Consider the following 72,089-nt stretch of genomic DNA (forward strand, 5'->3'; position numbering starts at 1 on the left):
GCAGAGAGGTTTTCTCTCAGCATAGAGACCTGATTCTAGTCTCATAGATAATATTTAATTTGCAAGATAGTGTAATGAAAATATGTTAATAGCTTTTTCAATAAGTTAATAGCTTTCAAGTTCTTACTAATTAGTTTGTTAAAATATTCTATTGGTAAAATACTTACTTCTTCCCTGGTAAAACTTAAAAATGTAGCACAACCTTATAGGGGCCATCTTGCCAATAGTAAGGGCAGAATTAGAAGTAGTATAGAAAATTTTAAAAAAATAATTAGCAAGTGAGTGATGAAGGAAACTGCCATAATTAGCATCAGAGATCACTTTCTGTCATTCTACGGCAAAATCTAAAACAGCAGAGGAGTGAATCTTCCGTAGAAATAAAGCATTCTTAGAACAAGGATAAAGCAGACATCTTGTGATAGTGCTAGGTGTTTTGGATTCCTGACTACCTAAGATGATGGCTGGAGGAGGAGTGAGTAGTACTCCATTTTCAGCCCTGGGGGCTAAAGTGCCATGGAATAAAAACACATGCCTTCAGGTGGAAAAGACCAGTATCTCTCATTTTCCAAGTAAATGCTCCATTGGCAGGGTAGTGCAATACTTTGATCAATTAAAAGTGACAAAGTACACTTTCTTTGATTTATTTTTTTTATTCCCAAAAGATGCTCATTGCAAAGCATGCATGTGCTGAATGGCCTGCTCCCTGTTATTTAAAAAAATAATCTAAGGCTTCCTTGTTTGGTCATTGGCCAGGAAATTGTTAGGGATTATTCCCACCTTCATTTCTCTTGCCTTCCATATTTTCTGAGCGCCACAAGAGTTTTAATGTCTTTGACAACTCAGTTGCTTTGAAATGTCACAGAATTAGCCACTGGATTAAATTTAAGGTAAGACGATGTACCAGCCTATATTTTAAAAAATTTATTTCAGATAATTGATTGCAAAGCAACATGAATCACTGATCAGTGTTTCAGTTGATGAGATGTGAGAATCCTTCTTTGTTTTTTTTTTGGCTCAAAGCTTGCTTCCTGAGGTTTTTCTTGTGATAAGACTCTGAGTGACTTGTCAAGGAGGCAAGTGATGGGTGCTAACTGTGTGACAGTCGATATCGCCTTGGGAACATTTGCAAGCCCCTTCCCCCCCAGAGCTGCTTGCTCTGTAGAAGAGCGGAAGAGAGTGCTCAGGAGTGTTCACTGGTGGAAGATCTGGCCTGTGGCCAAACCGCTCCAGCTTGGTATGGGTGGCTGGGGGATGATACCATTGTATCTTGCGAAGGCAAGATGCAAGTTGGTGCCTCCCTGCTTCCTCTTATCTGCTGGCAAGGCCAGAAAGATAAGAACAAAGGAGGTTCCTGCCGAGATCCCAGAGAACTACGGAACTACGAACCTCGCTGGATCCATGGTGGTGACTATGTCCCTCTTGCTGCCTATAAAGACTCCTTCTTTCTTCTTTTCTATCTTTTCTATCGCCCTCCTTCCCTTCCCCATTACCCTAATTCATAATAGTGTCCGTCCTCCCCTTCCCCATTTCCCTAATTAAGATTTGTAATAAACTGGTCGGACCAACATTTGAACCGCTGCTTCTTAATCTCACGCCGGGTATATAGATAATAAAAGAATCTCCTCTCCCTCCTATAAATTGGAGTGAGACATGAGAAAAAGAAGTTGAGAAGCAAATAGACAAATATATTGGTGTGCCCCTACTCCCGTCCCAATCTGAGTGCACTTACCTCACCATCAGCTGTGCTCAGTCCATGCAGACACCTCTGGTGTGGTGATGGGCAGTATAGCGGTTTGTGGTGGTCTGTGTGCTGGTTTGTTTCTGCTTCCTTGTGCTAATGGTTCCTGTATGGATCTACAGTAAGCCATATTCCCAAAGTAGTGTCCGTATCTTGCTGTCGTCATTAATGGCTGTAGTCCTTTTGGGGTGTTCCTGCCTGTGAGCAGCCCTTAGTCACAATCCCTCAGTTGTGCCCATACAGTCTTTTGGCTTGGAGTGCCCTATCCGCACCACATGTATCTCCAGGCCTTCAAGGCTGCCTCTGTCTTAGATAAGTCCAAGCTGAGATAATGTATGTTTCTCTGATTAAAGGTTTTTTCTGCCAATTTCATCTGCTCTCAGACAGACTGGATCCACTTTTGGTTGGTACATGACGGATTATGACTTCCTTCCATGCTGATTTGCAGCCCCTGTTATTTAAAGCCTCTTATATGCTCATTATTGCTAGGTAAAAAAACTGAATGAATGAGTAGGTAGATCACCCAGTGTACCTATGGTGTTTCCTTGTAGAACTACAGGGGAAAGAAAAGGAAGGACACTAACTGTTCCTCTGCTTTTTTTTTTTTTTTTTTTTTTTTTTTTTTTGGTGTGTGTGTGTTGAAAGGCAAGATATTTACATTATCAATCATGCAGTGAATAACAGGCTTACTGGGAAGTAAGTAAATTTCAGTGAATTTCAATGTATAATAGGAGAATTCCTTGTAAACTGGTGTTAGATAGCAAAGACCAAAGGAGAAATTGCATTTGAAATCCAGTCTCTCTTGTATTTTTAAATGAGTGGTTCCATCTTACAATTGTTTTAACTCATAATTAAGCGCTTAACTATACTGAGTAAAGGTAAATAAATAAATATTGCTGAGACTTGCATTTGATTCACAGTCCCTAGGAATATAAAAATGTGGTGAATGTGTAATTTTAACAGGAAATTCACAGCCTTCTGTTCACTCAAACTTTTCTGGAATGTCTTACTTTATTAGGCTAATGTGTTACTTTTGAAAATGTTATCCCTGTCTCTGAAATATATCATTTCTACTTATGTTACAGTTAACTAGGTCACTTTTCTTTTGTGGTGTTTTTTTTTTTTTATTTGTTTGTTTGTTTGTTTGTTCTTAATAGCGTTTTTCTTCTTCTGGAAAATAATTTCCCAGTTACATGCTCTGGTGAAGTATGACGACTCTGGTCATCATGAGACTTCAGTACTTTCTTGGTGGTTTAGTCTTCAAGCAAAACTTCATATAATTATCATTTGCATGTGAAATGTGTTTTGATCAAGTATGATATGGTTTTAAATTGCTTGTAAGCACATAGAATTCAGTGTTGTACTGGGCCTCAGTTTTTAAAACATTCATATAGTAACTGTTCATTAAAGTGTGTTTGTGTTTTTCACAGCAGACAAAATTCAGTTCACATGGGGAAAAGGATGGAGCTGTAAAAATTAAAATTTTACATTCTAACTGACTTAGAATAATTAATAAAAACAATTTCACTTCTACCAGTCTTTGTGGAAGTCATGAGTTTTTAGAGGGAATTGAATGAAGCAAAAAAGTTTGTTTAGAAAACAGGGTTAGAATTGTACAAGGAGTTAAAATTTATTTTGGTCAGCTTCCAAAAGCTATATCCTAGAGGAAACCACGTTGTTAGTATATTACAAAACCTTTAACCTCTAGTTCAGTCTAAATGTCTAATAAAAGAAAACTTGCCCTCTTACTCAGCAGTTCCTTGGGGCTACTTTTTCAAGCATTTTAATTCCACAAAGTTGTTGTTTTTTTTTTCAATACATATTAACTTACATGGGCACGCTTATTATGACAATTAGGAGGGAAAAAAAAAGATGAAGTACTGTAGAAGGATGAGGAACAAATGAGTATTTTAGTTCACGGTAAATGTAAATATATCGGACAAGGTGATCCCTTTTTAATGCTGTGGGCTTAATTGTTTGTTTTTTTTTTCCATGTGTAATAGTACATTTTTTAATTCATGTGTAAATAATAATTTTAGTTATGTATAAATGATGTAAATGATCACAGTAGAGTTTTGTTTCAAACAGGTGAAGATTTTGACAATCTTCCTTACTGAGGTCAGTAATGAAGTCGCTCACTTGGCTTCTGTGATTTTGGAAGAAGATTTTGGAAGACAGATAATTGATTTGCTGTAACAGAAATTTCTTTGCAGCAGATTTTTTTTCAGATTTGTGGCTTATTCTTTTTATTCTTCTGTATATTTTTTTCCTATTTCTTTCTCCATATACTTTGGATTTACTGATTCTCCCAAATATTTGCTAACATGGATTAATATCTTCTCCCTCCCTTCCACCCCACCATGACTGAGAGAAAATAAAAGCTGATTTAACTAAAGAAGCTTAAGAAAATCTTTTATTAAAACTTGCAGAATCCTAAAGGAGATACCTGGTAGTAGACTTTGCATCTGGTAGAGGACTAAATACATCAATGGACATTAGGTGAAATTTGCGAGATTTGATAAGATTTAGTTTTATAGTGAGGATACTCACTATGGAATAAATACTGTAGGAATACAATGGACTCTTTAGAGTCTGAAGTTTCTTAAATTGAAAATAGAAATCATTTAAAGAAGAGAAGGCCTTCCAGTACTCGAAGGAAGCATATAAACAGGAGGGAGTACGACAGTTGAGGATGGATAGCAATAGGACAAGGAGGAATGGTTTTAAACTGGGACAGGGGAGGTTTAGGTTAAATATTAGGAGGAGTTTTTCATGCAGAGGGTGGTGACACACTGGAACAGGTTGCCCAGGGAGATTGTGGAAGCCCCATCCCTGGAGGCATTCAAGGCCAGGCTGGATGTGGCTCTGGGCAGCCTGGTCTGGTGGTTGGTGACCTGCACATAGCAGGGGGGCCAGAGGGGTTGAAACTCAATGATCATTGTGGTCCTTTTCAACCCAGCCCATTCTATGATAAACTATTGTGTTAGTAGGATTTTACAAATTAATTTTGAATAATATAATTGTGTTGTCTGTGTTATAGCAGTAGCCAGCATAAATTATCATCTAGTTCTCAATAACTTTAGATTCTACAAATTTAGAGTTAAAGCTCTGTCAGGTGAGAAAGAACGTATTAGGTTAAGTAAGGAAGATAAAGTAAGAAGAACAGAAGGCCTGATCATGAATGGCATTGTGACAGAAGTCCAGTTATTCATTTACTATACATCTGCTCAGAAAATGTTGCATAGGTCTGACAGTCAGTTAGCTAATAGGAGGAAGATGTTTACTTTGAAAATAGGAAGTGGGAAGGGATTTTAAAGGCATATCTGCACCCTGCAATGCAAAATTAATTAGCCTGTGAAAAGTGTGATTGTAATGAAGTTACTAGGGCTATAGCTAGCGTTTCTCCATAGTATTTAAAGACATTTGAAAGTATTAATAAATCTAAAGAATAGCTAAATCAAGTAGGTTCATTTTGGGTTTTCATTTTATTCATTATTTGATAAGTTTATAGTAGTTTGGTTTAGTAGGCTTTTTTTTTTTATAACAGTGAAAGCTTTTCTACCTATATTGTTTTCCTTTTAAACAATTGCAAGATTCATTTTAGAAGATCGTTAAATTTCTGATTTTTTTTCATTCTCTACTTCAGACATGATAGTAGAGATAACTTGCTGTGTATTTGTCTTGTCACTTTATAATAAACTTGATATGTGCAGTACTTACACTGAAAAATCCTTGCTTTAAAAATGTGATTTTTTTTTTCAAATTTGGTCTTAAAAAAAAAAAAAAAAAAAAAAGTATGAGAAATACTCTATCCTAAATATATAACTATTGCAAATTTGTAAGTCTGTACCTGGATATTATTGTTCTAGAATAAGCATGGCCATAGAAAATTGTGATTACTAATGTACTGGTAAATCATATTATGTAAACAAGTTAATTTGCATCATTTGCAACTATTGTGCACTACACCAAGAAAGGATAAGCTGGCCTAAGCTACCAGGTTAACTCTCCCTCTGTGAATATAAAAGAAAGCAAAGTAGAAAACAATAGAAAAATCATGTTAACATGTTAAAAATCTTATATATATATATATATATATATATATATATAATATATAATCTTTTTGCTCTACAAAGAGAAAATAAAATTGTAACTTGATTTCATAGTAATTAATTCAATATTCTATATTATATAAATTATTTATACTTCACATAATATATTTATACTATATAATATAAAGTGAAGACTTTTTACTTCGGTAATTGAAATCAAGCACTTCAAGATCCATAGGTTTCTTAACTAAAATGTGCTCAAAACAAGTAATCAAGTAACTTTCTTTCTTTTAGTTGTTCTTAATGTATGTTCCTTTTGATGAATAACAGTACAGAACAATCATGAGATAACAGAGCCAAACACAGTCATTTAAAGTACTACTCTTGGTGAAAAAAAGTCAAACTGAAGAATCTCACAGGTGTTCATCAAGGTGTGGCTGTGGTCTGTCAACTCTTCTCATTTTCTCAAAACTGCAAAGCTTTGTGTGCCTGACAGAAATGTTTGAAAGCGTCAATGGTTTACAGGCTGGTTTGGCCCGGTTCCATGACCAGTGGGGCGGAGGGATTTTGGAAAATCCACACCTCCGGAAAAAGGGAAACAGGGGACCCCAAAGTAATTAAAAACAGCAGCAACGATCTGAGGAGAAACAAACTAATTTACTAAATATAGTATCAGAATGCAAGATAACACACTATAATGCAATGTAATTAGAATTGCAGCTAATAAATCAAATGAGAAAGAGAATGTCTGAAAGGTGGATAGGCCTCACCATAATGCTGAAGTGAGATGCGCAGTCCAGTTGAGCAGCAGGGAGACAGGAGGAGAGCCAACAAAGAAGAGCCAACGAAGAAGAGCACATCAGGTGACCTTGCCATAGCTCCTCTCTGACCGCAAAACTCCCTGGGGAATGTAGTTCTCTTCTGGACAGGTACCAGGAACTTGAGCATTATCAGTTAAACTCCCAGTGCACTACATGATGTTATGATGTGGAATACCGATAACCAACAATCATAAAATCAAGACAGAAAGCTAGTTTGCAACAGGATTTACTAAACACTAACTTAAAAAATGCAAGTTGTACTAAGAAGCAGAAGCACTGAAGTGAGCTGTGTACCATTTTGAAGCTGTTTGTATTCTAGTGGTGCATATTAGCAGACCTAGAACTTCTTGTGTAAGAGAAATTACTTGGGCCTCAGAATCATTTTTCCTTGTTGATCTTGCTATGAACATTTTCATTCCTAAGTAGGATTTGCTCTGTTAGTCTTAAATGATGAGTAAAGAAGGAGTGGGAGCTTTGGAACTAAACCATTTGGCGCTGGAGCTATATGAGCATTGCTTAATGTGTGGATTGAGGACATGAGACAATTACAGAGTAATAGACATTACAGATGGAAAAAGACCTGTTAGGTCATCCAGTCTGTCTCTTTACCAATTCAGGACTATTCCCTATAGAACATTTCCAACAATTTGTCTAGATTGGTTTTAAATATCCCAAATGATGGAGATTCCACTACTTCCCTTGAGATGCTTTTGTACTGCTTTGCAGATCTCACTGCCAAGTAGTTTTTCACAATGCTTAGCTGCAGATTTTTTCAGTACTTACTTTTTTATAACTCTATGTATTTTGTCTTTTCTAAACAGTTCTTTAATAATTCAGAATATTAGTCATATAGATATTAAAATTTTATTTCTATCTCAGTGACTGTGTTTCCTCTTAATCCTCTACAGTGAAATTGTGCATTTTTAATTTTCAGAAGGTTTTTTTTTACATGTCAACTTTGCCAGCTCTCTAATTATTTTCATTGGCCTTCTCAGTACACTTACTCTATCATGGTGCATATGAACCCCTCTTCATAGTGACCCTCTTACCATTTCCTCATGGACAAATGCTAGGAAATACTCTGGATATGTTGATATAAATCACTCTGAATAAGATTTCCATATACAAATTCTAAGATAGTTAATTGTGCATCAAGGGAAGAAGGAATATTCACAGTTCAACTATCGAGTGTTCATGTATGTACATTATTGGTGCTCCTTTGGGACAGTATATTAGCAATGTAGCAGTAAGACCTGAATGCCTAAATGAGTTTTTGCTGAACATTTCCAGGTATAAACTTTACACTTGCCTAGAACAGGTGTAGGTTACCACTGTTACAGACATTTATAAACTAATGTTGTGATGCTTTTTTGGGAATTAGTGTTTCCTGATGATTGGTTCCTTTCCTACAAGGTTTTGTGAGGTTGATGGCTAGTGTAGTAAGGGAGAGTAGTTGTGTTTTGTATTTATACTTATTACAGACACTATTTCTCACATGCATTTGTTACTTGAATGTGTGATTAATTCATTATACTCAGTCAGCAGTTTGACTAGTGTCTCGCTTCAATTTATAGGAGGGAGAGGAGGTTGTTTTTAATATATGTATACCTGGCATGAGATTAAGAAACAATGCTTTAGATGTTGGTCCGACCAGTTTATCATAAATCCTAATCAGGGAGATGGGGAAGGGAAGGACAGTGACTGTTACGAATTAGGGTGACGGGGAAGGGAAGGAGAGCAATAGAAAAGATAGGAAAGAAGCAAGAATCACATAAAGCAGGGATAGTCACCACCAGGATCCAGCAGCAGTCCCGCTGCACGATGCTTCGAAGGTCCGAGGCAGAAGCAGCTGGGGGAGAGCAGCAGCGTGGCTGGCTTTGGGCAGCAAGCAGGTAGCAGGTAGCAGAGCCAATCCGGGAGGAAGCAGCAGGACTCAGGTAGCAGGCCCAGGAGAGTCCGTCAGCATGCAGGGATTCTGTAGTGAGGAATCTGATGGCAGACACCTTTGTTCTTCTTTAGCATCATGGTGGAGCACAGAGCAGGTCCAGGAGGGAGAGAGGCAGGTCGTGAGGCTTCTCATGTCAGAAACCTTGTCTTCTTCATGAGGAATCTGTTGCCCGTACACCTCATGGCTGTAGGTCCCCTTTTTATCCTTCTTCTGCCATCGTGGCATTCCTGGACACTTGGGTAAGAGTCATGTGCAGCACCTCCTGAGATGGCCATCTTCCTTGAGATAAGTCCACACAAAAGACTGCTTCCTGGCCACTAATCTGTGGTTTCTCTCTCTCTTGTTGCCCCTGGCCTTGTCCATCTGTGTACTTCAAAGGATTTCACAACCCTTGCCCAGGACTTGCTTGGACTTGTCCATCTGTGTCCCCAACAAGCTCGGAAACAATGATGTAAAAGAATAATCTCTTACAACCAGTTATATGGCTCTTGAAATACTGTTGACCATTTTGTGACATCAAGAATCGTGTAGATGCTTTGGTGCAAAGTGTCAGTAGAGAGTGGTGTTCTGACCAATTTGAAAAGATTTACTAAGTCTTTTCTTACAAATCAAATAAAGTGACACTTCTCAGTGGCAGAAGAAGTCACTGGTGAGTCGAAGAAGGCAAGCATCACTCCCATTTTCTGGAGTGGGAAAAAGGAAGACCCAGGGAACTACAGGCTGGTGAGCCTCAGATCTATGCCTGTGAAGATCATGGAGCAGAATCTTCTGGAAGCTATTTTAAGGCACATGTGAGATGAGGAGATGGTCTGAGACAGCCAGCACAGCTTCACCAAGGGCAGATCATGTCTGATCAATCTAATGGCTTTCTCTGATGGAGTGACAGCATCAGTAGACAAAGGGAGGGCAACTGATGTCACCTACCTTAACTTCTATATGGTCTTTGACATGTTCTCATGCCACATCCATATCTCTAAATTGGAGAGATACGGATTTTAGGGGTGGACAATTCAGAGGATAAGGAAATTGGTTGGATGGTTGCAGCCAGAGGGTTATGGTCAATGATTTTGTGTCCTGATGGAGTCTTAGAACTGGTACTCTTCAACAACAACAACCTGGAGAATGGGAATGAGTCTACCCTCAGTAGGTTTGCTGATGACATGGTGAGTGGTACAGTTGACACAAGAGAAGGCAGGGATGCCACCCAGAGGGACTTGGACAGGTTTAAAAAGTGGGAGCATGTGAACCTAATAAATTTTGACAATTCCAATTGTGGTGTGTCCTAACGAAATTAGGACAATCCCAGATATGTGTACAAAGTGAGAGAAGAACTCACTGAGAGCAGCCCTGCAGAAGCGGACTTGAAGGTCCCAATGAACTAAAGCTGGACATGAGCCAGCAGTGTGCGCTTGCAATCTTGAAGGCCATCTGTGTCTTGGACTACATCAAAAGACTGGTGGCCAAGAGGGCAAGGGAGGTGATTGTATCCCTCTACTCTGCCTTCATGAGCCCCCATGTGAAATACTGTGCCCAAGTCTGGGGCACCCACTGTGCAAATGATGGAGCTGTTAGAGCAGGTCCAGAGGAGGGCCACAAAGATGTTCAAATTTCTGGAGCATCTCTCTTATCAAGAAATGTTGAGGAAGCTGGACTTGTTTAGCTTGGAAAAAAAGAAGACTTCAGAGAGACCTGACTGTGGCCTTTTCAGTACTTCAGGTGAGTTTATAAACAGGAAGGAGACTGACCTTTTACATGTTCTGGCAGTGATAGGACAAGGAGAAATGACATTAAACTAAAAGAGGGAAGATTTAGGTTAGATGTTAGGAAGAAGTGTTTTCCTCAAAGGATGGTGATGCACTGGAACACGTAGCCCAGAGAAGCTGTAGATGCTTCATCACTGACGACATTCAAGGCCACATTAGATTGGGCCCTGGGCAGCCTGATCTAGTGGTTTAATACATATTGTTCTGTGCTCACATGGCATTATAGAATTGTTGAATCATAGAGTAGCCCAAGTTGGAAGCAACCCACAGGAATCATCAAGTCCAAAGTAGATTCCTTAAGTATCTAAAAAATCATATCTAAAATCCAATAAAAGGAGTATTGTGATTTGTGAACAGCACTAGTGTGCATTGTACAATCCCATATGCAATAGCCATTGTGCTACCTTAACCCTCTTTTATGCAACCTTACCTAAAAAATATACAGAAAATTAATCCAGCATTCATGTCATTTAGTGAACTTCCACATTCAATCCAACTCATCACTGGAGATATAAAATGTTTGGTTTTTTTTTTTTTATTTAAATGCAGATGACCTAGAATGCATTTGTGTTCTTTGAGTTCTGTGTTCAGGAGCTGTCAAGTCTAGGTGGTGACAGGATATTGGGCAGGATACTGGATAGTGGTAGATATGTGGATGGAGATAATAAGTATGATACCTGCTGGAAATCATATGTCTTCAATGCAGCAGAAGTATATTTCTCATGTACAGTCTGCATAGTTTTTTCAACTCTATTTGTAGCCACTGACCTGGGAACAGGCTCTTTACTGCTGTCTCCTCCCTGCAAAACAAAAAATAAATTTATCCATATTTATGTAGAAAAAACGTGAATTAATTGCTACGAGGTAAATGTAATAATAGTAGTTAGGCCTCCATTTTCTGATCACATAGATCAGATTGTGCTCTATTTGTGAGTTTGCAGCTGCTCATCCTGATGTCCAAAGAATAAGACTAAAATTGCTGGAATTCTAACCAACTCGTTTTTTTCTGCTGAAAACTAATCAGTTTGAATAGCTTTGTTCATATGTGCAAATAGGAGGAGCCTAGCAGAGCTCAAAAATACTGACAGTAGGCAACACTGTGTATCTGCAACATCAACCAGAAGCCATTTTGGACTGCATCAGGGAGATTTCCAGTCGTTCCTGGGTAGTTCATGGATTAGCTATCACAGTGGTTCTGTGAAGTGTATCTGGTGAAGGTAAAGCCACTAGCTCACTCAGCCTAAGCACAGGGAAAAAAACTAAGGCCTTTCCTGATGTATCTTTATGTATGTATCCTTAAATATTCCTAATTTATGGCCAAGAATACCCCTTGAAAATGTGATCTGTTATTATACTTCTATCACCTTTTCAGGATCAGTATCACATCTGTTGCAAATAAATGTACATGTTCCTTTTTTTTTTTTTCTTTTTTTTCTTTTTTTTCCCCAGTGCCTTGAAGTTTCAGAAACTGAGACTGGGTACACATTTTCTCACAGAAAGAGTCGTCTTTTATCCCCTTTCTCTGCTGAATGCATCTGTGGTTCCAAATCAGAACAGGCAGCATCTGAGATTCTTGCCTGAATAGAGAAGACATTGTCTTACTTGTGTCTGCCAGGCCATTCTAATCCATAGTTTGCCTGAAAAATGGATCCTATAGGACAAAAAGCAAGTTTGAAGGTCCTCAGTAACTGCAATCCAGTACTCGGGGTACATTTAGCTGTAAATGGAATTTCTCTTGCATGCTGACACTGAAAACTGTGTACTGACCCAGGAAATAAATTTTTATGTACATGTTCTCCTTCTATGACCTTGTTACTTTTAGTTCCTTAGCAGATGGCTGTAATTGGACATTAGTGTTCTGTAACAGTGCATTGTACCATTCATTTCTGAATGGAAGCTGCAGCTGCTTCAGTGATGCTTTCTTATCTACTTTGTCTTCAAAAAAACATGGTTCTGGTTTATCTTGTTGAAATGTACAATCTTCTATAAGTACATCCAGTTATTCATAAATATGCAAATAATTCCAGACCAAGTGTTCATGTTGTATTATTAATTTTTATTTCTGATGCAGACGTGACCGATATGATTTTACCTAGCTATCTGATCCCAAACCAATCTACAAGTGGAAAGTTAAAGTTTTATGTGTTATCTGAGACAGATCTACTTCCTGATTCATCATATGTGCCAGAAATATACTAATGGATCCATAAAAGAAGAAAAAGAAAGAGGAAGAAATCCATGTCAACTAGGTCTTGTTTGAAAGAGAAAAATCTTAAAATTCTAAAGTGCAGAGGTGTAACAAGAGAAAGTGAAGTGATTTATGACCAGTGGTTCCTATGAACAAGAGTGACACATTCCTTGTTTTGTACTACAGGCTTGAAAAAGAATTCTAAGGTGCAACATTTATGTCTGCCAGTCCTGCTTTGAACTGTTGCAATTTTTCTTTGCAATATTATCTTTTCCTGTTCTGACTCACTGTCTTCTTGAATCCACTGTGCATCCATTTAAGTGAGCTACAAGCTGCCTGTTTCAGGTATTAGGCAGTTTTCTTTCTGCAAAAACCTGTCTATAAAGTTCTTATGCAAGGGGGCACAACTATTAATCTTCACTGCACTTACAGTCCTTAATTACACTTGAGTGCAATTCTGTCTTGAAATTCTGTGTCACAATGAACCTGATTTGTGGTCTTGCACAAACTACAATTCTTTATGATGGTCTTTCTGTGTCCTATTTAAGGACAAAGTTCCATCCCTTTCCAATTTAACACTGTCATTTAAGAATGGAATACTAATGTCCAGTTCAAAATATGCATCACATGCTTGGTCTATTTTTTTTTCTTCAGCTGTAGGAAGAAGGCCTGTCACAAATTTCAGGAACACTTTCTGTGATAATAAACAGTTTAAGAGTGTAGTTTCGTAGTTTGCTTAAAGTGCTCCTTGCAGTCTTTTTTTTAGTAACACGGAGAAGCTTGCTCATCTGTCTAAAAGTCCAGAAAAAAAGTGATTAAAAATCCTTCATGTGAACACTTTAGTAGAGTTGCTGTAGTTCAGGAACTTTCTGGAACACCTTCTGGAGCATATCAATTGCATTTTTTAAGGCAGCAAATCTTATGTCAAGATCAACTGGCCAACGCCAGTTCTCTCAGCCAGTCCTCGTAATACTTGTTTTCTACTCCCTTCACCAGCTGTATTGCTCTTTTCTGCACATGCTCAAGCAAATCAGTATTCTTTTTATAGTCAGGAACCCAAAATGGAACACAGGTGTGATTTTAACAGTGCCGTGTGCAATTGGTTTGGTAGTCCTGCTGGTCATACTATTTCTGATACAGAAATGTACTCAATACATCCCACACCCTCTGGTTATTGTTCATCTTTGTACCTTTTCTTCTTCAAGCTGAAGACAAAAGTGGAAATAACTCAATAAAGTATATGTCTCTATTCCATTTCCATCTCACTTTTTTTTTTTTTACTTTTTTCTTTTTTTCCCACTTCTGTTTAACAGGAAAGTGATACAGTTTGACATGAATGTATGTGAAGAAGCCTGGCATCCACACATCAGTTAGTAGTGCTTTGTAGTCCTTACCCTGGACTTTTAAGTGTACTTGAGTCTGATCTTCCCTCTCCATCCTCACAGCCTATATATGGAAAAAAATCTCTTTCTTAGGTATTCTTTACATAACGACTAGTCTCTTATTTAAGAAATAAGAAATGGACTAAAAAGAGAGAGTTTTCTTATATATATTCCACTGAAAGATCATCCTTTGCATCCAACTCAATTCTTTTTTTCACCCAAGAGAATTTTCTCACCCTTTTTTTTTCTTGTGTACATCATCACTCATGGCTGATTTTTGTAAATCTTGTTATCTTCTTTCAGATATGGAATTTCATGAATCTAAGTACATGAAAATGAAACTAGAATTTCTTTTGTTTATAATGACTCCTAGAACTTTCAATAATGTTGGCCTAGGATAAATAACCATGTATGGCTTAGAAAATTATTAATATACAATGCTTTGACAGATTTTACTTCCTGTTAGTAAAATTGTTGATGGCTGGTAGTTTCTGTAAAGGTTAAAATACTTAATTTCCTATTTTTGTTGTGTAAGGAATCTGTAGAGTATGTCTCTACAAGTTTCAGTTTCTGCTGAGGTTTTTAGTTTTTATTTTTTGGTGGTGATTTTTTTTTATTTTTTAATAAAATATACATTCTTTGTGGGTGTACTTTACTATTGAGAGGTAAAAACCAGAAATAATAATTTGACCTTTCACTGTTGAAAGCATAAATATTTATCGCTCTCTTTAGTTATGTTTACTGGATTTGAAAAAGATTAGATGAATAGTAATATTGAACACTAATAGTACGTGGCCTTGTGACCTGTGGTGAACTGTAATTGTTCTTAGTTAAAACTCTTCCATATTGTTTTTAGAGATTTCCAGTATAAACACAGATAGGTTAAGGTGCACCAGCATTTGGAAGCCTACCATCTGGGAAAGATGGCATGCTTTGAAGAGAGTGCTCTTGGAGTGACAGGAAGCACTAAATTTCATAGACATGAGAAATGATAGTGTTAATGAGCTTCTCTCTTCAGTAGTACCGAATTATTTACCTCTTCCCCCCCCCCCCCCCCCCCCCCCAAAAAAAAAAAAAAAAGATCAGCAGCATGGAATATCTCTTCTTAGTAATAACAAACAATAAATTATTTATACAGGTTATCAAGTAATTCATAGTTCTGAGTCAGGTGTCTGTTGTACAGCTATTGCTTGAATATAAAACCAAAAAATGATTCTTAGCTAGAAGTTCTCAAAAAAGTTGAGAATAAATAAAGTTTGCCCTTTGGTTATTACCTTTCTGAGCCACAATGGGAGAAACTATGGAGGGGAAATGGAAAGGGCTAGCTGTTACCACTGGTGTTATTCATCAGTTGCTCAAATTTCATATGTTGTTAAGAAAGATGTCAACCAAAACCTATCTATGAGCTGAATGAATTACTTTGTGGAAGACAGTCTGCTCTTACCTATTTCTTTGTTCTTTACTCCTCAGTTATGGGAAAGGATTAGATATTTACTGTGCACAGAGTGCAGTTGGACTTTATAAATCAAATGTTGTCAGGACTTTGAATTTGCTGTGCATTTGCAGACTGACTGCTGTGTGCATATTTGTGTTGAAATGCAGGCAGTGAGACTCAAACCTGGGGGAAGGTAGGATGTCAACTGAATTCAGACTTGTCACTTAAATCTTGTTCTATGAGTCTATTACTTTTCAATACACTCAACTCATTAAATAAAAAAATTTCTGCTCATGACTGACCCGCTCTTAGAGGCTTCTCCTCAGTCCCACATATTTATTCTTCTGCAGGTGTTTGGCTGCCTCTAGCAGTACAGCTATAAGTTAAAATGAGTCCTGAGCTCCTCCTCTTTGAGTCTAAAATTTGCAAAGAGCACCCAACTTCACTATCTCTTTATACATATAAGCACAAATGGCTTTGAAACATTCATTTACACTTGGTTTACTGCAGTTACTAGCACAATTTTAAAATACACATGTTCTACTCACAGGAGCTGCCTGCAGTTTAAGCATAAAGCACTCCTCAAAGACAAGTTAAAAAAAAGAAAAAAAAAAAAAAAGAAAAAAGAAAAACTTAGGAATAATGAAAAATTACTTTACCTATTATGAGTGCCCCATAGTCCATCTACGTTTTCTTTTTTTTCTTTTTTTTTTTTTCTCATGTAGTGATCTGCTTTCCAGATGGCCCTTTCGCATGTGCAGGTGTGCAGCTGCTGAGTTCAAAGTACTGAGCAATTGGCTCATGGCTACTACTTGTTTAACCCTTGACTCTCCCTGATTGTATGTGAATTTACTGTGAACTGGAATTGAACTGGATTTTTTTAAAATGTTTTCTTCAGAGGAAAAAAAGAAATATTCCACTAGAAATCTGTTAATTTGTGTAACATTTTTAATCTATTGGGAACTGAGCTGTTTTAATGCTATCAATCAAAACATGTAAAGTTACACTAAGCCACTTTACTCAAAATTAGAAGGTATAACTAATTCCAGAAATGTTTTTTCTTATTACAGATGCAGGAAAAAACTGGCTTGGGGACAGCACAGAGCACTCCAGTGTGCAGTCCTTTTTTCCTTTGTATCCTTTCTCCCTTCAGTTTGTGCATTAATATTTTTTCACAAGAAAACTGAAGCAAAGAGAAAAGATCCCAAATCATTTGAGATAATCTTCCTTCATGAGAAGTATCCAGTTTACTACCACTATAGATATGCATTCACAAATCTTGGAAGTCATAAAGAACAACTTTTGTAAAATCAGATACCTGAGGTATGGACAAAGCAATGTAACTAAATGTGTAGACAGGTGCTTACTTACAGAACCAATACCATGCTTTTAGAGATTTATTACCCTACAGCTGTTCATTACACTGAAAGAGGATAAATGGATTAATATGTGAGTGCTCCAAGTTCATTTCAGCACAGAGTGAAATAAGCTCACATAAATTAGAATAAGTAATATTAAGTAGCTACTGTTTTTTTTTTCTTTTGTTGTTGGTTTTTTTTTTCCTGTTTTTTTCTTTCTTATCTGAGTGCCCCAAAATTAAGCTGTGTTTATTTAGTTCAGTTTTGCTGATCATCAAAACACTATCTTTTCTTGCTATTTGAAATTTTATTCCTAATGTATTTTATTTAGACTACTTAAATCTTTGCTTAGGAATTAGATGCAAACTATACCAGGAAAAGGAAAATGCAAATTTTGCTGCAAAAAATAGGTAATCAGTTTGTGTGTTGTAGATTTGTAGGGACTTTATTCCATAGATTTTTCTAGATCATGATACAACAGACATATTCTATGATTTAGAATTATGGCTAAGTTTTACTGCTGCTTAGAATTCTGGGTAAGTTTTAGAGCCTGTAGATGAGAAAATATAAAATAAAGAATATGAACATAAGGTGACTAAAGATTTAGTAAAGGAAGACAGTAAGTTATGCTGCAAAGGTAAACTATCAGATTATAAGGATCACTAAGGATGTTTTTTGGTGAATTTTGTTTTTAATAACTGTGTGAATTATTTTTTTATTTAAAAGGGATTCCTAATATTTTATTTTCTGATAATATGTGCTGGGGAAACTTCCAAGAAAGGAAAAAGCTTTGTTAGGTTAAATGTTATACTGTCATCTGAATGTACTACATATATTCTCCACTAACATGGTGGACATATACTCTTCAAAAATTAAAAAAAAATGAGAAAAGCCTTAAAAACGGACATTTTGTGGACATATTCATAGAACGACAGAATATCCTGACTCGGAAGGGAGAACATCGAGTCAGGTTGGATGGGGCCCTGGGCAGCCTTGTCTAGTATTAAATGTGAAGGCTGGTGGCCCTGCCTGTGGTAGGGGGTTTGGAGCATGATGATTCTTGAGATTCTTTCCAACACAAGCCATTCTCTGATTCTCTGATTCTATGAGTCCATCTCCAGCCTCCACACAGCATCACCCGGAATTCAAACCCTGTGTCTAAGAATGTTGTCCATCTCTTTGACAGGGACGCCCTGAGACCTTCCTTCAAACTTCCCCTGGCTGAAAAAGCTCAGAGACGTCAAAGATTCTTCATACACATTGCCCTCTAGAATCTTCACCATCTTTGTAGCCCTCCTTTGGACACTCTCTAATAGTTTTATGTCCTTTTAGTACTGTGACAACTGAAGCTGCACATAGTGCACTGTGTAGAACATTATAAGAAGCCATGTTCAGAAGTATAGCAAATTCTGCCAGAAAAATTAAAATACAGTGCAATGCAAAAAGATAATTTATCATAAATAAAACAAAAAAAACTCCAAGCTAACTCTTCAGCTTGAGCGCTGCTGCATTTCACTGAAGTCACAAAGTGTCTTAAACTATTGTTAATATCCTGACCATAAGACAATTGATGATTGCACAACTGCAGGGTTTGAGTAAAATATTATTAAGTGCCTACTATTTCTAAATGTATTGAATTATTTGAAATATCATATCTGACTATTTAAATTAAGGAGTTTTTATAATGCATTAGTCCAGGTGATCCATTATGGGGTAAGCATATGCAACCTCAATTGTAGCATTTCTTTGCTAATATGCAGAATTTGTGTAATTATTTTAAAAAATATTTATTATTCATTGCTGCAATTGCATTGCATTTTTGGTTTTGTGTACAAATCGTACCCAGGGCTCTGCTACCTGTATTGTAGTTTCAGTACTATCTTATAGGTGAGGTTTAATTTTTTTAACCTCTTGCAAATATCAACCAGAAAAAAACATTTTTGACATGTCTGCACAAAAAACCCCCCCCAAACTTGTGCACATGTAATGGAAAAATAAATAAGATAAAATAACCCAAAACCTTAATAAGAGGAATTATAGCACTTGATAAAGTCCTTGGGAATTGCAATAGGTACAAATAAAGCTTCCAGTCTTTGAAAAGATCAATGGCAGGTAGGCAGTCTCCTTTTGGTTATATTTCTTCTATTGTTCTGGTATGGACAATTACCATGTCAAAGGACTTAACCAAGTGCTTTAAAATGTCATTAATTTTCTTAAATGAAATGTATCACAGGAAATAGCTCCAGTGCTTAATTTCAGAAGGTTGGATAATATACTGTGGACCTATCTTGGGACAAGCAGTCCTCTAACATTTTGTTTGCCCTTGAGATTTAGAAGGAATCATATCTATAGTATTCATAATAAGTAGCAATTTAACCAAGTTCAAATTAGATGTGAACAAATGGATTAACAAGCACCTCATTAAAATTTTAATTTCCATTTCATTTATCATTTTAATAGAATCAATTTTGTTTCAGGGTGGGGGAGGATTCATTTCTAAGTCTAACATTAATTTCACTTGTTTTTATCAATAGCTTGGTATATATATACATATATTTCTGCAAAACGTACTTTGTATGGTTTCCAAGTATCTGATATGCACATAAATGCATAAAGATTAAGGAAAATTCAGAAGAACTCGCTGTACATTTTTTAAAGTACTGAACTTTACAGTACGGTTGTCTCTAGTATTTTCCTCTAAAATGTTGATGTGTGCTTGCTGGTAAAGATTTGAAGAAGAATAAATGAATTTAAAATAAGTCAATATTGAGGAGTTACTTTCAGTGAAATTATTTAAATAGCATTGTAAATATTTCAGAACTAAAATCTGACTTTTGAACTTTACTTTTAGATTTGACCTTCAAAGCAATATTTAAAAGTACTTTGAATCCCTTAGATAGCATATATCATAAATGTGTGCAGAATTTTCGTAATTTAATATTTTTTCTCTCAAATCTATTAGAAAACTCCAACTTAAATATATCTGTTATTGAGAAAGGATTTCACAAAAAAATGCAATTCATAAATATGTGTTTTAGTAACATTTTTATTTTCAGGGAAAAAAATAAAGGAATATAAGAATTGCATTTTGTGGTGGTTTGTCTGTCTTTTGAATTTCCTATTTCCAGTAGTGATATGTTTCAAGTTTTACATGCTGATTTTTAGTTAAGCTTCTTTTTACAAACATGTTATTCCTGAAAATGTTTCTTTAATGTTGTTTTCCATTTTATACTGACACACATTATACTGATCATTGTCAGACACAAAATCATTATTTAGAGACATTTTTTTGTGTACTGAATGAAATACATATACTATGTATTTTACAATATGAATGTAAAATTGGAAAGTCTTGATTAAATAATATAGAGAGATTCAAAACACCTTTAAACATTGATATGGGAATGGAAGTAGTTTTTACTCTAATGGCAGACTGTGTGCAAGAGAGAGAAAAGAGTGGAAATAACATGTCAGACTTGTGAGATTTTTATCACATGTGTTTTAGACAAGAGAGGCAAAAAATTTAAAAAGAAGCCACATTTAAACCTATCTGAAAAATAATCACAGAATCACAGAATCACAGAATTGTAGGGGTTGGAAGGGACCTCCAGAGATCATCGAGTCCAACCCCCCTGCCAAAGCAGGTTCCCTACAGCAGGTAGCACAGGTAGGCATCCAGGCAGGTCTTGAACATCTCCAGAGAAGGAGACTCCACCACCTCCCTGGGCAGCCTGTTCTAAAATGCTTATTTAAGATGGAGAAAAGTGTATTAGACTCCAAGTACATGGGTGCACATCAAGGCTAAACTCAGTGTTTGTCAGCCTTTTTTTTTTTCTAAATAATTATTATTAAAATGGAATATTGTACTCAATTTTAGATATTTGTATTTCACTAAATTTATTGCAGCTACTATTATTGTTGATTCTTTATATTTAATCTAATCTGCAGTCTCTGTGTGGCACAAAATCTTACATAGGCACCAGAGAATAATAAAGTTGTAGAAACACAGAATCGTTTGAACTGGAAGGAACCTTTAAAGGTCATCTGGTCCAGCTCTTCTGCAATGAACAGGTAGGATCAGGTTGCTTGGAGCCCTGTTCAGTTCCAGTGCTTCACTAACTTAATTGGAAAAAAAAACCTTTTCTAAATATCCCCTTTCACTTTGAAACCATTTCCCTTTGTCCTATCACAACAGACCCTGCTCTCCTTTCTCATTAGATGCTGAAAAACAAACAAACAAACAAACAACTAAACCCCTCTCCAAACAAAAAAAAACCCAGGAGTTAAGTTAGATAACTTTAAAAGTAGCCAATTACATAGCAAAGCACAGATTCCAGATTTCATATTTTTCAGTTGAAGTGGTTCTGAGAACACAGAGGAATTTTCTTTATCTTGTTAAGAAAGACTTAATGAAGGAAACTGTTCTAATTTCATATCTGAAAGATTAAAAGAAAGATTAAAGATAAACTTTGTATGAACGTGTATACATGCATATCATCATACTTTGGGGTTGTTGCACATAGTGGCTGACTACTTTTTTCTGGAATTACTGTATGAGTGAATTAAAAGAACAAAGATGTGGGAAGTAGTGCTTTGAAGCCTCTGTTGTTCCTCTGCTTCAGCAGCCTAATTTTGTCTTCTACTGGAATTCTGCGTTTAGGTAGGAGTTTTTGAACTACAGTTTAGCAAGAGAACACAGTGCAGTCATTTCTATTTTCTCAAGTTGTCTTTTTGTTCTTGAAAACTTTTTTTCATCTGTGATTACGTCCTGGTATGAATATATTTAATTTTTTATACCTTGTTGTAACCCTAGGTCAACAAATTCATTTGCACCATACAAATGCAGAGTTAATTTATAATAGGTGCCATTTTGTAAATCATACCTAGCTGTACTGCTTTCTTAAGTAATATTTTGACAAGTTCTAATCAAACTTTTCTCTCCAAACTTGTCGGAGACAAAAGAACGTGTCAAGACACTAAAGTGTACTTCAAGTTATTAAGATAAATTAATTCTAATAATCGCTAGAGAGATAAAAGATTGAAGTACAGACTAAGGTTAATAAAGAAGATTTAGAAATTTAATTTTTAAATATATATTTTCTATTCCTGTCAGGATTTACATTTCCCATAATACCTATTTAGTATGAATTTCAAATGGCGAACTGAATGAATGGCATAACTGAAAACCAGGCAATAAATAGCTGGAAAAACACAAAAAACTTTTTGCTTTATTTCCAGAATCTACAGTTTGCTCTGTAAAGTCACAGCTTATTGAAGAGTTGGAGAGAAAACATAGAACAATAACGAAAAGACTTTCTGTTAAGCTCACTTTGACAGGTATTTTCAAAGGTGTGGTGTTGTCCTTCTGTCATTAAAAAAAAATCACATGATAAAAAAAACAAGCAATCTTGTAAAGAAATACTTGTGTTACAAAAAAGCAGATGCAGTGAGTTAAGTATTTCTGTTCTCAGTCTGTCTGTTCTGTGAAGTACTAACTCACAAGATGATGAAATATTGTCATCAAAGGCGAGTCTCTAACATTGATGGATATTTTTAACATCCCTGTGACTGAAAGACTCAGAGCACTTTTCTTTTTGTATCTTTTTAGCGTCTTAATCAAAACGTCTAGGGTACACAGCTGAATGCTTACAAAAGTCTAACTAGTCTCTGGAGGCCTATGATGGCTTGCACATTTGTGATGTTATTTGACAGATTATGCATTAGGCGATTTCAAGCATTGTTCAAGTCAATAGACAACCAAACCCCACAATGACAAGGTTTTTTTTTAGTAAAAATTGTAGTGAATATATTTCTTCTCAGTTACGTGAAGAAATGAAAAAAATTATTCACACACAAATGCTCTTCTGTTGACTGTTATAGCTTAAATCTTTAGAGAATGAGATTGATTGCATAGATCAATCAGTTTCAAACTGAGGAATTATCACAGAATGATATATTAGTTCAAGTTAGAGAGGACTTCAAGAGGCCGATACCCTGCTTCAATCAGGACTTCCAAACTTCCAAAGATGGAGTCCACATAGCTGTCTCTGGGCAACTTGTACTAGAACTTAACTGGGACTTTGGGTTAAAAGAAATTTTCTTAGTCACAATTGTATTGGATTTACATGGCAAGGTTTTGGTAAGAGGAGCTGCAGGGATGGCCTCTATGAGCAGAACTCAGCCGTTGCCCCATGTTAGATCAGAGCCAGCTCCAGGACCCCCTGCTGCCAGAGCTGAGCTGTGGGTGATATTGCACATGATCTGGGAGAGCAGATTTAAGAGAAAAAATGCTGTACTGAAGCAACTGGGAGTGGGAGTGGGAAATGTGAGAGAAACAGCTCTACACCCACCAAGGTCAGTGTGGAAGGAGGGCAGGAGGTGCTCCAGGTCCAGAGCAGGAGTTCCTCGCAGCCCACGAGAGACCCATGGAGGATCAGTCTGTCCCCTGTAGCCCACGGCCATCACACACAGCAGACATCTATGTCCAGCCATGGAGAGCCCCTGGAGCAGCCCCAGACTGGAGCTGCTGCCTCTGGAGCAGCCTATGGTGGGGCAGGAGGGCTGGGGGAGCTGTGCCCATGGGGATCTGTATAGAGCACTCCCGAAAGATGGACCCTGTGGTACAGAGCTGTGTTGGAGCAGTGCTTGGAGAGCTGCAGCTGTAGGAAGGCCACGTGGGATCAGTTTGGGAAGGACAGCATCTGTGGGAGAGACCTCATGTGGAGCAGGGGCAGAGCAGCACAAAGTTTTACGAACAGACTGCAGACCCTATTCCCTGTTCCTCTGCGCTGCCTGCAGCAACAAGGTAGAAGAGAGTGGATAGAGGGAAGGTGTTTTTTTGGTTTGTTTTTAGTTCTCACTGCTCTAGTCTGTTAGTGATAGGCAGTAAATTATATTAATCTCCTCGTGCTCGATCTGTTTTGCCCTTGAGGTAATTGCTGAGCGATCTCTCTGTGCTTAGCTCAACCTACAAGCTGTTTTTCACTGGATTTGTCTCCTTCACTTTCTTTGAAGGAGTGCTGGATGTCAGCTGTTCATATGGGTTGATACCACCAAAACAATCTTTCTTGTTTCAACTTAAATGTACATTGATGTCACAGGGCATGTGCTGTGACCCCAATTGCCTTATTGGCTCTGCACTAAACTTGGCCCAGTTGATCAGTGGCTTTTTTATAGTGGGGTCAGTGGCAAAATAAGATGGTTTTAGCTGCCTTTACTGCCAGGAGAGGTCTTTCCCAGAAGAGCTGCTTGCCAGGCAGTCTATCCCCAGATGGTAATGATGCAAGGTATTCTTCTTTCTCGAGTGCAGAACTTGGCCTTTGTCCATGTATATGTCACAGTTGTTGTTTGCCCTTGTTTCTTTTATCTTGTCTAGGGCTCTCTTGACTAGCAGACATGCCCTCAAGCATATCCACCAGTCTCCCCAGTTTGGTGTAATGTGCAGATTTTGTGTGAGTGAATGGCCCTTCTCTGAGTCAAGAGAAGAGGAGCAAATATGCAAGGGCTGCTGTGAAAGCAGTGCCTTCTTTTTTATTATGTTGGCCCACAGTTTCAGAGGTGGATGGTGGTGATATGGCAGTAGAGGTTGAACCTTCTCACCAATATTCCGTTCCATTTTGTTACTCTGTGACAAAATGGTGTCTGACATGGAAGTGCATATGAAGCAAAGGTGGGTCACTGAATCCCCCCATGGAGAAAAAATTGTACCCACTGACATTCATCAACACTTGTTGAATGTTTATGGAGACCAAACAGCGAATGTGAGCACAGTGAGGCAGTGAGCAATGCATTTCAGTGGTGGTAACAGCAACAGTGCAGATTTGTCAACGGTTTACAGGCTGGTTTAGCATGGTTCCGTGACTAGCGGAGCAGAGGGATCTGCAGATCCATGCATCCAGAAAAGGGAAATAGGGGACACTGAATAATTAAAAAAAGCAGCAACAATCTGAGGAGATACAACTAAGTTACTAAATATGGTATCAGAATGCAAGATAACACACAATAATACAATATAATTAGAATTGAACCTGATAAATAAAATATAATGAGAGAGTGTCTGAAAAGCTGTAGGCCTTACACTAGTGCTGTGGTGATGCGTATGATCAGGACAATCAGCATGGAGGAGAGCTGAAGGAAAAAGGGATAACTAAAGACCTTGACAGGGGTTATACGTCCTCTCCGAATGCAAAGTCTTCTGGGATGTGTAGTTCTTTTTCTCTTCCAGACAGCTGCCTAGAAGTGGTGTTATTGTGCTCTTTGTATCTGTTGTAATTTCAGTGGAAATAAACAGGAGGCATTACTTCCGGAGTGATCTATGTCCTTCTGGTGTTCCACTTGTTACTTACTGGCATACAGGTAGATCTTGGTACATCAACGTCTTTCTTCTCAGTCTGACTCAGATGTCCATGCATCCAGTCTAACATCTTACACTGGATACAAGAATATTGTGGGAGATGGTGTTGACAGCCTTGAATGTCCTAAGATGAAGAATGATGACAGCCAGGACTTTTCCTGTAAAATAGCTCAGGGCAAAGATTTGAGTTTAGTGCATAGTAGTAGAATTATATTCTTTATATTACAGACAGTACCAGAGAAGATGTTTAGGACAACATTAAAATGTTGAATCTGTCATTGCCTTTTTGTCTTTCAGATGGTGTTGGCAGAGAATCTGACTGTGAAAGTTAGGTGAGAGTTATGATCTGTGGCTCTGCCTGGATTACATAATTTTTTGACTAGCTACTGGAGATGTTCAGAGATGGCTAACATAAAAGCATGTCATACCATAATGTACTAATATGGTTCAAACCAGTTGGTTTTTGAGATATTCCTTATTCATACTTACCTATATTTATTAAACCTATAATCTTTCATTTTTATTTGGAGTGGCTTTCAGCATTCAAACTCCATGTTGTCACTGTAAAAGAAAGAAGAAATGTTTTACTTGTTTTGATTGAAACCACTGATGGTGAAAAACAGGTACTGTTTCCCTAGACTTTCCAACATTGTCAATTCTTGCTAAAGGGTTTAAGCCCATGAGAGTCTTCTGTCATAAAGCAAAACATCACAACTGTGGCCTTGTAGTTTTCAAGACTAGATGTATTGACAGAAATACCTTTGAGAACTCTGGTTTTAGATCCAGCCACATGGGTTTGTGGTTTTCTTTTCTCTGTACTTTTTCTTTTTTCGTCTTTTGCCTTTTGCCTGTGGTCTTCCTCAGTCTTTTTAGTATCTTTTGCTTTTTAATGCAACTTAAAACTGTTGACAGACATGGTGGTGGGGAAGTGCTGAAAGAGGTAGAATAAAAAACCTCTGACATCAGATTATTTTTTTAAATTATCTGGAAACAATGTTCAAATAAGATTGGACTAGAAAGGGAGCTTTTGCAGCTTATTATTGGTTAATTTGTGTGCCAGTTTAGCATTTAGTTGTTTGGCTCTGCTCTGTTGCTGTGAAAGCATTTATATTTATGTTGTTCAAAGCGTACCAGCAAACATAGCTACAAAAATGTACTAATAAATAAGGATGATTCTTTTCATATTGAAGTACTTAAAACATGAGGAAACTGAGGAAAAACTGAAGAAAATTAACTTCAATTTCTTCCTCTTTTTGGTAGATTTCACTATCAGTTCCAGGATGACCTACAGTTTGTCCCATGTACCAGGACAAGTTCTTGTAGACTGGCTTCACTTTTGCTATTGAAGCTGTACCAATAATCAGAATAGAGTCAAAGATCTTTGGGTGTTGTTGCACAAGAATTATAATAACAGACTGAGAAAATAAAACTGTAAATTCTCAGCCCTTGAAACTAGATTAAATTTATAAAAAACTATAAGAATATTAATGTACATTTTTATTGTATTTTAAAAGGTGCAATACTAGAAATTAGAACACAGAAACTATTAGCACATTTTTTACATTAAAGAAAATATGAGTTACTGAATAATAATCTTTCTGAGTAGTCTGAAGAATGTAACTGTTGTGGCTATTGACAGCTAAAAGCTGTTCAGAGGGGACAGGTGAAGAAAGATGGAAAGAGGCATTGCTCTCTACATCATGGGAGGAATAGAGTGCAACGAACTTTCCCTAAGGAATGGTAACAAGCAAACAAAAGCCTATGGGTGAGAGTTAGAGACAGAAGCAACAAAGAGAGCTTTGTGGTTGGAGTCTACTATGGGCCATCAGATCAAGGTGAGTCTGTTGATGAAGCCTTCTTCCTCCAGCTACAGGAGGCATTGCAGGCCCTTGTCCTTCTTTGTGATTCCTACCACCCTGACATCTGCTGGAAAAGTAGCACAGTGAGCTGTAGGTGATCCAGGAAGCTCCTGGAGTGTGTCAAGGTGTCTCGTCCCACTCAGTGTGTTTCAAGGGAAGTGAATCTTTTTCTATCTCTTGAGTTGCACCTCCTGTGGTCAGCAAGGGATTGATACCATGATGGAGTCATCCAAGCCTCGGAGGAATAATATACATCAATTATTGAGAGCTTTCTTAACAAGAACTGACAACAACTACTTGGAGATAAAATTGGCTAATTTAATAATTATGATTAATAAGTATTACATGTAAGACAATATTAGACAACAACTACTACAAAGTTTAAAATAATAAAAGAAGATAAAAAGAAAAGATAGAAAATGAGGAAAGAGCAGCAGACATACAAACTCAGCAAAGCAGAGCAGTTCACTACCCCTTGATCCAGAGATATCTTGGAGTCAGTCCCCATTAGTCAAAGAACTGGGCTGAAATGGCCCATAAACTGTTGACAGCTTCTTACCATTTCTGGACGAGAGGATGACTTCCTGAGCCAGGTAGTAGACATCTCCACCAGAGGGAATGTAGTGCTGGACCTGTTGCTCCCCAGCATGAGTGAACTGATTAGTGATGTCAGGACTGGTGGCTGCCTGGGCTGTAGTGGCCATGTAATGGTGTAGTTCACACTCTTGAGGGATATTGGACAGGCAAAGAGAAAAATCAAGAAGGGAGTGGGACCTGGATGGGCTTGAGAGGTGGGCCCAGGTGAACCTTATGAGGTTATGTAAATCCAAGTGCAAGGTCTTGCATATGGGTTGTGGCAACCCTCACTATCAGTACAAGCCCAAGGATGAAAGGATGGAGCACAGCCCAGATGAAAAAGACTTGGGGGTACTGGTGGATGGGAAGCTGGACGTAAGCCAGCAGTGTGACCTCACAGCCCAGAAAGCCAACTGTGTCTTGGTCTGCATCAAAAGAAGTGTGATCAGCAGAGAAAGGGAGACGATCCTGCCCTGTGGTGAGATCTCACCCGGAGAACAGTGTCTGGTTATGGAGTGCTACAAAAATGATCCTAGGGAGTAACACCCCCCTTACAAAGACAAGCTGAGAGAGCTGGGGTTGTTCGCCCTGGAGAGTAGAAGGATCTGTAGAGACAGTGTTTCAGTATCTACAAGGGGGATATAAAAAAGAAGGGAACAGAGTCTTTAGCAGGGTCTGTTCTGACAGAACAAGGAGAAATGGTTTCAAACAAAGAGAGATTTAGTTTGGATATAAGGAAGAAGTGGATGGTAAGGAGTCATGAGGTACTGGCATGCATCCAGTAAAATAAATGGCAAATGTATTTGAAAAGAAACTTCTTTTTTTTTTTAACTGTCTAATCTATAAGATTTATTTATTTATTTATTTATTTATTTATTTATTTATTGATAATTTAAACTCCTGTAAAAGCTGATGATCTATTAGAAAAAAAAAAATCTTCATTTGCCTCTATTTGCTATTTAGCCTTTGTGGAAAAACTCATTAAAATTACAAGTGATGTGTTAAATTCTTCATTATATTACTTTTTCTTTCATTTTATTTCTTATAAAAAGCAGTCTTCTATTGTCTAGTCTAGCAGCCCGTGACTTAACCATTCGATTTATATTTTCCTGTCCGTGGAGTGCTGAAAGGTCAGTGGAATCACAAAACGTTGCTTTTGGCCATCCATTATGAATCATAGACCTACTCTCTTTTATATCAGACTATATAAGATATATTCCTTTCAAAGTTATGATGCTTACTTTGTTTCCCTCATAATCAGTGGAGTACAGTCTCACAAGAATTTGAAATTTCTAAGCAATTTGCTGAAACAGCAAGTAATCTGACTGAATTTTGCCTTCTGTTTTGCCAACTCTTTGAAGAAAAGCTGCTTATAAGACAGGCAACGTCAAAGTGAAATGCATAAAGATCATGTTTGTTGTTTGCTTTTTTTAATATATAACTTGTTAAAAGTTTATTGAGGGGTTGATTAAACTCTTTGCTGCCAATGGTCACTAAGTTCTTACATCAGCTTGTATGTACTTTAGGTAATGTTTGGATGCTACTTCTAAGAATTGCCTCTAAAGAACATTCTACCGAAGCGTGGAGTTCAGTGCTTTTATCTTGAAATACGTGGTTTGTATCCCAATTATTCTAGCATCTAACACTAACACTGAATGAACTAACTTGAGTACATTGACCCTTGCACTCCAACCTTCTGGGCTCTTCTGGTTTACAGTCTAGCTGTTTGGGGACTGTATAACTGTTAAAGTAAGGAACATGCTAGGTTTGCAGCACTGTGTCATCAGCATCAATAAAAGGTGCAAGAGTGCTGTGGATCAATGGAAAACCTTAAAAACATCTACATGTAATTCCTTTCCTCAGTTTCTTCCCCAAATGCAAGGGGAAGGGGGGGAAGTTACTACTTGTAACTTCTTAGTTACAAGTAGTGTTATTATGCTTATGCTTTATAAGCATATGCTTTATATTATTATGCTTTGTAGCCTTTGAATGTTTTTCTCAATTTTTCTTATTGATTTTAAAATTCATTGATTTTTAAACCTATGTAATTATTGCCCCTGTTCTACTATTATGGAACAAAAATAGCATTTCCTTGTTTTGAATCTGTTATTTTGATGATTTCCTCTGAAATCTTCTAATTCTTGTTATAAGAATCAGTAAAATACTTTCTCTCTTTCTTCATAATGCTTATGAGCCTATAGGTCTTTGTCTCATCTCTTCCGAGGTCTTTCTTTTCCAGAGGGAAGCTATTTATCTCTGGCTGAGTAGAAGCTGTTCTCTACCTTCTTTACCCTTCCTTTCATGTTGCAGGATTAGGTATTCTTTTAAGATGGAAAGCAGTGGGACCAGAATATATGGATGTAGATGAATGAGTGCTGTAACATTAGTAAGAACTGTCATATCAATTGAAAGAGTCAATTTAATTCAATATTCTTCATCAAACTAGATAGTAAGAGGTACTTAGGAAGGAGAAAAGAACCTCAAGTAATTCATTTGCATAAAGGAGTTCACTAATTCTGATTTTGATTATAGCCTTTGCTAATGTGTCTAGTATGACTTCTGGCTTAATGGTGTATGGTTGCTCAAATTCCTCCAGTACCTCTTATGATAGTCATTGCTTTTGATATACCCTGCATCATTACCAAGGGAAATCAAGGGTTTACCTCCCAGCGTTAGTAATCTAGACTGTTCATCCCTCAGTTACACTAAATACAATACTGCATACTCTCTGTCCTTGTGACTGGTTAGAGTCCATTCTGCCTGTTTGTATTGTATCTGCTTTCACAGTTTCAGACAGAGCTTTTGTATCAGTGCATTCTGCCCCAGAACAGTCTGAATACAGTCATCTCCTCAGTTTGTGTCTATACAGTTATCCCTGACAGTGTTTTTGCTCCTGATGTTTTGGAAATATTTAGCATTAGATTGCATTCCTAGTTTAAATTGTTAAGATCTCTGTTTCAATTTTTATATTATTTATGTATTAGTGTCAGAATATATTCCCATTTTCTTTTTTTTTTTTTTTCTTTTTTTTTTCTTTTTCTTAAATATGTTTCCCTCCTTCGGTTTGCTGTTTAGTCAGTCAGTTATATTTTGCTTCTTGTTCTCCAGATCAGACCAAACTAGATTGTATATCAGTCATGGTAATCATGGCACAGAGCTGCCCTTCCTGTGGGCAGTGATAAAAATACAGTGATAGTATTTTTTATTATTACTTTTCCTTAACAAAAAGGGGTTATGAATTTTTTTAAATCACTTCTGTGAATCCCATTTAGAATAACAGTGACTAGTTGAGTGTTAATGGTGCCTTTTATGTAGGCATACTGTTTCTGTTGCAGATTTTAACATTAACTTAAAATTCTGTGTCATTTTCCATTTGCATCTGAAACTGCACAAACTTTATTGGGAAGAGAAATGACTAAGGCAAAGAGGTGTGTAAGAAAGAGAAAAAGGGAGAAAAAAAATGGCACAGATCAGAGTAAGGAAAGTGAAAGGGAGACTAAATCTGTAAAAGTTTAAAAAAAGGGAAAAATGAAAGTGAAAAGACCAAGAACAAGCTGATGGAATGAAAATGACATTAAGAAAATATGTTTTGAGCAAAATCAGTGACCTAGTTATTTAAATAGCAGAATCTAGAACATATCCAGTTAAGTACTAAACACAAAAGTCTACAAAATTTTAAGTTCTAATGCATGTAAGCACATAAAACCTGAAGTGATGAAACATCTCATGACCCAGCTATGTATCAGTTAACTTCTCAGTCTCAAACTTAAGGGTTGTGGAGGTGGTGTGACTTTGGCCTCCCATAGCACTGAGGAGCAGTTCCTACCTCAGTGTCTGCAAAGCTATATGGCGTGTTTGACTTCATGCTTTTACACATTACTTACATTAATCGATAGAGGAATGCACTAACTTAAAAATGGTTATTGAGTTTGTATTTAAATTTAGTAGAAGGAACCTGCACCTATGTTTTTTTTCATTATTCTTATAATTTTGGGAAAAACTTGAACTTGATGGTATTGAGTTGATTTCTGCAAATTGCCATATACCTTTTTGATAATGCTGTCAAAGACTGAGTCCTTGTAAGAATGTTAATCAAAGGTATAGCTTTCTGTTATTGATGAAAATACCTACTCTGAAAGTTACTTTTCACTTTGAAATAGACTGAATGTAATTTAGTATATTAATATGTACTGCATATATTGTCTTCACAATAAGGAAGATATTTTTATGAGTAAAAAATGTAGTTTTATATTTAAAAGTTTTTGCTTCTTGATTGAAGTTCAAATCTGAATATTTGTAAATTCAATTTTTCCTGTATCCATAGAATTTAACATCAGCTGACTGGGCTATATATGGGAGATATAGCTCCTACACTTAGAAATCTTTAAAGAGCTTCATGGGAATGGAAACTTCTTCCCTTTTCTTATTAAAAAATGCAGCAAATTAAAAAAAATCTTGTATAAAGATGTGCATATTTAAAGTACTCCAAAGGAACCACTGTAAGCTAAAATCAAAGAAAAGTAATTTTCTCAGATTGAGGTATTATCCTTTACATTCTTGATTGTTGTATACATATAGGTATAGCTCACCTACAATGGAAAGTATAATTGCTGTGATTTTCTTTGACATCTTGCATGCTACTATGGGATACAGAAGGGATGATGATGGTGGTAGGGACCTTGCAGATATTCAAATAGAATTTCGTACTGAGACTTCACTGAAAACTGAATATTTAACTACTTACAGCTCAAGTTGTAAATTGTATTTTATAAAATTGAATTCTGTAGTTTCTACACCAAGGTGAAAATACCCTGGCAGACATTGCTGCATTCTTTATATGCTGTTAAACAGCAGTGGCAGGGCAGACTTTTATCACCAGCTCAGTTTTGTGTGTGAAGTATTCCAGACCACAAAGAAAGTAGTTCTTGAATTTTCCCCTGAAGAGAAATACTCCTGGATCCGCTAGGTACACCTGGAAACCTCATTTCCTTCTTGTAAAATTGTCTAATAATTCGTGAGAGACTCCGTAGAAATTGTCTTCTGTGTTTGAACCTTTATTTAATAGCAGAGTTTAAGCACTATGTAGTGAACAATTGCATTACTGACAGTAAGAACTGAGTTTACACCAATGAATCAAATCTTATGGAAAAAAAAAAAAAAAAAAAAACAGCTTTATGAAAGGTAATCAGAGTATTAAATGGAAGGAATATTATGAAATAAAATTAGTATGCTTATGCAAATGACCTAGCTATGACTTCATAATTTGTAATGGTATTCAGTTTGGCAGTGTTTACACTTGTTAATGACTTCCTTTATGAGTGATAATTGATCTTGCTCATTATCATATTAAATCCTTGATCATATGTCATTAGTTGGGAATGAAATAAATGGTCTGTTTGATTTTTAGTGTAATGAACTAATTAGACTAATTAAAATCAATATGTGTGCCAATATTAGACTTTGAATCCAACTGCTGCTGCTGTCTGCTGGCTAAAAATCTGCAACTCAGTAAAAATGTAGCCTAATGCTGATTTATGAGCACTTGATGAACGTGAGGTAGAATAAATTGCTTGTAGTGGTAGGAAGAGCATTAGTGAAGTACAGGATACTAAGTGCATTGTAAGGTCAGTGGTAAGGGCATACTTACATGTGTAGTTATGTGGCACCTTTAAACCTTTTGAGTAGATTAGATCATTCTTCAGAAATTATTCAGTTTAAATATTGTATAGTGCATTAATCTATATTTATAAATGCAATATGCTAAATATGTGTCTATACATACAGTTTGTTGCTCTCCATGTGCACATGTATTTGTGCATGTTTGCATATTTTGTAAATGTTATGTTTTGTACAGCAGTTTTACTTAATCTGTGAACATACCAAATAGTTAGGACTTCTCATTTTTAAAAAACTACTGCGACTAGAATATGTCATCCAACCACACTATCCATTCGATTGTGTGTTTATGATGAATTATGTTTACAAACCCTAAGAGACAGGAACACATCCTGTAACTCAGTAATGACCTTTTGGAGAAGAAGAAACTGGCTGCTGCAAAGGGACAGGGAATATTATTTTAGAATTCAGGATCTTGTTAGTATAAGCAGCAAAAGATTAGTAGAAATCCTTTTGGCTCCAAGAAGAGATTAGAAAAAATGTGAGGTGATGGGGAGAAATATGCCACATCCTTATCTTCAATAAAAATAACACTTAGAGAAAAAAAAATTGTGTGTCAAAGTTTTAAATATGAATTAATATATTCGTGGAAAGTCCTTATATTTAAAAGGTCTGCATAGATTCAAAGGTTCATGGTGGAGCACCTAATGTTTTCAACATGAAATGTATCTATTAATGGCAAACTTTGCAGAGAGCAACACTTTATTTTTCCAGTCTTTTTCTATTTAATTTCTTGTAATTATATGTTTATTTTGTCAATAAGAAAGCTCAAATGTAATTTTCTTTCCTTTATTTTTGTTTGTTTGGTTGGTTGGTTTGATTTTGGTTTGTTTTTGGTAGGACAAAAAGAGACATTCATAATTAGTGGGGTCCCAATTCTTTTCTCCTTCCTCTTCCACCATATCCTTACATGCAGCACAATTCAATACTGAAGAGAATACAGAATGGCAAATGAGCATTTGGTACATTGTTTGTCACACCTTCAGGATATCATTTAACATCACAAAGTTACTGTCAGTTGACTGTCTTAATCAGTCAAGCAGTGTAAATAATATGCACATGATTTCTAACTAAATAGTGCTAATGTCAAGTTCAAAGAATTGTTAATGTAAGTAAGTAAATAAAATGAAACAGAGCTCAGAACCTTATAGCTTCCAGGCATAAATTTAACCCACGAGATCATGTGGGTTTTGAAGAAGTACCACTTCCACTTAAGTCACTGAAAATGTGGGTGTTCAAACACACTAAATTTCAAGCTTTGTAGGAATAATCCCTTAATCATCTGACCTAATTTTGATGATGAATATTTTAAAATAGTGCTGACTTATTAACAAGGATTTCATAAATGCATGATTTGAAATGCGTCAACTCTAATTTAGAGTACTTGAAGAAAATCTACAGCATTAATGTAGACTTAAATTGATAGTAACCATTGAAATTTCATTTTTTCTTCAGCTTACAGACAGAAGACCTCGTGTTCAGAATATGTACTTGTACTGTACAGTTAGATTAATATTTCTGAATATGATCTACCTTTTTAATTGTTGCTGCTAGTGTTTTATTTGTGACAATGCTTGGAAGTAATTCTTGAAGTGCTTAGAAAAGACAATTGCTAATTGTCAGATTCAATAAAATTTGAAATAACAGGAAATGCTTAAGTAATTGACATTGCCTGCAGATTAATAATCTGCATTATTTAAAGATTATTTAAAATTTTAATCATTGGATGAGCTCTTAACAAACACTTGAAATTTTTTGCAGCAATCGAAATATGGGAGAGTGCATGTATTGATCATAAACTTCATTATGTTAGGTGCTAAGTACACTTAGAGTGAGCATACATTGCAGCAACAGGCAGTGCTTAGGTGAGTATGTGCAGCTTGAATCCCAGAGAAAATACTTTGTTTTGTGCCTGGAAGCAGTATACCCTGAGAACATAAATGAGATCCTTTATGTCTGAGATGCATTCAGTATGCATATTATCAGCCCTCTGATCCAAAGCGCATAACCAATGTCCTTGATTCTATAAATGTACTGAATGCCCTGAGGAACTGTGTGGGTTTGAAACATCTGACAGTTGTTTGTGAGGTGGTGTAAGTTCAAGTACTTTTGTTAGCAGCAAGGGGGCTGAGGGCACTCTTCCTTCAGGGCTTTCAAATCAATTTTGTCCTTTATTTACCAAAGTTAAAGAAACTTGTTTAAAATGGGGTGTCTCTTCATTAGTTTGATAAGTGCTCCACCATATCTCTCCTTTCGTATGAGAGATACATAGAATAATAGCATTAAAAAATATCTAATGTGCAGTTTACTTGAATCTTGGCCCAACGGAAGACAACAGAAATTTAACCCTCTAACCCTTGACTTCAATTTTTCTAAGGTTGCTAGCCAAGGTTTATGCATTCTGAGTTATTTGCTTGTTATTGCAAAGTTTAATACCTAATGCTGAACTTTAAAATTTCCTTAAAGTACTTCTGTAGAAAAGAGGTTACTATCTTTGATTCTGTTTTCTTTGATATTACTTTTATTCTGTGATAAAAAGAGGAAATATTTCTGAGAATCTTTTTTAGATCAGTGTTACTTTAATTCCTTCTTTCTTTTAGCAGTATTTCTCTATATTTGTGAAATAATAGTTCACTGACCTAAATCTTGAACCTTCAGTGAGGATGTTTATCTAGTGATAATTATTTAAGCATTCTTTCTTGTTCCATATGTGTGATATATTTTATTCTTGAATAATGCCTTTCTTATTGGTGAGAAGAGGGATTTTCCTGTTCGAGTAAAAAAGGATGGGACAAAAAAGTATGAGCTGTATCAAAGTGAGTTAGTGCCCCTCATGGTTGGGGAAACTAACTGGGAAATTATTGATTAAGGGGGAAAAGTGAGAGAGCTTATTGGTCCTGGCTCAAATGAATCAACTGATTCATTTGGCTCCTGAAGTGTAAAAATGGGAACTGACTGATCAAGATACTATCGTTTAGGTCATATCAAGAGAGATCAAAAAGGAAGGGCACACACCAGAAAGATCCGCTACAAATTTGTTTTGTTCAATTGTTAGTTTACTTTATACACTGGTGAGAGAAGAAATGTGTTGTCCAGTCAATTTTTCCAGCTCTGTAGAGTCAGGGAAACCAATTCAGATTTGCTTTCAAGTGCTTCAAGTACAAATGCTTCTAATGCTTCTTGTATTTTGTCTCAATGCAGAGAAGGTTTTGACTAGGAAGAACCTTAGCAAGTATTCCTGTGTTGCCAAATAATTGTCAACCAGATCTAGTAATCATTGTGTCAGATGAATCATGACCAAAGGCCTGACAATTACTGATTGACCCTGAATTTTGGGAAGAACCTTTTGATACAGTAATTAGGTCTTCACCCACCTTACATCATAAATCAGCAAGGTATTCTAGCACATCCTGGCCATAGGATATAGAAAAATCATAATCTGTATGATGCCTTCGATGTGGTTTTGCAATAATAACATGTGTTATAGTTGACCATTATGTCATATGTCAAATTTGCTAGTAAGCAATGTGGATGTTGCTACAGACTTTGCAGTGTGCATGGCACTGAATACCATTTATCCAGTCAGTACAGCTTGGGACCTGCACTGCTGGTTCTGGTGGGATGGAAATCCTGTGGAGAGCCCAGGCCTGCAGACAGCTCGGTAACTGATGCCAACACTGAGGTCGTGTGAGAGTCACTACTACTTTACTGCAAAGTCTGTGTTGAACAGCTGCCAAACTTTTCATTCTGGAATGTTTTGCAATATGCCTGGCTACACTTCTGTCTAGCAGGCCTGATGTCTGCATCAGAAAGGAAATCTGAAGGTATGCGACAGTACAATGCCACCTGCACATTAAGGTTAGTTGTAGCTGAACAAATAACAAATAGGCTTTCATGACTAGTAACGTCTGCTGTATGCACACATCATTTCAACAAAGTCTCTACTTACACCCATCCCAAGTTGTCTTTTTACACTCTTGGAAGATTCAGTATGCCCCCTAAAATAACACTTGAGGCCTCCAGCAAGAGTCTCCTCACCATATCAAGCACAAATAATAACTTAGGAAAGTTCCTTGGCATGAAAAAAGGAAGTGAATCAAGAGCCTTCTATCCAGTTACATTCCTTAGCAAGACTGAGTTTTTTGGACTGATGCCTGCCCTCAGATTTAAATTTTACTGTGGTCACTGAAGACAACTCTTTCTGTTGTGTCTTGTGAATTACAATGAGGTAGTTTATCCCTGAAGGTTATTAGTTGTCTATAAAGCTGGAGCTCCCATATCTGGCAAGAATCTGGTAGAAGTATTCATATCAAAGATTGCAACAAGTGCCTCATATCTTTTAAGTTTTAGCACATATATATTTTCATCAGTCAAGGAAATCATGGAGTAGTTTCTAGCAAATCTAGTTTACTGATGAGTTAGTAAAATGAAATCTCATAAATTTTGTTAAAACTAAATATTGTAGTATGCTCTGCCACTGAATATTCCTACTAACAAAAATATTCTTTTTAGTGTACATGATATCTATATATGTGTATATATTTTGTTGTTTGATATCCAAAATAAGCGCACTGAACCATATATATGACATATTCATTCAAAGAAAAGAAATATATCAGTGGATGCAATTTAGCTGATTTTTACTATTCATAAGCTTTACATCTATTTTTCCTTCATTCTAATTTTGCATATTTTCTTTTCAAGAGCTTTTTTCCTAAAATCTTCTAAGGAAACTGTGTCATTTGCTCCAAGTTTATGATTTTTGGACCTTTTTTTTTTTTTTTCAGTCTTTGTTGGTCATCTTCTGGTTTAGTTAAAGACATAAATCATCCTATTGCCAAACAGTTAGTTTGAGTAAGTAAGCAAGTCAGAACAAACTACATTCATTTTTTAGACTGTCTTAAATATAAAATATTGCATTTTTATGTTTCATGCCAAAAGTCACGATAGAGCCGTTAAATAAATCCTGAGGAAAGTACTCTTTCCACCTTTATGCAGCTATTAAGCACATAAGAGGAAATTTCTCACACTGTAGAAATGTTATCTGCCACTATATTCTTTGAAACTGTCAAAAATTGAAGGCCAAAACAGATTTTCTAAAATCAAAGGGAAGTTTAAGTAACTAAAGCATAGTTACTATAAATGCAATCCTGATTCATACCAGAAATGTACTGGGATCTTTCATTCACATACTTAAACTTAATTAATGTATGTAGGAAAAATAAAATGCAATTTGCTCATGCTATTATCATTTGAAGAATTGCGTTCACGTGTTGCAGATTTCTCAGAAAGATTTTCGTGTTCCACTGTACGAATATTTAGAGTAACATTTCATAATACAGTGTATCATCATATAAATTTTTTTAAAATAAACTCTGAATTGGAGATTTATGGTTTTTAAAGAAAACATATAGATACGATTTTTCTCTTTCTTCCATCTTTGTTTTTTTTTTTTTCGGTTTTTTTTTCGTTTTTTTTTTTTTTTCTTCTTTCTTCTGTTGTACAAAATTAACTTTGAAAGCAGTTTCACAATTATTGACTTTTGGTATTTTGCTGCTTGATGACTCCACTTGATGGGTACAGTATGACAACAGGTAATAGATACAATAACAGTAAAGCAGTCATCATTACTACTGGGACTAGAAACTCCCATCATTGCTTTTTTAGCTTTCCTCAGCTGGAAAGTTTTGACATCTGCTGGTTTGGGACATAGCTGAACAGCTGTCAGCAGTGGGGTAGCTGCTTTCAGCAGCAGTTGGCGGGATGGCAGGGTGCCAGCTCGTACCATCTGTGCGCCTGACATTTCATTCTAATTAACAGTAGGGTTAATTGTTCTGGCAGGCTCAAATGTAGTGTCTAACATTACCCAAGGGAAACATGTACAAGTGCAGGAGTGGCAGGGAGCTGAGGACAACGTTGCTAACAAACCTATTGAGGGAGAATGGTTAACAACTACTGATGATTTTACTAGCTGGCCACGTGCAATAAGGCTGAGGTATTTTTTTTATTCTGATGAATTATGCCAAGCCTGTAATGATGTAGAAGAAATCAAGCTTTGAAAGGCTGAGACTGCTGCCTTGGGGCAATTGAGAGAGAACAATTTGCATGTTATTACTGCATATTCATACCTAATTGTGTTAGGCTTTGCTAATAGAGCAGAATGACAGTATGAAAAATCGAGCAACTGCTTTATAGCCAACAAAGCTAGTGTTTTTTCCCTACACTATGAGTGCTGAATGATCATTTAGACATTTAGTTGTTCAATATGACAAGTCTAACATTTGTTAGCTTGACATATAGTAATTTATAAAGGAGTATTCTAATTTTACTTTTAGTTTATTCTCATTTTATACAGTATTCATAGTTGCAGTTTGAATGGGGATATTCATAGCTATTGTGAGTAGATAAAGCTGTTTTATATGAAGTATTTTTATTGCTTTATGATGCATTAATTTTAATGTTTAAATAGCTTTTTCAGGTGTTAATATAGTATAAACCAGAAGCTGATGAGAAATCCCCATTACAATAATGTTGCTACATGCTGATTTAGCTAATGCTTTTACATTCCTGTTATGATCCATATTTCTAAAGAATTAGGTTTGTGGGTTGGTCTAAGAAGTTGTCAAGTAACACCATACCAGATCTGCAAATTCGAAATACAAAAATAGTGATATACTCAATTTAGGCTGAGTTATGATCTAGCATATAGGTGTAAATATCTCAAAACATCAAATTGATTGTATTTTTGCCTTTTTTTTTTTTTTTTTTTTTTTTCAGCAATACAAAAATACCACTGCCTCTTCAGGAGAATTGTACCTCAGCTTCAGTGTCACTGCGTGACTTACTCTTCTGAATTTGTACAATCTTATAGACATGACTAATACTCTAGAAAACATTACCACAGATCACGTACATTAAAATCTTAGTAGCCTCTAAAACTTTTGAAGTCAACTAACTAGCTTTATTTTTGGCAAGTCTTGAAAAACCTGGTGGTAATACCAGATGTAATAAAATTTGTGAAGAAAGGCCAGAAATAGGATTATCAATAGCTTTTAAATAGTTCTGAAATCTAAAGGACTTGAGCATGTACGAGACTGAAGTTGCACAGTAAACTGCTGTAATGCTTTTGATTTTTTTTCAGAAATGCTTCTAAATTTTTTCAGAGAGAGATATCTTAAATTCTTCTGAGTCTTGGTTAATCTGAGAAACAATCTGACAAAACTTGGACACAACTGAGATAAAGTTTCAACAGCATGCTTTAATGACGCAAAATTAAAAGAAATTTTAAATATGCCAGATTAAGTTTGAGACTCAAAACTTCTTGGTGTTGATTGGGAATTTTTGACATGTAAGTCTGTTTATACAAATGCCATACTTTCCACATGGTTAATATTTTACTGTGAGTAGTTCATACTTGATTTTCTATGTAGTCAGTAGAAACATTTTATACTCCAACTTCTTTGTTTATATGCAAAATATTTCCAACATATATTGAGGCAATTTCAATAATATTTATTACTGTGATCAGTATTATACTGATACACATAGTATACACAAGTATTTGTGTAAAAAATGTATATCCTGCAATATGTAGACTGCAGGATATAATCTTTCAATGGATCACAACATAATTGAAATGCATATGATATGTGATTTTTTAAAATTATTATTTTTATTTTTCTTCAGATATAGGACCTGACTGCCAAAACAACTTTTTTTTTTTTTTTTTTTTTTTTTTCCTCCTTTTGTGAGTTGATTCTGATTTATATGGAAATGAAAACAGGAAGACTGATGTTGAGCCTCTTATTGCAGCAAGGAACAGTGGAACAGTGTGATTGTTAAAGTAGCAATGACCTCAACAAAGTCTCTGGTGAAAAAGACTGATCAGTGGATAGATTAATAATTTGTATCTTTTAAATAAACCAAATTAAGTTAATTCTTTATTTCCTTTCAAAAACTAAAAGACTCAACTGGTTATATTTACCCGGATATTATGAAGAGTGTCACTGAATATATATGAACATTTTTATAGATCAACATTCTGAAAATGCCTAGAGCTAATGTAATTTATTATGCATGGAAGAAGATGCTAAATATATTGGCCTTCAGCAGAAAATAATAAAATGGTTTGATTAGGTTTAATTTAATTATTGATGTAAGTGAAAATCCTCTATTCTTGTCTTCCCCCTGTCCTTCAAAGAAATCTTCCTAGAAGAAAAACAGTAAAAATCCACTTACCATGTTGCAAAAAAACATGCCAGTTAAGGCTATTATGAGGTCTTGTCCACTGATTTCCTTAAGTCTTCTCTTTCTTTTGAAGTGTGACAGCTGATCATCAGTTCTTGGACATCTGTACTTTCAGTATATACCTAATCTCATGCTATCCTGATGTTCTAGTAAGAAACAAAGTAGAACATGTGCAAAGACATCAGAAGATTGAAAAGATAAGTTAGATTAATTTTCCTCTGTCAGGACTTATCAGAATAGATTATCCTGTATTGAGGTTATTCTCAGTTTGCAATTTGGATATATTTGACCCTTCCTTATTCCTTCCTGAAAGTTGTTTTCCTTTCCATCATATGTTTCCTGTATCAAATTCCACATCTTATAATAAAATAGTTATTTTTTTACTATCACTTTCCCTTCAAAGCAAATATTTCAGGCCAACGTTATTTATATTACTTGCTTTTCTCTTAATCAAGTACACTGGAATTTTAAATTAATAGGTAGTCCACATGTGCTTTTCTTTCTGAATTGATTGCTATCAGAGTAATTAGTAATTTTTTTTGTTCCATTCAGTAGGTTCCTTTCCTTTTCAGAGCATAGACGCTACTGTCTTTCAGTCACTTATTCAATTTTTTTTTTTCATATATGTATTTTCTGTCATAATGAAGATCCATGTTCAAATTGTAATCCAATTCCATTTTTAGACAGGAATCATATAAATGTTTTAATAAAATTTAATTTCTTTTTTGTGTTGTGACTTCACAGTTACAGAAAATATTTGAGGCCTCATACTCTAAGATTTCTTTCTGGATTTATATAGTCCTTGTGAAGTACTGGAAAGAAGAGCAAACAGAATGAAATATTACATCAAATGGACTGGTAGTCACTGGTAACTGAATCTTGATTTCTACAGACCTTTCTGTGGCAATTTATTCTGTGCTATTTTGCAGTGCCTGTTCACCTGCATTCCCATTCATTATTTTTTCTTTCTCCTACATACTAAATCTTTATTTTTTATGCTATGCTGATTTCTAGATAACACTGTACTTATTTCTAGGTACTAATGTAGTCCAATTTACTGTGGAAACTTTTAGACTGTGAAAGAAGTGAACAAGATGCTATCTTAATACTTGATTTGATTGACAAGACTTCTTGGTTTTGTGGAATTTTTGCTGTTCTGATTAGTGCTGGGTGTAAAAATAAAACTGTCTCTAAGAAATACTATTGTGCATGATGATGGAGTGGGAACACAACAAATACAATAACTGAATATTTTTCTATCTCATTTTTTTTTTCTCGTGCAATAACAGCTAAATCTTTTCATGTTGCCACATCAACACTGCAGTATTGCAGTATGGAAACATCCGTTACTTCGTGGTTGAGGTTGATATATTTTTGACAAATTGAGTGTTGGCATATACATCTTTACTTACCATCTAGGATTGTTTCAGATTTTTTTGTTAAGAATTTGGTTTGGCTGAAGCTTACTGAAAGACAGTTATATTGATTCTGGCTATTTCTGTTCAATGTATCTAGTTGATCTGAAAATGATTTTTGTTATTTAATACCAATAAAGGATTACAATTTGAACATGGATCTTCATTATGACAGAAAATACATATATGAAAAAAAAAAATTGAATAAGTGACTGAAAGACAGTAGCGTCTATGCTCTGAAAAGGAAAGGAACCTACTGAATGGAACAAAAAAAATTACTAATTACTCTGATAGCAATCAATTCAGAAAGAAAAGCACATGTGGACTACCTATTAATTTAAAATTCCAGTGTACTTGATTAAGAGAAAAGCAAGTTGGAAAGTATATTTTGACTTAGTAATTCCCATAATGGAGAACTGAGGAATTTACTATAAATTGCAAGTGTATTTATTACTAGCTTGATGCCAACTATGTATTTTTGTTAATATTTTTAGTAAGTTTTGCAAGGAACATGATACTAACCTATGAATTTAAATCCTGTTACTAACTAGCAGGGCTTTCTTACTTCCACTATAATATTACAAAATCAGTGTAGTTGATGCGTTCTCAGTGTGCAGTATAGAGAAGATTCTTGCTCCATCTGCTTTATTTTCCATATTAAGTAAATATCTGATATCTGCATGCATTGACAGGATTCTTCTGAGCCTCTTCTTCAAGATGAGAACTCCCTGCTCTCTCAGCCAGTCCTCATATGAGAGGTGTTCCAGACCCTTCGTTGTCTTACAAGACCATTTCTGGGCTTTCTCCATTATGTCCAGATGCCACTTGTACTTGGAAGCCCAGAACTGGACTTGTGGTGAGGCCTTACCAGTGCTGAGCAGAGAGGAAAGGTCACCTCCTTTCACCAGCAGGCAGTGTTATTCCTAACAAAGCCCAGGATGCTGCTGTCCTCCTTTGCCACATAAGCACACTGCTTGGTCTTCTCCAAGTTGTCACATCTAGCATGTCCCATCTATTTCCAGCCAATTGTCTCCTATTCTATACTGATGTGTAGCAAGTTCACTAGTCAGTCTAAATTTGTCAAAGGATTTCACTTGAAACTTTTATGTGTTGAATGATTATGGGAATGTTTACAAGAGGGTCTGTCTTCTCTGGGAAGCTTCATGCCAATATTGAAAATTATAGTAAGAAGGAAATGCTTTGCAAATGAAATATATTTTTAAAATATTTCATAACTGTATTTGATCTATGCATACTATTTTTCATTATTGCTCCATAGAAGCTATAATAGTATTTTTTATAGTGTCATTTCGTGATGACACTGGTGATAAGCAGAAGTGTATCTTAACATTCTGTTAATATCTTAATAGAAATTAAGTAATGCATTACAGAGTTCTCATGAATTACACGTTACATCTGCACAGTCCATGATGATCTTTAACTTTCTAATTTTGACTATCTAGAATAGCAATGTCTCAAACATTTTAATGATTTTTGTATTTTATACTAAAATTGGCTTTTAGTCTCAGTAATAGAACGTTGTTATCAAAGCAAAATTCTCTGATAATTTTCTTAGTTACTTTTCTATTTCTTTGGAAACACTGCAGTCTTTTCAGCCACTTTCAAATAGTTTTCCTATCTTATACATATTGACTATTCATTTGTGTTTTTCATAAGCCCAATGGCAGTTTTTAAAATCAAAATTGTTATTTATACTTCTTAACTAAATCTGTAAATTTGCTGTCTGATCCATGACAATTGCTACTGGAAATAAAAAACTTTTTTCATTCCTTACTATTTGAATTATCATAGTACTTTATGGTAATTGGCCAGTAGTTAGCTACTAACATGCAAACATAGAATAAAAGGTGTTTGTCTTCAAGGTTTTTGCAGTGAAACATTGGACAATGTACTTGAAATAGTCTAGACTAGAAAGAATGGGAAAAATGTGATATTGGTTGATGTGGTAAGAATAATCTGGGCATACACCATCTTAGGAGGCAGTCCATTAAACAAGAATATGAAGGAGAAAAGTATGTTGGTAGGCATTTCCAAGTGATTTCTTTCCTGTGTAAGCTCAGGCAATCCCAGATCCTAGACAGAAAAGGAGATAATAAAAAAAGACTTTGCTGTGGTTCCGAATCAGTGATAGATGATTGGCATTCATCACAATAATCAAGAAAGGAGATAATAAATAGATATTGGGAAGTTGGGATAGAGGGGAAGTTAAGTGCTCAGACTCATCTATGTTATAATAAATTGTATAAATAGTACAATTCTTATAGTTTTATATTTTCCGGACTGTGTTTTGTTCTCCATTCACAAATAAAAACTTAGCTATTCAGAATGAAATGTGCTCTTATAAATTCAATTTCTGATCTGACAAGATTAAAGTATTCACTTACAGAATGCACAGTCAAAACTTCTCTTTTACTGCTCACAGCACTGAAGAGCAAATAGTCTAAACTTGCTGAATGGACAGTTTCCGGTAGCACAAATAGTTATACCTATCTTAGCAGTCTGAATCTAGAAAGATCCATAAAAGCTATAATAGATATTACAGTGTGTTTGCACCTGTACTATCTGCAGACTACGTATTTTTTCTTTTAAATAAACAGTTAGCAGGCATCAGAAGGGAAGGCTCCCTGCTTATCTTACTCTGACTGGTGTATTCCAAGTCATAAACTGTGGAGATAGGAGAGGATGCACAAAATGGCAAAGGACAGATTTCTTTGAGAGTACTTTCCCATCGTACTGTAAAACTCACCAAGGTGCAAACTGGGCAAGAATTAAGAAGGATTAAAGTAAATGGGGACTCTACCATGACAAATTCTTGTACTGAACAAAGGATCTACTAGTCTTTGTGAAGAAGACCATAAACAAGCTTCAGATATGCAGGAAAGAAAGAATACTAGAGAAGAACATAGAGGAGATTATGAAATGTGAAGAAAAGTGGAAAGCACTGTTAAGTGCTGTGCTTGAACTGAAGGCTGGACAAAAGAACTTCACCCCAAAATAATGCATATACACTTCAAGATTTTGTGAACTCACAGTAATTTTCTTTCTTTTTTTTTCCTTTTCATTACAAATGACGCAATTAATGGGAATAGTTCCTTCAGAGATTCTTCTGTGAATTTCATGGTTGATATGTGACAGAACAGATAAAGAAATATCTTACAGCTATAAAACCTGTGATAGAGAAAGTCATTTCAAAAATGGAAATAAGAGGTTTGTAATTTCCCACATGCTTCTTGGTGGTGTGGTTGTGATAGTGTTGATTTTCTTTCCTTTCCAGTTTCATGAAAAAGAATGAATAATCCTGAAAATAGGAACCAATATATTGTTTCCCAGCTGAACACCACCATCACAAAGCTAAATCATGCCTCCTATTGTGTGCTTGTGTTACTGGTATTTTTGATTTTTTTTTCAGTTCATTTCCTGCTGGTTTTTTTTTTGTTTTTTTTTTTTCTTTTTGCGCATCTATTTAGTAATGGAGAAATATTATCTCCTGTTAGATAACTAGAGCAGTCTTCAGTTGACACAACAACCAGAAAAATCAAGAAAAAAAGAATTTATTGTTTCATAATATAATTATGAAGATTACATCCTGTGAAGCAGAAGAGTTTTGACATCGTTTTCTGTGTTCACTTTACAGAGCACCTATTCCTATTGTCCTACTGGGAAACTCTACAGCAGCTAACAGTCCCTGGAACTCTTGCAGTTTTACACAAATGCTCCTGGAATGGAGTTCAGTCTTCATTTGAAAATTTCTTGATTTCTATGAGCAGTTGTAGACCTCAATAAGAATGAAACAAACTTTCAGTAGTTGTCATATTATCCTTAGCATGTATTGTATAGATTGTAGCTTTACTGCAGCTATTCTGCATGAATGTGAATTTATAATTTCCTTGCTCATTTTGATGACTAGGATTGGATAGCCTAGTATATAATCTTTGAAAATAAAAAAAGATGAGTTCACAAGTAAAAGCAGGAATTTCCTTTGAAGTTCTTTGTGACATTGTAGAAAAGTTTGAAATAAAGTTTTGCCTTTGTCAGAAGTTAATACTGGAATACAGTTAAAATAAGTGTGGAGAATTGGAATATACATAGGAGACAATTTTACATTTAAAAGCTTAAAATTAACACAGATAAAATATGGAGAATTAGATACAAAATTAAAGAATAGTGACTCATCTGCGGCAGACTGGATGCATGATAAGAACATAGTTTTTTTAGCATTGTTAAATAGAAACTATATCTGTCTGTTTAGATCTTAGTGTTACATCTGTAACTTGGTATCATCCTGGTATTTCATTTCCAGAAATATATATATATATATATACGTATGCAGCTTTTCCACAGCTCCTATAAATGACTGTACACATTATTCACAAAGAAAAACTTTTATGAGAGAAGTTTTCTGGTCTCCTTCTGGCTACAAATACCCACATCTGGAAGAAATCTAACTTAAATCAAGAAATAAGAATTGATCTGTGCTTCTCGTATATCTCTATGCATGTCATGGTTAAGCTAAACTTTGACTATGCCCATTGTCTTGCTTTTGTCTAATAAGTGTCAGGAAAATAATTTGACACGCTTGTATGAACACTAAATGTTTTCCAAGGAACCTGGGAAATTCTAAGGATGTATTTTAACTTCTGTATAAATCCAAGTGGGAAGTTTTGTAAATGTTAGCACGATAACAATGTAGGAGAATTTTAATATACTTTCCTGCTTGTGCACAGAGTACAGGATTTCAATATTTTTCTTTCCCTCCGATTATCAATAAATGGTTATGAATTCATTATTTTATTTGACACACATATTCATTTTAACATAAATAACCATAATGTAGCTTTGTTTGCATTGCCATCATGTAAATTACATCTGTTTAAAGAGACTTTGACTAGAGTAGACTTCATATTAAAAGGATATTGTTGTTTCATTTCCTTTTTTTAATTGCTATATCCCTTTGTAATTGATTAATGTTCATTTGAATGAATAATTTATAATTCATATAGCTCCTGGCTTATTAATTGTTTACTTTCAGTGAACATAACTGAGTACTAAGGGTATGCAAGTTGTCAGTCACAAGGACACATTAAATTTAAATATTCCATTGACACATAGAGTAGAAGTGGTCAAAGTGAATCATATATGCACCTTAAATCTACTACTACACTTATAAGGAAGAGTATCAATAATGATGTTGTGGCTTATTTTTCCTGTTTTTTGTTTGTCTGCTTGTTTTGTTTTGACAGAATGGAGGCATTTGGTAATTTTTCATAGGGCAAATTTTATGATCCTGTACTGGTTTTGCTCTTCTTTGTTAGTATTCTCTGCAGTAGCCCCAGCAGAAAGAGGAGCAAACTGAATAAACTGTGCTCATACTTGCTAATAAACAAGATTAAATATTGAAATGTTTAAATGATGATTAACCTTAAATTGTAGATAAATCTTTTGCCTTTGGAACTGAAATCAGTCTCGAGATAAGTGTATATCAAAATAAAGGAATCTGAATCAAACTGGATCTTTAGATGGGAATACACAGTAGTTCTGCTTCACTCGAGAGCCTATGACATTCACAAGATAGGACTTAACTTAGTGAACTTGCTGTTTTTCCAAATCCATTTTAGGTAGATCAAGAAGAGAATTCCTTGGGTGAATGTTGTGGTCAACATATGAAAATGAAGCATTTTTGAAAGTTTTTATTTTTGGAATTGCTAATAGTAACAACTTCCTTGTACTTGAATTTCACCATTTTACATATGATATGGCTAGCTTCACCTTGTGCTTGTATAGTATGCTATTTCTAGAAAAGTAATTAATAAAAGAAAGAAAATGATTCTAAGGATCTTGCATCTTAGCTTCCTGTTATTTTATTTCCTTTGATAGAACTAATTTATTTTTATTAGCATTGTGAAAAAAGTGAAAATAAAATCAGGTAGCCTGCACTTCAATTTTTTTTTTTTTTTTTTTTTTTTTTTAATCTTGACATTTGAAACTGGAAAGTTATTATATACAATAGAAATCTGGTAAAGAAATACTATCTCCCCACCAGAAGAAACATAATAAAATGCATATGTACTTTTCTTTGCATACAATAGATAGCATGTTCTGTAAGTGGACAGAAAAGCAAATCCCCCCATAATTTGCATTAACCATACTTGCAGAGCTGCATGCCTAACATTAAAGAGAAGAAAGAAAAGAAATAATGAAACACATATCCTTTTCCGCTATGTGATATTAATATAAGAAGTAGAATACCTTGCATGTCTGCTATCTTCTCCTATTCCTGTGAGCACGGCAGGAATCTCTCTTTTACAGTAAAGAAAATGGATTGAGAAGGCAAATACCTTTGTGTTACTTATGGTCTCAAACAGCAGGGGGTCTCCACATGATATGACACCTGAAGACCCTTTACGTTCTGAGTCTATTACCAGACACCTGTCCAACTTCTCTCCCAAGAAGCATCAGGTGTATACAATGGTTTGACTATCAGGCATGATTGGTTCTCTGCGATCATCTTTCATAGCTCTGGCTATGAAGAAGAGGCACCAATTCTCAATAAACCCTTATAGTGTAAGGTTCCCATAGGTCCCAGTGCTGTCTCTAAAAGAACTCCAGGGTGCAAGCTCATTACCATATCATCTAATCTCACGGTACTAACTTTTTCCCACCTCAGACCCTTATTCTTTGCAGTGCCAACTAATTCTCCAATTATAAAGCGTTCCATAAAACAAGTAATTGCAGGAGGACATCTCTTGAAGCTACAACATCCTGTAGTCCAAATGTTGCATTCTTTAACCCTTCAATTCACAATGAGAGCAGCCTGTATCACTGGCAGTTACTTACAGTGTATAATAGATCTTTCTCAAACTGAAGACTCTCAGTTATCTGAAACCTCAGCTATTGTGATATTGGGGACTAATGAGGCTCTGCTGACTATAACACTACTTATGTTGTCTGAAGTAGGATGAATTCAAAGTCAAGGAATCTCTTAAATTTTTTTTTTTTTTTTTCTTCAGGAAACTCAAAGCCCTGCAATGGAGTCTGTATCTAAAAAGTGCCCGTTAAATTGGTATGTCTAGGAGAGTCTGCAGAAATAAAAGTAACATAAAAATGAATGGAGTACATTTTTGAAGAAAATTGCAGTAATTCTTTTTGTATAACCCTATACCTTAACTAATGCTAAGCAACTTCAGTGGAGAAATACTAGAAACATTGTGTTCAAGTATGGATGAGGATATGAAATCTCACAAGTAGCAATCTATAAGTGTTCAGACATTCTTTGTGTATTTTCGTACTTTTCAAATGCCTCCCTGTGTTAAGTAACATAATGTAGTTTCCTCCTCCCTCTGAAGTTCACTGACATCTGGCACAGTATTAGTGCATATGACATTCTGGCATTTTCACAAATGTTTTCTCAGTTACATGCTATGTATTCTGAGATGCCAACATATTACTTATTTGTTATGCAAAAATAAACAGTAGAATAATTCAGAATAGTTTGTTAGTTTGTGAAGGGAGTTCCAGATAAATATTTAAAAAATATTTGATGTAATTGTTTGAAGGGAGATTAAATAATGTGTAAAGAGTTAAGTATAGGAGAGTAGTCCAAGAAAAATGGAACAGTTCACTAAAACATGGCTGCTCCCTTTAGCTATCCCCTAAATCCCATAAATGGAAGGTGACAAATACAAAAAGGCATCAATGCAAATGGAAAAATCTGTATTGATCATAGAGGACCAAACTATATAGACCAAGAAACAGAAAGAGTATTTGCTAGAGCTAAATTGATATGCTTAGCAAATTCAAATATATTTCTCAGTGAAAAGGTAGATTTTGTATAGCAGAAAAGATTAAGGAGCTACACAGTACAGAACATGGCAGTATTTTATTTCCTATAGTGGGGAACCATTTGTAAACAGAAATGGCTTAGAGAGGCAGAGTACTTTCTTAAAGCATTTATAGATTACTAGGCAAAAACAGACTTGAAGACAATAATATATAATATTTTATCAGATAAAATTGCTGAGGAAACTAAGGAAAACACTAGTCTTACAAATATGTTCAGTACCTTTTGTTCTTGTATAGATACCTTACTTTTTTTTGTCATAAGTTGTTCATAAGGATTCTAGTTAGGAGAAAAAAAAATCATCCAAAATGTAAATTCTTTCCAGCTGAACTGATGTAGTACACAAATGCCAAAAGGCTTCTTTTCATTTTCCTTTTTGGAGCTAACAGTTTCACGAAGAAATTGCATTTATGTTGCTTTACAAATACTAACTATATTAAAAAGATTGGCAGCTAAAGGGTGGAAAGAAGTGTGAGTCCCCCTGGGTCTGTCTTGTTCTGTTGTGAACAAACAGTGCTGGACTGAATTGTCCAGGCTGTCCTTTGAGCTTCAGTGTTAACTAACAACTTCTTGTAGTGAGGTCCCTACTGTTTCCAAGTTAATTGGTCCACCTTCACACATTCATACAGAAGACATGCTTCCCTGGAAAGTCAGTTCAAACTACCTGACATTAGACTACATTTTCACAGGGGAAAAAACAAGGCATTTTCTTAAAGATCAAGAGACAATAACCTTAGAGAAGTGGGCTCTAAAAGTATCATCTTGAAGATTTCCTGTCTGTTTGTGTCCTTGCTATAATGTGAAAGAAAGAATAATTCTCTTGAGTAGCAAAATGCAGTTCCTGATAGCAGTTTGTATCTGGCTGTAAGTCAAAGTGTTAGATAACAGGCAAGCTACATGGATGTCTAGAGTCTGTCACAGTGTGGGGTACTGGAGGTTTTTTTTACAGGAAAATAAAAAGGCAACAGGCTAGAATTCTCAGTTAATGTTCCAGTAAAACAAACAGGAGGTTCCTACTTACTGTTAAGATCATGCACATCTCTTTGTGAATGCATGGCTTGATTTACACAACTTAGGTCAGTGGAGCTTAGATGTAGTAGAAATCTGTACAAATGTGGAAACAAATCAAATATTCAACCGTAACAGAGAGTCTGAGGACAAAATAAAATTAAGAGTTCCTTTTTCTAGCAAGCACTCACAGTCCTGATGTATGTACTTCTAATCATTACAGAATGCTTACTTGTTTTTCCTGAACTGTTTATAGCTAATACATTTGATTTGTTTATTTCCCATCAGGGAGGTAAAAGTACCTTTCTTTTTGTTTGCAAGGCTCTAGTAGTCGTGATACTTCCTTTAGGTTTTCTCCTGGATAATTATGGTTTGGTTTTTTTTTTTTTTTTTTTTTTTTTTTTCCTGTTTCAACAATACTATTCAATTTAGCTGAGTAATCACTCTATTAACACTGTAATTTTTAAACCCAGAGGAAATCTGTGGGACCAATGAGGACATATACATTTTCTTAAAAGATAGCTAGAAGTATACAATCTAATTGAAGTCCCTTTTCTGTTGCAGAGTTACAAAAAGTGTAGTCTGGCTTATGGGATTGTCCAGAGGAAAATACAGAAGGTGACTGGAAGAAGCATAAAGGGTTGCAGTCTCCCACTTCATGACTTTTTGTTCAGCACACCATGGTGCAGCTTGAAATTCATGGTAAAGAGTTGGAGCTAACCATGGAACTTTATTCAAATGCAGTAGAATTCCTGTAATCACAGAATCATAACTAATAGAATGACTTGGTTTGGAAGGGATCTTTAAGTCCAGACAGCTCCAGCCCCTTTCCATGGGCAGGGGCACCTGCCACTAGACCAGCCCAAAGGCCCATCCACAACAGCCTTGAGTATTTCCAGGGAGCAGGAATGAACAGCTTTTCTGGGCAGCAGAATAGAAAAAAGAAAAATGACTACAAGTGAAATCCATTCTCTTTTTTACTTTATATTTTTATTTTTCATTTTTGCTGAATCAAACAGGAGATAGCCTTGTTCCTGAGACTGTTCACTTGAGAAAGTGTTTGCTCTCTCCACACTTTAAAACTAAATTTATCTGAGATATTTTTCTAAAATGAAATTGGTCTTGGGTCAGTGCTCAGGCATTGTGTGAAATGCTGACCCTGTATAAAAAGACAGGAGAGCAGATTTCTTCAGTTACTACAGTTTACAAAGGAAATTGCAACCTTGATTTCGTACTACCAGTAAGCGAAGGACAAAGAAGCATTAGATGAGTTCTATATATTTTTGTGTGCTCTTCCACATTTTTGAGGTGTCCCACTGCTTAATACCACTACCAAAGTGAAACGAAATTCTTTAGTCTGCATGCGTGTTTTTTTTTTTTTTTGGCTGTGGTATCTTTGCCATAAATAAGACATTAAATATTTTGTAGAAAACAGTGAAGGTATAAAATTCAAGGTTTGAACTAGGATGGTTTTCAAGTTTCTGACTAGCAGCTGCCTTTCTCATCATAAGGTCATGAATCCATCTGAATGGAGTGTCAGTATTACCACTTTTATACCTTTACAAATAGATCCCTTGGTAGCAGATCTGGGTTCTTAAACTCAATAGAAACATGTTTCTGTAGTCTTACAACAACACTGAAGAAGAATTTTCTAACATCTGCCAGATCCTTCCACCCTCTCCTTGATAAGCTTCTTCCACATTCTTTAATGATTAGAGATAGTTAAAGTGATAGATTTATTCTAGAACTTAACAGTAAAATGGCTTTTTAGATCTATCACTGTATGTTTGGTTGTTAGATAAATAATTCAGTTGTGAATAAATAACTAATTAATGCTATTTTTTACATAAATTGTACATAAACTTGTATAACTGAGGAACTAAAAAGTCAGGTTTATCGTAATTAATTATCAATTAAACTTTTGAGAATGGTAAAAAATAATTTTTACTCTGTAAGAGGCTTTTATTTTCTTTCATAAATCAAAGTGATATGGAAGTTGTATCAAAGTCTTTTTTGCCAGTATTTTTAAAAGATGAACCCATTTGTGCACTGCATACTCACTCATGTGCATGTCCATCATTCAGACTGGTATCAACCCGGCAGATACAAAAGCAGAAAAAGATGAAAAATCCAGTATGAACTTCAGGTATGTAAACTGTTATAGCAAGTGTTTTGTATTACAGTTTTGTATGAAAGTGTGACATTTTATAAAAGAAAATTAGATCTGAATTCATCCTTTTTGCACAAAAAGCACATTTGTTTTCTGGTGTTATAGTGTGAATTCAAAAGAATAATTCTCAAAAGGAAATATCAGGTTTATTTGTTCAATTCTGTATCAAGATTACAAAGAATACAAATACCAAATGAAATAAAAGCTGAAGGAGACAACCCATCTCCCCTTTTTTTTTTCTGATTGTTTTCTGCAATACTTTGCCTTTGTAGTGAGATATATAGGTAATTTAAAATATATATATATATGATAACTACAATGGATTTAAAATAAGAATGTCAGCTCCTGTTTTGGGCCTTTACAAACTAGCTTGACTTTTGGAATTTGTCAGTCTGATTAAAAATTAGAAGTTAAAAACAGTGGAAATATGTATTTTTTTCCTAAGCTGTTGTTTTCTTTTTGCTTATGTAGATGATCTAAAAGGAATGCTGTTAGGTGTTTGTTTAGAATATGTATGAAAAAGGGATGTTTTTTATTCTCATGGAAATCTTCCTGGAAAACAACTGAAAAAAATATCAAGAATTTTAAAAACTGAATTGTGTGCTTAACTCTGTTACGTACAGTTCCATCCATGCTCATACATTACAGAGGTAGCTTAATCACCCATAAGAAATTACTAGCTTCTCTGTATGTGAAGCATGACATTTCAATTGCACAGCCAATAAAAGAATTACATGAAGAGGGCTGAAATGATTTACTGTATGGAAAGCCACAAGACCAAGGTTACCATGGTGAACTACCTTTCTGTGCATACAAGGTCAAGTGAGAGTGACCCGTCAGTGGACAACCTTCACTGCTAACATAGTAATATATTGTATCAACAATGGTTTGTTGAAACTCTTCTTAAATAATTATAAGCATTTTAATATTTGGTATTTTGCGTGGCTGAATTTTTAAAATGTGGATAATAATGAATACAGAAATCTCCATTTCATTTTTCAGTAATAGTAGTTCAAAAGCATTAGATGAACATCTATGTTGAGCACATTTTTATGAACCATTAATTGTTTATAGTACTGTTTTGCAGGCTATGCTCAATGTTGAAAACATTTGCCAAGGGTTTTCACATATTTAATCTTGTGTTTATGAGATACTAGTTGAGGCTTCTCATATTTTCTGATTCTGCATTATTATATACTGCAGAATTCTTTCAGTTCCAGTGGGGATGGAGATAGAGAAGTAGGGAGCGTTGCAAGTAGTCTGTGTACAAATACTGTCAAAGAAAACATACAATTATAATTAAAATGCTCAGAAAGATGTCTGAAAACAAGGGAGTTCATCTAGTGATTCTCTGAAAAATATTTTGTTGATGCACAAAATGAGAACTATACTAATAAATGTCTCTTGAATTACATATGCTGTAAGAAAATGAAACCCTTTGGGTTATGAATCTTGGATTTAAAGAGGCAGTCATCAAATATTTAAGATGAAAATGCAATAACACATGCTAGCTGTCATGTGCAAGTTTGGTGAATGTTATGACAAGGTTTTTAAAACATTCATAGTTAGAGTATTTTTATAAAAATGTTCATTAATTCAAACAGACATTCATATCTGGCAACCTGCATTACAAGTGAGATTTCTAGATGCATGAGAAATCTTTGTAAAGCCAAGAAAATATGGGTGAAATATATAGCAATCATGTTTAAATTATACATTATAAGGCATACCTATTGGTATGTTGTCATATTATGCATTAAATTTAGTGCATAAATCAGGTTGTTATAATTCTGATGTCGCCAAAAGGCACAAAATATGACAAACAGGACTAGGCATGTAGATATTATCATACTCAATAATTCAATGAGCATTTGTTTTATGTAAATTAACTTCTGTTAATAGAAATTATACTCGTTTATTACACCACTTCTATGTGATAATTAAAAAAACTGTCCTTTTTCTGGAGAATTGTTACAAAAATGTGAATAATGCATTTGTTTAATATGTTCATAAACAAGACCTTATCATCAGATTAGTTCTGGAAATGAAAGTGTTATTGATTTCTATAATAATTTCATAATACTGTTTCATTGCAGTGCTGAAACTGCTAATCTCGTTTTTGTGGAGAGCTCTATGCATTTAAAGCTGTGCTTGAACTCTCACATACAGCACATAAACAATATTAATTTGATACAGGCTGCTATTGTTGAATCTGCAGAAAACATACCTTTTAAAATACTGAGAATAAAATACAGATACCCTGACCTGCATGTTGTAATACGAGGGACACAGCTATCTATTAAAACAGTGTTGTTATAGAGTGGTTTCTTTCAATTCAATCAGGCATGTTGGGTGACAGTGTACCAAAATTCCTAATGATTTCAATCTTAATTATTTCTTGAAAAATATACCAACCTGAGAGATGTTTAGAGTTGTGTTTTTAATAAATCCTGGTAGTGTCTATGATTATGAGGGAGATCTTATTGAGTATACAATACATAATCTATGTCTATTTTTCCATCAAAAAAATTAAAATTGAAGGCTTTCTGTCTAGTTTTAATCCCAGAACATGGAATTTATTTGTTTGTTTATTTATAACTAATTAGTAGGTACAGCCCTCCTTAAGACATTGGTTTGCTGAACTGGCTACAGACAACAAAAGACAGGTTGAAGTCGACACCTACTTCATGCTGAGGAAAACACTGGTATAAGGGCTATTAATTGAATTAGTGAGCCTAATATTGTAGAATACAAGAGAACCTGTAGACATTATAAGACGCAACATAAAAAGAAGGGGAAATTCTTGAACCTAACATGCTTCCACCCTTCATCCCTAGACCCAGCATGGTTCTTGGCAGTAAATAAAATACTCTTCTGTTTTTATTAATAGTAGCTAAATAAGTACTTTAAGGTACCAGGCATATTATATTATATTATATTATATTATATTATATTATATTATATTATCAACTGTATCAATTATATTATATTATGATGTTGTATATTACTATTAAATTATTAATAATTTAATAATATAATGTTATACTACAATATATAACACAATATTGTATATGTATATGTATATGATATGATATGATATTATGAACTATTCAGTTGATTGTTAGTGTCAGGATGCTGGAGCCACCACTTAGCTCTGTAAAGTGGCAGATATGAAAGAAAGCCTTGTCGATTCACACTGAGAAGTGGCAAATGATTCTGAAGTGGGTTTTCCAGCTTCCCTGGAATGTTATGGGAACAAGTTACAGGCCATGTGCTCACTAGTGAAAACTCTTCCATTCTCTTTCAGAACATACCAAGTTGGGAGGTAGTTTCAATCTGCCTGAGGGTAGGGTGGCCCTTCAGAGGGATCTAGGTAAACTGGATTGCTGGGCTGCAGTGAATGGGATGAGGTTCAAAAAGGCCAAGTACCAGGTCCTGCACTTTGGCCACAATAACTCCATGCAGTGCTACAGGCTTGATGATGAGTGTCTGGATGATTGTGAAGAAGAAAGGGACCTGGGGGTGTTGGTTGATACTTGAATATGAGCCGACAGTGTGCCCAGGTGGCCAAGAGGGCCAATGGTGTCCTGACCTGCATTAGCAATAGTGTGGCCAGCAGGGAGGTGATCATCCCTCTGTACTCAGCACTGGTGAGGCCACACCTTGAGTATTCTTCAGTTTTGGGCCCCTCACAACAAGAAAGACACTGAGGCCCTGGAATGTGTCCAGAGAAGGGCAACAAAACTGGTGAGGGGTCTGGAGCACAGGTCTCATGAGGAGCGGCTGAGGGAGCTGGGATTGTTCAGTCTGGAGAAGAGGAGGCTCAGGGGAGACCTTATTGGACTCTACAGCTTCCTGAAGGGAGGTTGTGATGAGGAAGGGTTTGGCCATTTCTCCCACGCAACAAACAGGACCCAAGGAAATGACCACAAGTTTTACCAAAGGAGGTTTAGGTTAGACATAACAAAAACCTTTTCTCTCAGAGAGTGGTCAGGCACTGGAATGGCTGCCCAGGGAGGTGGTGGAGTCGCCATCCCTGGTAGTGTTCAAGAGGCGTCTGGATGAGGAGATAACTATATGGTTTAGTGGCTTGTGGTAGCAATGGTAATGGGAGAACAGTTGGACTAGATGATCTTGCAGGTTGTTTCCAACATTATGATTCTACGATTCTATGATATTGTGTGGTACAGGACATTTAATATGTCAGCACATTAGACAACAAATTGTAAGCAGGCCAGATCATGGAATTACTGTTGTTAAACTACTTAATGACTGACAAGCAATATTTAGTTTTGAATAGCACATAGGGAATGCAAAAGTGGAAGCTAAAAATAGGTAATGTGACATTTTTATCAATCTTGTGGCCATGGGGAACTGTTAAAATAGGTGGAATTATATTTCATAATCAGAAAGCATAAGTTAGATGGCATTAGTATTATAACTAACATGGGAAAGAATGTCTGAAATATGGAATTCCCTCTGGTAGTCATAAATATGAAAGTAATATCTGTTGTTTACCTGAGATTGAATTAAGGGGAAATTAGTAATAGGTTTTTAAAGAAAAACTGAAAAATTCACACGAGAAAATGGGCACAACAAAGCAAGCTGAACCGCCAGAAAGATAGTCTGTGTTTTAATGTACTTGGATATTACAACTTCAAATTTTTGTCTCAAATTTCAAGCTCCTTTGCTTACTGAAGGTATTAGACATTTACCCTGGCTATTTTAGGCATCTGTGTATATCCTGTAAATCTTCTGGAGATGTTCTCCTTTCTTCACTCAATATGTAACACGACTTTTCTCCTATCTTTGTTTCTTTGAACTGCACCTTCTCATGATGTGTAATTTGTCCATGTGTTTGACACAAGATTAAGAAAACAGAGATGGTTTTCTAATCATTATAAATAAGAGGAGTAAAATATTATTTGAATTCTTGCTAAATTTGATTCAGATATCAGGTTTCCAACTGAAGAACCAAGTATTGTAAAATATATATTGTAAATGAAAGTAAAATTTTAGTCTACTTTGTTAGTGAGATTCTGCAATGTAATTCCATACTTCTTCACTTTAAATTATATAAAATTATTAAAGAAGGCAGTAAGATCAGATGAAATTTAATGCTAATAGGACATCAAAGTCACTGAGCAGTCTTGTTTTCCTCTTTATACACCAGCTAAGTAAGCAATTTAGGTATTTGTATTAATCTGAAAGATGGTGATAATAAATAGATAAGATATGATCTTTTTGGCCATTGAATCATTTAGAAAAATATATGATAGTGAATTATAACAGTATATTCACTTCACATCATAAATAATCGTCAGCCTACTTTCCGTGTTAAGCATTACATATTACTACCTATACTCTCTTTTTTTTTTGCATTTGGAAGCAATCAAAAATAAATACGATAATAGACTATGTCTGTTTTCCTAAGAGAGATTCTACAACATTAAGCAAAACTATTAAAATACACATTACTCTTCTTTTCCGTAAGAAAATTCAGACTATATTTCTCTGAAAGGACTGCTGTTTTTAGATCTTTCTTTTTTCTAATGATTCTTTGACTTGACTTCACTTGAAAAGATATGAAAAGGATAAGGCTTTAGGTTAGTTTTTGTTTTTTTATTTATTTACTGTTTATTTCACAACTGTACAGTCAGTGCATTTAATGGTAGAAGCTGTGATTGGTTGATCTGCCAAAATATCTTTCTGTGGATTGCATTTATCCAATTAATAATAACATTTAGATAATCTAAATCTAAATCTATATATAATAATATATATTATATTATATATATATTATAATATTATAATATTATAATATATAATATATATAATATATATATAATATTTTATTTATATATATATAAATAAAATATAAGCATCATATAAAATCATATAAAATATAAGCATCATATAAATTACTAACTAAAGGTAAAGGATTCATTTCTAAGTATGACTCTTTTTGATAATTATATTTAATATTTAATATTTAGGTGCATATAATCTCTGTGGGCCAGTGGAAAAGAATCAAAACACAGCAACAGATAATAAACTTTGTTCAACAGGAGAGAGTATAAGCACAAATCAAAGCAAGTAAATGTAAAAGCATAAGAGAACAAAAAGAGCATTCCAAATTGGAAATATAGCCTTACTTCTGTGCTGTGGGCAGTTTTATAACTTCTGAATTCCTACCTGTGTGTGGAGAGGAAAGGAAGAAAAGTCTCTCTACACTAAGGACCATGTGCAACCTATTACAAGTACTGGAAGTATGGCAGATCTCCAGCCACAAGAGAAAAGCTGTTGTTTAAGTGCAGTTTCTAACTGTAACTTCTAAAGGCATTCTCTCTTTTGTAATCCTTCTCTTTTGTATTTTTGTGATCTGGATATTCTTTTCCTGATTGCAGCGATTGGTTGGTTTTTGTTTGTTTGTTTTTTCTACAGAGCAACTGAATTGTACTGCTAATTCATAAGAGTAATTCTTCATACAGCTTCCAAAGATTTGTCTAAGTGTCCCGAATAAGTATTTGCATATAAATGGATATGCACTAAAGTAAGTTCAGTTGATCTACACAAATACTTACCTTAAGGATCTTTAATTGTGAATGTCACGGTTATTTTCAGTATATGGGCAAGATTTTGTAAAAAGAGGGAGACAGAAAGGTCCAGACAGAGTTTCTCATTTTGGATTCTCTTCCTTGAAAAACTGCAGGTGCAGGTTCGTAATTTGACAGTTCAAAACTGCATTATGGATTAGCTAGTGAAGGCTATTGTACAGTGAGCAGTGCAGCCATCTCACTGACCTCCTTGAAGTCCAAGTGTGTAATCTCTGTGACACCAACACTGCTGCCAAAACTCATGTTTAAGTGTTGCAGCAAACCAAGTTTTTGAAAGAGCTATATTTACAATACAGACTGAATGCTGAATTTTGCAAAATGTAATTCTATAAATCAATGTATACAAAAGCAAAGCAAACAAAGAAAACCCCCAAGCAAAACTACAGCAGCACTGGTTCTTTTATTTCGCTGTTTATTTATTGTAGCTCTATGTGAACAAAAACTTATTAGATGTTAATGAATTAATTATACTTTCACTTACACTGATTACCTGTATGTGAAGTATTAACTTGATGCATTGTAAAAGGCTTAAGAGATTAAGACTCTGAAATATTTTTAGTAGAAAAAGCTTGATTATGACTAAAATAAGAATAATCTATGCAAATCTATGCAATAAATTACTTTAAATCCATAAATTAATTGAAGACAATGGGGGAGGAAGTGTTGATTAAATTGAGAAGACAGAACTCTAGAAAACTGTTTAAATCCAAACATAAACTCAATATCTATCTAAATGTAGATTTTGCATTTTCAAAGATGACTTCTATACATGTAGTGTAGGAATTATTTTACACAAATATCCTGGGTCCTATATCTTTTCACCTCCTTTCCATTAGCACAACCTGGTCGTGTGATATTATTATAACAATATGATAAAAATGTGTCCTCTAAAGATCCTGGCTAAAGGATCTGAATCTTGATATCAATTAGTTTTATAAAAGTACTTAATTCTACTTGGAGAAATCTGTGATTGACTTTTACTTTGCTGAGACTCTTCAGGAAAACAACAACAACAACACAAAAACAAGCACCATTTGGATGATAAAACTTAGAGAAATGCAAACTTCAGATGGAAACAGTTTGAAGCATTAAATTCAGTAAAAGAAAATTGTGAAATAGCAGTAGGGAAGGGGTTTGTCTGTCAAGTACAGATGTAAAGAAGAGCTGAGGAGAAAGGAAGCAAACTAACCTAAAGAAAGTGAAGCTTTACATACAACCTCAAATGGCTGAAATACATTATATCCTCACATACCTTTTTCACTGTCACATCCTATTTACTCTGTGCCCCTTCTTTGTCCAACTTTTCCACACCCTCTCTCCCTACATGTCAGTTTTCCTTAAGTTTATCTTTTACTGTCTGAATTCCTCCTGAATTGCTGCATTTATATATCTGTTTCTGAGACTGGGAGTGCCAGTTGTTTTTCTAGCCTTGTCTTCCACCTCTTGTTTTATTAGTACTTATTTTGCACCTCAGGTGACCTTGTTTTTCATCACATTTTTTCCACTTCAAATGCTTTGGTTGCCCTCAGTGCTCACCTTTCTATTCACCATCTATTCATATTCACAACTCCTACTCATATTTGTTCATAACAATAGCAAGGAAAATACTGTTGGTAGAAAGTTCATCAGAAGTCAAGATCAAAATGCCTGGATGTAGTAGAACTGAACTTTTAGAGGTTGTGCTTATTTATGTATTTATGGATGTAGCCAGTTTTGTCAGTGTTCAGTTTAAGGCCTGTTAAATTGTGGGCTTTTTATATTTTTGTGGACTAAATAAAAATGTAATTTTTACTTCTGTACAAACTCTTTTCTTAGTCTTTTTACTTCTTCTCATCTACCTACAGATTTTATGCTATAAATATTGATAGCAATAATTTACTTATATCAATTATTTTCATATATTTTCCAGGCTTATAAACAATATTTTGCAGAAGTTTAATCACTAATGGACTATAATATTTTGTAGACACCTGTCTACAAAAAATCCATTTTGTAGACAGGTGTAATTACCAATATTGAAACAATTAAGTAAACTCGATTCTAGTTCATCTCATGGTAGTTCAACTGGTTTAATGAACATTACAGAAAATACAAATCACAGAAACTAAAACACATTAATTATCAGAACAGCGTGAAGTAGGGTATTCATCCTTGAGGTATTTGATCTGTTTTCTTTTTCGTCGTGTATTTTTTTTCATTTTGCAATTCTGTATTTTCTTTGCATATCAGTTCATTCAAGAAAGCGTCGATTTTGGAAAGTATGCTTACATTTACAGCTCATCTTTTGAATTCATTTTCCTTTCATGGAAAGAAAAACCACAAAAACAACAACCCAACAACACTATTTGAATTACACTACTGGTATTGTGCTTAAGCAATTCAGATACAATTACCCCCAGTGACATGCTTACTCTGCATTCTCATACACAGAATGACTTTCAGTCCAAGAAACACTTGTGAGACTACTCCTACCAAAACTAAAACGGTCAATTGTTTTCTGCTGGTCCAGTTTTCAGCTTCATTTCTTTCTTCAAGTCAACTGAGGGATGTTTTTGCATTACCAGAAGATGCCATTTCAGTTTACATTTTAAACTCTACTTTGTCCCCAGATGATGCTGTAAAATGAATTGTATTCAGGCAGAGCATTCTCAAGCACAACTGCTTCATTTAACAGCAGCATATAACTATTCAACTCCCAATCCCCAGAGTTCTCCCTTTGCTAACAGTTCTAGTATGAGACTTATACTGGCAAGGTGTTTTAGAGAACACAGCTTTTTTAAGCCAATTACCTTTCATTGTGAAATATACGAAATAACATTTTTCTCTATTCTAAACAAGATTACTAAGAAACATAAAGAAACTGGAAAAAGGATGAAGTTGCCTATTAACTTCCCAGATAAGAAAATAAAGATGAAATTCAGGGTTTCTCTGAGACTTCTGATAATATCAGATGGAGCAGAATCTCATAGAGTCACAGAATCAAAGGGGCTAGAAGGGACCTCTGGAGATCACTGAGTCCAATAGCCCTGCTATAACAATTTCTCTAATTGTGCAGGGAAGGGTCTAGGTGAGATTTGAGTAGTGCCAGAGAAGAAGATTCCACAACATCTCTGGGCAGCTTGTTCCAGTGTTCTGTCACTCTCAAAGTAAAGAAGCTTTTCCTCATATTTGTATGGAATTTCCTGTGTCCCAGTCTGTGCTCATTGCCCATTGTCCTGTTGCTAGGTACCACTGAAAAGAATCTCGCACTATTTTCTTGACAGCCCAAATTTAGATATTTATAAGCATTGATAGAAACCCTGCTCAGTCTACTCTTCTCCAGGCCAAGCAGTCCTAGGTCTCTCAGCCTTTCAATGTAAGAGAGATGTTTCAGACCCCTAATTATCTTTGTAGCCCTCTGATGACGCTCTATAGTTGAAGGAATCTCTGTCTTCATTCTTCAATTTTCCAACCAGATTAATGACACTTAATCTTTTAAATTCTGTGGACAATAATATAAAATAGAAATTGAATAGAAAATTCCACGCTGATGCATATTTCTGTGCAAGTCTATCATTATAGAAATCAGAATGTGAGGATTCAGACCTGACATATTCTGCACTAAGTTTTTAAACAATCATACTGTGTATTTGTATCTTATCTGAGAATTTTCTATTACAGAAGAGTCCGCTCATCTAGGGAAATCTTGTCAGGAATTTTCTTGTAAGGAAGAAAGACATAAAAAGATTAATTGTACACCAAGTTCTGCGGCAGACAAAGGAACTTTCTGAATTCTGCATCTGTGCCTTACAAGAGCCAGTGTTTTCTCCTGGAATTGACTGTACTTGTAATGAGATGTACCTACATTATTTAGGAAACTCCTAATTTTGTTATGTTTTATGTAGAATCTTAGAATAGCTTGGTTTTGAAGTGACCTTAAAAATTATCTAGTTTGAACCCCTCAGCCAAGAGCAGAATTGCTACCCACTAGATCAGGGCCCATCCAACCTGTCCTTGTATGCTTCCAGGGATGGGGCATCCACAACTTCTCTGGGCAGCCTGTTCCAATGTCTCACTCCCCTTTTGTATAAAAAATATCCTCCTCATAGCTAAACTAAATTTCTCCTTTTCAATTTAAAATCACTCCTCCTTGTCGTATCAGTATCAGACTATGTGAAAAGCCAGTCTTCCTACTGTTTAAAAGCTTTCTTTTACTGCTGGAGGGCCATAGTGAGGTCTGTCTGGATTCTTCTCTTCTCCAAACTGAATAAGCTTGCACTTGGTCTTGTTGAAGCTTTTCAAGCTAGGCCAGGTCCCTTTGGATGGCATGCTTTCTTTTTGTTGTAACAACTGCACTGCTCAGTTTAGTATCATCTGCAAACTTGCTGAGGGTGTACTCATTCCCACTATTTAGGTTGTTAATAAAGATATTCAAGAGCACTGGTCTCAAGATGGACCCTTGGAGAACTCCACCTATGACAAGCACTCACCTTGGACATAGACACATTGATCACAAGTCTCTGTGTCCATCCAACCAATTCCTTATCCACTGAATAGTACACCTTTAAAATCTCTTTCCAACTTAGAGATAAGGTTGTTTTATGGGACCATATTGAAGGTTCTGAAAAAGCCCAGATAGACAATGTCAAGTGCTCTTTGTCCACTGATGACATCACTGCATCATAAACGGTCACCTGACTGGTCAGGTGAAGTCATGCTGGTACAGATCACCTCCTAGTCCTGGCAAAGCAAAAGGAATAATTTAATTTTGCTGACTGAAGTAGTTGGTTATACCAGGCACAGATTATATCTACAATTGCAGTAAGAGGCAGTAGAAAAGAGGTGAAGACAAGGTAAGAAAGGATTTGATCAAGAACATAGCCTCCCTGACAAGCTGAAAGCTGATGACAATCATTAATTTTAAAAGTATCAGTATCTCTCAACATTATTAATTTTGCTTACCATTGTCTGGTCTTGTACACTATCTTGCTTTTCAAAGTGTATTGAGAAATGACACAAAAACCTCATAACTTTTCAGTCTGTCCTATTTGTTTGTATTATGAATGCAGTGGTAATTGTACAAATGTTTAGTTGTCCAGGTTTTTAATATTTTAAAGCTGTTAGAAGAACAGAAAAACTCTGTATCATTAATAGATTGGTATGTTTTGTTGAACTGTATTTTTAGATTCTGACAGGAAAAAAAAAATAGGAGGAATATGTCAGTTTTTTATTTTATATATATATAGATATATATAAACAAACACTATGTATGTGTAAGAAACACTATATATTGTAAGAAATCCCAAAGTCTAGTGATGCACCAACATGCATTATTTTGTAAACTTCAGAGTTTAGTTTTGCTATCTGTTTTTGCATTGCCCATTTATGGCAGTGTATCATACCACTGTAGACATCTTTCTTGTTTTTGTAAGAAAGGAGACTGCATTATGTATCTTCCTTCTGTTGGTGTTAAAGGCCACTCATGACTCCTATGTTTCTACACTTTAGGAGTTTTTAAACTTATATACCTCATAAGAGTGACATTCTTCAGTGACAATATTTTGATACCAGAGGAAAGGAAATTAGGAAACCATTCTGGATAGAAAAAAAGCAAACTTTCTGTCTTCCAGTTCATGCTCATGTTTGTTTGTTTGTTTGTTTTCATGTATACAGTTGTTCTTATCAGGGATCATTGATGTTTCAAGGTATTTCATGTTAGTCTACTTTGGTTCTGTTAGTCTTCAATAAGATATTGACAAACACTGTCATATAAAGATGTCCCTTGATGCCTTATGAAATGAGTGGTCATTGAAGAGATCAGCAGTAATATGCACTCCTCACATTCACATCTCTGTAGAAGATTAAAGTTATTTTTGAGCATCTAAATTGTGAAGTTGATGGAGTCACTGATGTGACTTGAAAGTCATTAGCTTCCTTGCTTGCAGAAATGTTCCACTTTGTGAAATGTGATCAGTTGATCTGTTGGCCAACTACAACAATATGTGGGTTGCTCTGAAAGTCATGTCTCCTATTTTATTATGTTGGTCTACAATATCAAAGGCAGATGTTGGTGGTATAGCAGGAGAGGCTGAACCTTCCCACCAATATTCCATTACATTTTGTTGCTACATGCAATGGCACCAGAGGGGCGGTCTGATAAAATGATGTCTGATATGGAAATGCGTATGGAGCAAAGGTGTGTCACTGAATTCTTCCATGTGGACAAAATTGCTCCCACTGACATTCACCACCACTTACTGAATATTTATGGAAGCCAAGCAGTGAGGTGGAGGTGATGCACTGTAGTAGTGACAGCAAAATGAAAGACAAGCCACGCTCTGGATGACCATGCACAGCAGTCACAACATGAGAAGAAGAGCATCTTGATTAACTCATCCATTCAAATTACCAGGTTATGACCAGGGAATTGTGGACAAAGCTGAATATTGGCTTCAATGCCTTGGAAACAATGGTGGCAGTGTTGAAATATTACAATGTTTTGTGCAGGGTGGGTCCAATGAATGCTTACACAGGAGCAGAAGAAACACCATATGCAAGTTTGTCAAGACCTACTGAATCAATGCGAGGCTGATGGTGACACTTTTCTGTATTGCATCATTACTGGTGATGAGACATGGCATCACCACTACGAGCCGAAGTCAAAACAGCTGTCCATGTACTAGCAGCATATGAGTTCCCCATTGAAGAAAAAGTTCAAGATGCAGCTCTCAGCTGCTAAAGTGATCTGCACTGTCTTTTGGGATAAGAAAGGGGTGATCCTTCTGGATTTTCTAGAATTCCGAGAAGCCATAAAATCTGACTAATACTTCTTGATGCTGACTTAGCTGAAGGCTTGAACAGAGTAAGGCCGGAAAAGAACAACCTTTCTATTGCAGCTTGATAACGCCAGGCATCATAACAGTTTGAAGACCATGTGGCACACGACCAATCTTGGCTGAACATCTATCATATAGTCCAGATTTAGTGCCTTCTGACTTCCACCTGTTTGAGCTGAAGAAAGATGAACTGTGTAGGCAACATTGTTCTAGCAACGACACCATCATAGCAGCTGTGAAACAATGGGTCATCTCTGCTGGTGAAGATCTTTATGGGCGTAGCATTCTGGCTCTTGTTCATTGCTGTTGAAAATGCACAGCTAGTTGTGGTGACTACGTTAGTGTTTTGTAACTGAGAATTTGATCTATCCAGTACTGTTCTATTTGCTCTTTGTAACTCTTGTCATTTCCATGGAAATAAGCAGGAGGCATTACCTTTTCTTTAGAAACATTAAGTACTTATAAATTTCTTTATCTAACTGTGAAAGCCAAAGTAACAAAATGAAAAAAAAAAAAGTTGTCTTCAAGAGATCAAATATAAGTGCTTTATTTTAGTGTGCACATGATTAATTCAAGCATACTCATTTCTTTAAATTGTACTTTTATCATTGATAAGCCTCAATACATTCAGGCTAAGTTATCTTCAACCATAGCAAGTCCATTTGTATTATCTAAATTATACTGTGAGAAAGGGTTGTGCAAGTCGCTAAGTACATACACCTATCAGACCTGAATAGCCATCATGGACACATCATTTTTAATTAATATGACTGCCTTCTACGCTTGAATGATTGTTTATGTGGACCAGGAAGAGCTGTGTATGAAATATTTTGAGCAAGACTTTTGGCATCCTTTTTCACTGTATTTTTTGTTTATAAACTGAAAAAAAATAAACCCAAACAGATGCACTGGATGAATGCAATGCTAGATGAATTGAAAATATAAGGTTAGTTGGACTCAAAGAACAGTAATTAATGGCTCACCATTCAAATGGCAACTAGTCAATACTGCAGTCTTTCTTACTTCTTTTCATCAGCGATCTGGATGATGAGAATGGACCCTCAGAAAATTTGCACATGAAGCTGAGTTGAAGAGGAAAGCTTAAGTGAGATGCTGGGCAAAAAAGCTTTTGAGAAACTTGAGGATAAGGCCAAGAAAATCCAAAGGAAGTTCAAAAGGGTAAATATGAAATACTGCCCTTCAGACAAAAGAACCCAGTACATTGGTGGTCTGGGAACTGACTATAGCAGCTCTGCTTAAATCAGGCTATACTGAATTTCAAGCTCTATATGGGTAGCATGCTGTCACCTCAAATAAGGCAAACTGGATCATATTGGAAGGAGCATGGAGAATATAATTAAAATGAATTTAGTATTCCTTTATACTTTGCACTAAATGGGCTGTAATGGGAGTATTTTGTATCAGCAAACAGTTCAATACAGTTGCTGATCCAAAAAGGGTCTATGAAGAGTCTAACATGGATAGAATGCTAAAGCACATGATCTTCAGTGAGAGACTTCAAGAGACATGTTGACTTAGCTTGAATAAAGGAAGCTAAGTCAACATGTTAAAGGGACATTTCATACCCGCCAGTGAAATTTGAAGAAAAACTGCTAGGATGATGGAGATAATTCTTAGTAGCGGCATTTGGTATGATAAAAAGCAAACTCACAAATTCAGTTTCAGTGTACAAATTAGAAAAATTAGAAAAATGTCTAAGGAAGGTTCTCAGGAAAGTTTGTGTAAAAGTGAAACAATTTATAAAACTGGATTTTGGGATCTTCCTTTTTTTTTTTTTTTTTTGTTTTGTTTTTGAGATCTTCTATACAATGTCACAGCTGACCTGATCTATTACTGTTTATGCTCTGAGTGAGATATCAACTAGATGCCCTCTAGATATTTCTTGCAATCAACACTTATATGATTCTGTGTCTTCTGTGCCTTGTATTAGTGGGTATTTGCATACTTTAGCTGTCCTCATGTACTAAATTGGGTGGAAAAATGTAGTCAGGGCCTGTGATTACTGTGTTTATTATACACGTAGACATGATAGTATAGGAATTCAATGATTAATTAAATATTTCCTTTTCTTCCCATGAGCATTGGAAGACGCTTACATCCAGAGACAAGAATAGCTTTACTATCATAATCCCTAAACAGTAGCAAGAAACATGTTTTGTTATCTTCATTCCCTGGGATCCTTAATAATGTTTGTACAAATTAAAAACTGTTAATAGCAGAATAATGTAATTGATTAGCTTCTGTATGTTTACAGCTCTCTTTAATTGCTTAAAAATGTCATTTGTCAGCTTCATGTTCTATTGACAATGTTATTGATTTATCTGATTTGGGCTTTGTCTTGTCTCTCGTACATAAAACTCACATATGCAGTTCAAATGGGAAATGACTCTATTGATTTCCTTAACTTGAGCCCAAATGCTAAAGATTTTTGGATAAGCTTTCTCATTACTTAAGCCAAAATCAATAAGAGAGAGCATCTTTTAATGAAAGAGCAGTTTGAGCAACATACTTCAGAAATGGGGTCCTGTTCATCCTTTGCTTTACAAATCGATCTCCTTGGTTCCTTAAGTGAGGTCCAATTGGTTGACATTGTGGTTTGTCTTTGTGTGTAAACTTGCAGCTTCAGAAAAGAGAAGATGAGCTACAAAGACAGCAATAGGAAACCCTCTGCAACAGAGCAAGGATGATCTTCTTACTGAGGTACCTCACTATATACTGTAAAAAATATTGTGTATTTCATAAAAAAAAATAACATGCATTTCAGTCTTAACTTTGCCAGTTATTATTCATTTGACGTTATCACACTATACTGCATACTCAAATGAGACAAGTGTTTAATTCAGAATTATTACCTTTTAGTAATTGTTCTGCATAATGAACTATCACTGACAACAACAAACTGGTCATGTTGCTTTGTTAACTTTTTAATCTGTTCTGGCATTGTTTCAGCTCTAGTCTCAAGAAATTGGACTCACCAGTTCCAGGCTGAGCTGTGTAAAATGATAGCAGGTATAAAAAATGGAGAGTTGAAGTTGAAGAGCTACAAAATGAACTGGATATATTCAGATAGTTATATGTGCAGGCCAAATGTTCATGTACTGTACTAAGATATCATTAACTGTCTTGAACTACATAAATTAAGCTGATTATGCCTTCATTTAATTAACTGAGAATGACCTATTGATGTATAGGCAGAATAAGATAGAGACTACAAGCTGCACTGTACTAAATTTATAGGTTTTCAATTAGTTCTACTACTGACTGAGACTACTTAGAAAAGTAGTTTACTTCTACATTTTGTAGCAGGGTTTAAAATCAGTATGAAAATGTTATGTGTTTGCATGCTTTTGAATTATTTGAAAAATGATCCAGGGATAATTGTTTATTCGAATAAATCTAATTTTTACCTCATGGCTGATTAACAGTTATATTATATTAATCTTTGAAATTTTAATGAATTATTGTAATTGTTAATTATTCATCTCCAGAATGTTGGGCATCTCCAAATACTTAGAAAATGTTATCTAATCAAATTAGTTGCTGAATATTTTAATGAAATGCAAGGAAGATATTCTCCATAATATGATATTTTTATTATAAACTGAGTTGGAATTTTCTTAGAAAAATGTACATTAAGACTTGCTTTCAATTAAGCTCTATTTGAAAAAGTAGTTTCTACATTCCTAAATACCTAGTAGCAATTGTTTTAAATAATTTCACTAACATATTTACAAATTATGTTCAAAGGAAAATGTTGCTTTGTCTAATACAGAGGATTTTATTATGTTAAACTAGATAGTCAATTAGTATCTAGTTACAAATTGACTTCTGCTGCAGACATGCTTTCATATATCATGCAGTTAGAAATCAGAATGGAAAAAAATATATACAGCTGTTAATTAGTAACACCATTGCAATGTTGGGGGAGAAGTAATAAATAAAAAAATGTTGGAATTTATAACAGAACTTTTGCATCAAGTTGGTGAATTTCTAACTGTGTTTCTTCCAGTGAGGATCACATCCATTTGAAAAGAGAGATTATTTCAAACGAAGAAAACTGTAAAACATCCTACAAATCACATTGTTTATTGATATACCAGGGAAAATAAAACATCACATTTGTTTTCTCACAGCAAGGGGAAAAAAGTCCCTAAGCCGTCACATTTCAGCCCTTTAAAAAAGTTTTCTTTAGCTCATTCTTAAGTGTAAATGTTGAGGGGTAATGTTTCTGATCTACAGATTCTACTTGTCTAAGTTTCATTTATATGAATTAAATTAATGTAAAATCTGGATTTTTTTTATAAAGGATGCATTACATGGAAAGAAATCGCTGGGACTAAGTTACAGTCTTTACTCAAACTGTTCTCTCAAAGCTTATAAACCCAGACACCTTATTAAAAACAAAATTATACATAGATTATGGTGTATACTTGCAAGGTCTATTTTTTTCTTTTTTTTCTTTTTCTTTTTTTTCTTTTTAGATTAGTTTTCAGCTTTTAAAATGGCAGTGATTCTTTCGTATGAGTTTTCAATCTTGATATGTGTCTATGATATTCATTTACCTTATGGCATAGAATTCATTTGAGGATTTCTGTTTAAACCTGCCCTTTATAATTCAGTGATCACCTTATTAAAATATTCCCTGAGGTTTTCCCAGGCTATATTGAAGATGACTACATTGTCTACATATGCAGCACTTACTTTTCCTTCAAATGTGGTCCATAAGCTTTTGATATTTACTGGTCATACACAGAACACATTATAGTAAGTTGATATAGGTCTTTGACTT

The 72,089-nt window shown here is 35.3% G+C and overlaps 1 long non-coding RNA gene across 1 annotated transcript; it reads right to left on the reverse strand.

The window, feature by feature from the left end:
* Positions 1 to 8,977: 8,977 nt before the first annotated feature.
* LOC122179224 lies at positions 8,978 to 16,085 on the reverse strand. The gene is made up of 3 exons (XR_006178592.1): positions 15,987 to 16,085; positions 11,000 to 11,122; positions 8,978 to 9,674 (listed from the first exon to the last, which is right to left on the reverse strand). It is a non-coding gene; the product is annotated as an uncharacterized LOC122179224 (long non-coding RNA).
* Between the last annotated feature and the right edge of the window lie 56,004 nt (positions 16,086 to 72,089).

This window comes from Lagopus leucura, unplaced genomic scaffold, assembly GCF_019238085.1.
Source record: "Lagopus leucura isolate 7727_CA_CO unplaced genomic scaffold, USGS_WTPT01 Super-Scaffold_100002, whole genome shotgun sequence".
Classification (NCBI taxonomy): domain Eukaryota; kingdom Metazoa; phylum Chordata; class Aves; order Galliformes; family Phasianidae; genus Lagopus; species Lagopus leucura.